The sequence below is a fragment of the Diceros bicornis genome, chromosome 34 (assembly GCF_020826845.1).
Source record: "Diceros bicornis minor isolate mBicDic1 chromosome 34, mDicBic1.mat.cur, whole genome shotgun sequence".
NCBI lineage: Eukaryota > Metazoa > Chordata > Mammalia > Perissodactyla > Rhinocerotidae > Diceros > Diceros bicornis.
This window is the reverse complement of record NC_080773.1, coordinates 16,098,096-16,159,901: the sequence shown is the minus strand read 5'-3', so window position 1 is coordinate 16,159,901 and position 61,806 is coordinate 16,098,096. Positions and strand designations below refer to the sequence as shown.

Genomic DNA, 61,806 nt, shown 5'->3' with positions numbered 1-61,806 from the left:
TATCAGTAACTGTGATGCATGTTTTATTCTTCTAGTTTGTTTTTAATGTCACTTTTTGTAGTTTACCTCTTAAGGAAATGGGGAAAGTCGACCGGCTTCATGCTTCAGCACAGGAATGTGGATTTTATGTGGACTCTCCTATGATTTTAAGCTTTCAAGTTGTATGGATGAAGGACAAAATTAAAGGTGAGTAATTTAAGTTTCAAATCCAAGATGGACAAGAGATTCTGCCCAGAGTGTGGGAGTGGATGGGTGAATAGTGAGGACACTAGAAAGACCCCTGTTCCCCTAATGAGGGAGCATCAAAGGCTCCTGTGCTTCAGAGAGGGACCTTGGGTTGGGGGGGCAGGGCGCTGTCATCCCACAGGTGCTGGAAATGAGACCCCGACACTGGCCAGGATATGACAAAGTCCATTTTTTGGGTGTAGATTCACACCTTACTCACCGGTCATCTGCCTAGATGGGAACATTGGATGCTCCTCTTCTGGGGGTCCTCAGTCCTGTTTCTTCTCGAATAAGGCCCCTCAGCCAGTCTGTGGGGCAGGACCCACTCTGCACTGAGGGCCTGGCATACTGAGATGGGCCATGTGGAAGCACAGGGATTCTGGGACACAGGGACATCCCTGGAGATAGGGGTGAAGGCCATTCCCTGGAGCCTGGAGACTGGGGGATTTCTGGCCAAAGAGGGCAAGGCCTGTAGGGGCTGGTGTAGGCATGGAGCGTTGGGGAGGTCTCAGGGCTTTGAGGCTCACCTCTAGCATGATTCAGCCTGGGCTTCTGTCCCTCATGAGCAGATGTGCCTGAGTGCATCTTTCTGGGGTGATAGTGGAACCCTCATGTGGAGAAAGACCTCGTCCTGCATGTGCCCCTCTATTGCTGGGTCTGAGCCCAGGGGTTCCCTCTCCCTACAGAAGACTCGTGTACCTGATTCACACACTGCCTTCAAGGAGATGCCACATGGGTGCACTGAGGCGGGGTGGGGTCTGTAGATGTGGGTGGACCCCCCCTTGAGACTATCTCTTAACTCAGTGGTATGCCTTGTCCCAGGGTCTCAGCTTGAAGCCTTGGCTCTCCAAACTCTTTTCTCCCACCTCTGATCAGGACGATGCAGGCAGATGGCATTGCGTCAAGTGCATTTCATCTCTGTGTTCCCACCCACATGAGTGTCTTCCTGTCTATTCCCATTGTCCACCTCAGAGTCCAGGCACCATGAACACCTCCCTCCAGAGGAGGGATAGAGCTGTGATTCCTGAGAGTTTATCATGTGCTCCCACCCCTCATCCCATGACCACTACCTGTCCTTCCACTGTGGAGACGGTGCATCCGAGAGCAACAAGAGCTGGGATTTGGAGTCTAGTGTGACTTTAAGTCAACAATAATGACAATGTCAGTTCACATTTTTGAACATTTATTGACTCAATTATTCCATGTTTTTCCACTGCTTGTTCACAACAATTCTATAAATAAAATACGTCATGACCATCATTTTACCAATAAGGAAAAAATTCTATTTAGAGTTTAACGACATATAGGAGGGGAAGAGGATCACTCATATTTCATAGTCAGCCTGATGGGGTCACTTTTACTGGAACTGACTGGGTTGGAGAGCTCACAGTGATAATCCCTGGCATCTTCCCTCCTGACGGAGTCTATTGTGAGAGTGCCATTGCCCTGGGACAGCTTCATCCTCTCTGTGAGCCGTAAACTCTGGTTATTAAAGAACCACTGGATGGAGATCTCAGTGTCATTTGTGAGGCAGATCAGGACCACAGTGTTCTGTGACTGTGGTATGGCTGGCTCAGAAGGAGGGCTGTGCCACCGGGTCTGTGGAGAAACAGAGGAGGTGACTGACTGAGACTGCGCCCCGCTCCTTCCTCAGAGATCTCAGCCACTCACAGGGCCGCAGTGAGTTCTGTAAAGGTGACCCAGAAGATGGCCCTGACCCTCAGCAGGAGGTCGAATATTTTTGTTCAGGTGACCATCCGCAAGATGAGGGCTGTGCCTCCCCCTTTGACCCCCAGATCATCCCAGGTTGACCCCTGATCAGTCCCCCTGGACATCTCTGTAGTATCAGCACCAGGAACTTCTTCTCATCCCATGTGTCCTACAAGCTCATCATCAGGTGAAATTTTTCTCTCATAAACTTTCATTGAGTTTTTCCTAGAACTTTCTTTGATTTCAAAAAAGATTTGGCCACATTCCCTATAAATACTTCCGTGTGTGTTGGGGAAGGCAGGCTTGCCAGCCCTGTCTATCTCTGGGGCCAAGGGTATGTTAGGTAAAGTGGGAAGGCATTTACTATTTGTTAAATAATTTATTAGGGAATGAAGATGGCCCCACCCAGTCTTCACAACCTTAGGACCTGGAGAGCTTCTAATCTAAAGGATTTCTCACTCTGAACAGGACTTTTACTTTCTGGCCTGTGGATTGAATATCACAGTGAAGGAAATCTCTAGAAAGGAGTGGTTACAGTTTTAACAAAACACAGGCATTGTTAGGAATAGAAGGAAACTACTCTATATGACCAGGATCATAAACAAAAAGCCCACAGCTAACATAAGACTCAATGGTGAAACAGAGAAAACTTTCCTCAAATATCATGGAGAAGACAAAATGCTGTTTTCAACACTTCTATTTAGCATAATACAGGAGTCCTAGCCAGAACAATTAGGCAAGAAAAGAAATAAAAGGCATTAAAATTGGAAAGGAAGAAGAAAAATGATATCTTTTAGCAGAAGATATAATCTTATATGTATAAAACCCTAAAGATTCCACCCATGCACAAAAAAACTGTTGCAACTAATAAACAAATTCAGCGAAGTTGTAGGAAATAAAATCAACACTCAAAATCAGTTATATTTATACACAGTATCAACGAACAATCCAAAAAAGAAATTAAGAAAACAATTCCATTTATAATACATCAAAAAGAATAAAATACTTAAGAATAAACTTAACCAAGGAGGTAAAAGATGTGTACACTGAAAACTACCAAATGTTTTGAGAACAATTAAAGAAGACACAAATAAATGGAAAGACATCCATTTTTGTGGATTGGAAGAATTAATATTGTTAAGATGTCAATATACCCCTAACTATCTACATATTGGATACAATCCTTATCAAAATCCCAATGACTTTTTTGCAGAAATAGAAAACTCCATCCGTAAATTCATATGGAATCTTAAAGGACTGCGAATAATTAAAAAAATCTGAAAAAAAAGAAGAACAAAATTGGAGGACTCACACTTCCTGATTTTAAAACTTACCACAGAGCTAAAGAATTAAAATAGTGTGGCACTGACTGAAAGACAGAAATAGATCATGGAATACAATAGAGATCCAGAAATAAAGCCTCAATTATATAATCAGATGATTTCAAGAAGGGAGCCAAGACCATTCAATGGAGAAAGGATAGTCTTTTCAACTAACAGAATTGGAAAAGCAGATATCCACATGCAGAAGAATGAAGTGGGGCCATTGCCTTACACCATATACAAAAATTAAGTGAAAATGGATCAAAGCCTAAAGTAAGACGTAAAACTATAAAACTCTTAATAGAAAATATAGGGGGAATGCTTCATGACATTGGATTTGGCAATGATTTCTTGAATATGACACTAAGAACACAGGCAAAAAAAAGAAAAAATAGATAAACTGGACTTTGTCAAAATAAAAAAACATCTCTTCATCAAAGGACACGATCAACAGAGTGAAAGTTGACCTATGGAATGGGAGAAAATAATTTGCAAATTATATATCAACAAGGGGTTGATATCCAGAATGCACAAAGAATTCCTAAACTAAACAACACCAACAAAACCAGATAACCTGCCTGAAAAATGGGCAAAGCACTTGAATAAACATTCAAATCAGCACTACAATGAGATACTCCCTCATATCTATTAGAATGGCCACTATCAAAAACACAGAAAACAACAGGTGCTGGAGAGGATGTGGAGAAATTGGAATCCTTGTGCATTGTTGGCGGGAAGGCAAAATGGTGCAGCTACTGTGGAAAATGGTACGGCAATTATTAAGAAAATTTTACATAGAAATACCATATGACCTATTACTTCCAGGCTCTGACTGTTGATTGACCACATGTAGGTGGTGTTCTGAGTCTCAGGTTCACATTAACACTACAGGGTCCTTGTGCTCCATGACGTTGGAGTTGCTGGTTGTGACGACGGGTATGGGTAACTCCTCTGTGCAGGTAACAGAGAGTATTGCCCTATGTGATACCTTGATTCCTCCCAGGAATCTTGAATCTGAGTTGGCATCTCTCACCTCTCAACCAACCCAAGTGCTTAAAAGAATAAGACAGCTTTGTGTATCTCAAGACAAATGCATGAGGATAAAAGCACTCAGAGAATGTAAGGTCGCCTGCTCTATGTCTGGGAGAAAGCACAGACTTTCTCAAGTGTCAATATGTGCTGGCTGCAGGTGTAGAGTGGGGGGTGAGAAGGCAAAGTCCTTCCTTTATACTCCAGTGGGAGTGACATCAATACACCAAAAAACAAATGATTGTCTCCATTGGGTGTGTCCTACACTAAATGTTCAAACCCCAACATGAGACATAGTGCAGAGGGGGATGTAGGCACAGTCCAGGTCTGTCAATCCTGTGTTTAAGTAGAGTTCACGCTACCCAACACCCGGAGGTCAGAGAGGAATCACTCACTGTATATGTGGAGCTGTCCGATTCCTACTTCACTTTGAAAATTTTTCTTTATAACTTGTAGGTTGTATTAACCTGTATCCTTCTGGGTGACCTTCTGGAACAGCAGGAATCCATTGAAGTATGTTCTCTCTCAACCACTGTATACAGGCCCCGGGGTAATTTCTTGTGTGTCTATTACATATAATGCAATTTGATGTTTGGACTCTACTCTGTCTTCTTTGAACCGGCCATAGCCTATGCAATTCTCTGTCAGATTGTGAACAAGTAGAAGAACATCCTTCCCTTTGGTAGCATTGGGCGGCACCGATTCAACAGTGAGTCGGGCAGTGGTGGGCGGGTTCCAGAAGGTTAAGAGTGAGACTAGGAGGGAAGAGAGAGAGATCAATCAATATTTGGACCTATGTATTGGGATGGAAAGATGAGGCCCTGGGTCCTGAGCAGGTCTCTTCACCTTAGACTTGGAGTGTGTGTGTGTGTGTGTGTGTTGTGTGCCTACAGGTCAAGGTCAGCAGCATGACCATCATTACTGCAGCCCCTCTGAGCTTGTTATTTCCTCTGTTCCCAACACTCTTCCCAGGTGTCTGCCTGGCTCACTCCCTCACTGCCCTCAGAGCCCTGCTCACTCTCAGGGGCATCCTTGGGAGATGCCTTCCCTGACCACCTGCTCTAAAGACCCTCGTCCTTCACTTGCTGACCTTTCCTGCTCTGTTCCCTTTAAGATGCTTGTCATTCCCTGACATCACATTCTAGATTTCTTTGCTTATCTGTCTTCCTCCCCATAAACGGTGAGCTCCATCAAGGCAGGGACTTGTCTGATCTTGTTGTACCCCCAGTGCCTGGAACAGGCTGCAAACACCTGTGGATGAATGAATGAGTGCTCCCAGGGCCCTCCATGTCCTGCTGTTTATTTGGCAATTTCTAAGGGTGGCGGGTAAGGGCAATGTTTAGTGTCCCTAGTTAAGTTTTTTCTGGTGTCCTCCTCAAATAAATAATTATTATTATCATCAGTTTTCAAAAATTATTGGTCAGTGATGGGTATAGCACCTGAGATAGTTCTGCCTCTCCCCACTTCAGATTATGAGAATTTCCTGTTGAGGGGTCCCCTTCCCTCATCCTACCCTTCTCCTGTGTCCTCTCCCCTCAGGGAAAAACAGAAGTCCTTTGTCCCTTCACAGAGCCATTTACTCCTGAGGAGACCCCGAGGAGTCTCTTTTCTCCCATCTCCTGCCCACCCTCAGGGAATCACCCCTTCTCACCTGCCAGCAGGAGCCCCTGCCAATGGTACGCACCATCTGTGGGCAGTGGCTGAGCGGGATTGCATGGTGGCTGCTGTCTTCTCTGTCCCTCCCTCTGTGAGAAGAGCTTGGGCTCCAGAAATGCTCACAAGCACTGCTGTCCAGATGCCTCAGCTCTGCTGTCCTTCCTCTCTCTCACTGAGCCTCCTCCTGGGGCAGGGGTTCCTCTGTGGGTCATATGGGCTGGGGGCGGGGTCTCTGCCCAGGACTCTGCCTCTACCTCACCTCATTCTGCCTCTCCCCCTTCTTCCTCCTTCCCTTCTACCTGTATTTTCTGTTCCCTGGGAGCTGCTGAGGTCTCTGCCTTCTTCAGCAGTGATTCTCTGCACGCGCACGCACACACACACACACACACACACACACACTCTTGTTTAGACAAGCACAAGCCTGGGGCATCTTGTCCTGGGCAGTCCCCACAACTCTGTTTCAGGGGACACAGTCAGCCTCCCCTTCTCTCATCCCCTTATGTCTGTTTCCTTCAGAACAGGCACCCAGGGGCTACCCCAAGAACTCTTGTCACAGGGATGTCACCCTCGCTGCATATTGGAATCACCTGTGGAACTTTATAAAGATTGTGAATGCCCAGGTGACACCTTAGAAATGCTACTTCAGCAGCTGCCCTGATAACATGGATGCCCCGCCCCCATGATGTGAGGGGTGAAGGAGCCTCTCTTTATCTCCTGTGTACAGGGAAGGTCTGCAGATCTTGTCAAAATGTAGATTCTGACCCGGCAGGTGTGGGGTGGACCCAAGAGTCTGCATCTAACAAGCACTCAGGTGATGCTGATCACACAGGCCTGTGGGGCACACTTGCAATAGCAAGGCTGATGGGGACCCCGGTCCCTGAGAGGACGACCCATCCACCCCAGCATTGGCCTCTGCTGTGTCCTGGCCTGGGGGGTCTGTCAGCACCACACAAAGACCCAAGAATTCCCACACCCGGGGGATTATTTCTGCTTGTGACAGAGAAACTTATCTGGGCACTGGGGTCTTCCCAGTGTCCTCAAAAGCTCCAGGAAGGTTGGGTTTAATCCCAGGAGAAAGGTCACAGAGATGACTCTGGGGGTTAGAAAGGGGCAAGCTGAGTGATGACTAGTGAGGGGACCAGCCTTCTGTCTCTGGGTGTCACCAACCTGGCCTCTCCTTTCAGGGACAGAGACCCAGTATGGGTGTCTCAGAAGAAGCTACAGTTCCTGGGTGTGAAGTGGGAGGTTTCCTGCATGTCCTGGGTGAGAGGATGGTGGTGGTGGGAGGTAAGGTGGCTGTGGGCTCCCTGGTCCTCAGGGGAAGGTTTCAGGGAGAACCTCCCGCATGTGCGTTGGCTGAGCTGTGGCTCAGAGCCTGTCCATGTGCTCCCTGACTGTCCTGGGGCCTCTGTCCTCTGCCTGGCTGGCTTTCCTCCGGTCCTTCCACCTTTCCCATGGGTGGTGCCAGGCAGGGAGTGGGGAGCTGCACAGGGGCCCCTAACAGAGCAGGGTGCTCTGAGGCCCCTAGAAGGAGTGAGTGGGACTTTCTAGGCAGGTAGGAAGGACCAGGAAGGGTCTGTTAAAGGGAGGGATGGAAATCAGGCTCCTTCTCTACCTGCCTGGCCAAAGCCAGGCTCATGTGTTAATTTTCTGTGTTGTCTTTGTGTTCTGATGTCGCCCCCTGGAGGGCATGAGGAGACCTGCAGCCAATGTTAGAGGCTGCCCCAGGGAGGCTGACCAGACTCCAGAGTGTGTGAGCTGACCCTGAGCCCTGGACAGAGGTGGGCTCTGATCTCCAGGCTGCAGGGCCTGGTCAGCCTAGATCCTAGTCACTGTGGGTCCCCAGGCTTCCCGACTCCATCTCAGTGCAGGGTGAGCCCAGGGAGAGGACAGACGATGTCCAGTGGACTCCTGATGCAGTTTCAGGAGAACTGTCCCCCCATGTGGATGTGCTGCCTCAGGAGGAGCTCTCTGTCTCTGAGGTTGCAAAGGAAGGGCCCGGTGATGGATCTCTTGAGGCTTTCGGGAGAGGGGACTGGCCTGGGTGGCTCTTCCCCAGAATAGCCTGTGTTTTTCCCATCAGAGAACTGGGGTGCTGCATCGAAGTCATGTGTGTCCCTGTCTGTCATCTCTAGGCCTCCTGTCAAGGCCCAGGAGCTGGAGCAGCTCCATCTGGAGACTTAGCTGGGGGATCCTTTGGGTTCCTCTGTTATGTGAAGAGAGGCCCCATGGGACCCTTAGCCCCTCTGAGATGGAAGCAAACACAGATCCTGGTTCTCCTGTCCCATTCTTCATGGGAAGTTTCCCTCATTCACTGGGATGCCTTGGGCTGGTGAGATGTATTCAGGGGACCATAGCCCACTGTCCCCACAGACTAAGGACTCTAGGGATGGGGTGTTGTCCCCTGATCCTCTCCTGGTGCTAAGTCTACTTGGGGTAGAGAATCCAGATTTTGTGTCAGGTCAGGTCTCTGTGAGAAGAGGAAGGACACAGGTTGTTGGTCCAGGACCTCTGGGGAGAGAAGTCTCTCACAAGGTAGAGATGAGGAAGAGGTGTGATTTTCTGGGAAGAATGGGGATCTGACTCCTCACTGTTAGGAGGCCCCTGTCCTCCCTCTTGACTCTACAAGGGGTATATGCTCATCCCTGGGACAACTGCAGGCACTTGCTGGCCTCCTCCCATGCTGATGCCAGTGCCCCTGTGTCTACACGGAGCATGCTCTGACCCCCAGGTGTCAAACAGTGGTGACAGGCTTCCATTGTGTGGTTTCCCTCATCCATCTGATGAGTATTTACTGAGCATCCGTGGCATGTCAGGCCCTGGTATGGGCCCTGGGAACCCCACAGACAACAGGACACACGTGGGCACTGGCCACGGAGTTTACCTTGTGACGGGGAGACAGGAACTCAGAGAAAATCATGAAACTAAGGAGTTAATTCTAATCAAGAGAGAAGCTGTGAAGGGAAAGTGTCTGGTGCATTTGTAGCATGTAATGGAACCTCAGGTGGTCTGGGGATCACCAAGAGCACCCCTGAAAAAGTGACCTTTTGGCTAAGACCTGAAGCGTGAGTGGACATTCGCCCCGTGAAGGACAAAGGGTGTGGAGGGAGGAGCTGCCTGCCGAGGGACCAGCCTTCAGGTGGGCAGATGCCTGGCTGGATGGAGGGGCTGACAGAGTCCAGTGTCAGGAGTTTGGAGAGTGAGGAGAACAGTGGGCTGAGTGAGGCTGGTGAGGGTCAGACCCTGCTGGGCTATGGGGGATGCTGGGGGGGCGTCAGCAGCCCCCTGGGGAGGCTCCAGGCTGTGTAGCTCTGCCGCTCGCTGGTGGACAAGGGAGGAAGTGTAGAAGGAAAAGTCAACGTGGCCTCTTTTTATTCAGGCATCTCAAGCATTTTTTAGGTGTTTACAAAAAAAATTTAATGCTGAATCATGTCCCACTCTTAAATTTTCAATCTCTTTCATCCCATATCTTCTCTGATGTACCCCAACAAGATTTCATCCAACTTAAGATGTGTGCTCTGATACAAGGCCAAATTCTGTCCACATTAGGGGTATCTAGTTACAACCTTCATAGCCCTGGGGATGGGCTGGAGTGTCTGCAAGTAGGAGAAGGGAAGGTCAATGTCTGCGTGTCCTTCCTGAGCCAGAGCGTTCAGGTAGACAAGGCTACATTCCCTCCTCTCCCCTGACCGCAAAGACGTCAGACCAGTGGGGCAGAGGCAGATGGAATCAGAAGTCCAGGGGTGTTTATCCACATCCCTGATGCTGGATTTGAGGCTCTTTCTCACTTTTCATATTGACTATCAACTCTGCAGTGAACATCCTCACACACACACATCTTTGCCTAATGTGGAGAATGATCCAGGAGCTAGTTCATTCAGCACATATTGATGAAGCACCCTGTGCCAGGCTGGCGGCTGGTTGGTGAATTCAGTAGAGACAGGACAGATGTATCTTTCCTTCTCAGAGCTCCAAGTTCAGGGAGGCTCTTAGAACAGGGGTACTGGTCAATGTGTGTGTACATTAAACATTATGAGGCCAATATTGTTGTATGTACTAAATTGCAATCCTATTAGCAGTATATGAGAATGTCCATTTTCGATATCCTCACCCTTCTTGGAATAATTCTGTGAGTAGAAAGCACAGGTGTCCATATGTCCATCTCTCTGTCCACACACCATCCCTCATTTATCCTCTTAACCATCCACCCATTCATCTTTTCACTAAGTGCTTTTGGCCACACCTCTGCGGTAGACCAGCTGCCAAGGAGCCCTGGGATTCCCTGAATGGCTCCCTCTGCTGGTCCCTCTAGGAATCTTGGTTCTACAGGTGGTGTGCCTGACCACAGGCAACTCTTGCAGAACCTGTGATAACCGCCCAGGGCCAACTAGCGAGTAGTAGGTGTTGTAGGAGGGGTCTTCACATCCATGTGCAGGCTCGGGGAAGACTGAGGGAAGCAGGTGGCTGATGAGTTTGGTCTTAAGGCAGGAGGGCAGGTAGGTTTGGGCTGATAGCGAAGGGGAAGGAGGGTGTCTCAGGCAAAACCCAAAGGCTGGAACCTGCCTGCATAACCAAGAACAGGAAGGAGGTCATCCTGGCTGCAGCTTTGAACTTGGGGGCTGGATTGATGAGCAGAAGTGTGTGTTTGTCCCCATTGTAAATATGAGGAGGGCTGGGGTATGGAGTGGTGCCTAGGTGGAGGGGTTTTCCATATCTGCTTCACCCGGTACCTCACCATGTAGAGGGTCAGCATAGATCTGGGAGAAGGGGCTGGTGTTCTGAGGTAGCCTGTGTTGCCCACTGACCCTGGGGAGGGAGAAGAGGGATGAGGACACCGCTGCACACCTAAACCTCAGATATGCAGAGCTGCAGGTGTCTCTCCCGGTGACTCTCCTCAGACATGTGCCTTGAGCAAGGGTGTCATGACCATGGTGGTTGTCATTGTTCTGAGGTTTGAATGAAGGGGATCCAGGCGTCCAAGGACCCAGAGCACAAGGCCCTGGTGACCCGGGGCTCAGATGGTGCTGAGCAGGTTCATATGGTTAGAGTGTGAAGGACTTATGGAGGACAGATCCTCAACCCCACCTGGCAGGAGCTGTGTCTGTCCAGGAGAGATTATGAGAGTGACCCAGGACAGAGACAGGGGGTGTACAACAGGGCACAGAGAACCCTGGTGACTACTCAGATGTGGGATATGAGGTGAGGTTTGTCTCCATGAAAGGCAGGAGAGGCCCCTTGGGTATCCAGGTGACCCTTAAACTGGGTATCTTGGGTGGTTTGAGTGAGTGACCAGCAGGGATGCTGGATGAGTTGGACCTGAGCCCCTGGGAAGGGCAGGGCTGGGTCTGTGGGATCAGAGTTGCCTCTGTGAATGGAACATTTATGGGAAAGAGGGAGATGGGAATGACTGTGAGAGTCCCAGTCTTTTCTCTTCACATGGGGGTTACAGGCAGTTGGAGGGGCCCTCAGGTGTTGGGTTCTACCCTGGGAGATTGGTTTTCATGCGTCCCTTATCCCTCGGGAGGAACGTTTGCTCTGCTGGGAAGGACACCAGGCATAGGTATCAGCCTGGAGAAGCAGGGAGAGTATCCCAGGGGTGTGGCTCATTCCTGCTGCCTGGGGGGCTCAGCTGGGGCTTGGAGAACAGGATGCTGTGCTCAGGGGGTGCTTCAGGCTGGGTGTTGTGTGTGTTTCCAAGGTCAGGCACCAAGGGTCAGAAGTTAATCACGAAAGCTTCCCTTCGTGTTGTAGGGAAGACAGTAGCCTGACTCTTAGGGACAGAGGGATTCCCTGAGAGACTGGAGCAGGCTTTCAGTGCCTCAAGACCACCCTCTGGGTGCAGCAATCTTCCATGTGGGGAATTGTAATGGATGTGCAAACAAATAACATCCAGACACGTGCAAAGGGTTCACGATTTATAAATTGGAGCAGAATCGGGTTATCCCTGTAATAACATTGTCCCTCATGCCTTTCTCACACAGAATAAAAATGGGCAGACCTCCCTGCTGCAGCCCCTGGCATGAGCATTCCTGCAACATTGTCCGTGGTGCTGAAGACCACAAACTATCCAAAGGCTTGGGAATTCTGATCTTTGAGCTTCATCTGCTTTCTTTTTATTCTTTTTTTTGTATGAGGAGGACTAGCCCTGAGCTAACATCCGACGCCAATCCTCCCGATTTTTCTTGAGGAAGATTGGCACTGGGCTAACATCCGTGCCCATCTTCCTCTACTTTATATGGGACGCCACCACAGCATGGCTTAACAAGTGGTGTGTTGGTGGGCGCCCGGGATCCGAACCTGCGAACCCCGGGCTGCCGCAGCGGAGCATATGCACTTAACCACTGTACCACCGGGCCGGCCTCTCTTTTTGTTCTTAACAACTGAGCATGACTAACAAGGAAGCGGTGGAGAGGGCTGCCTGGAGTGTGGACTGGCCTCTGTCTCCATCACTCAGGAGCAGTGAGGTTGCTGTGGACATCACTGTGGGAACTGATCCCACAGTCAATATGAGCAAGTCCAGGCTGCCCAGGGGCAGTTTGCAGCGAAAATGATGAACACGGCCTTGAGAGGTGTGGTAGGCAGAACAAGGGTCTCTCAAAGATGTCCACATCCTCATCCCCAGAATCTGTGAATATGTTGCATGATAAAGGGAATTTACAGATTCAATTAAGGATCATGTGATTGGGAGATTATGGTGGGTTAAACAGGTGGGAACAATAGACTCACAAGGGTCCACATATAGATCCACAAAAACCTATAAGTAGCTAAATGGCAGATGTTATTTCTCATCAGTTATTACTTGAAATGTAAATAGATTAAACTCTGAAATTAAAGTCAGACATTGATAGAAAGAGGAAAGACATGATCCTTCTATAGAAAGACACAAAGAGGCTGAAAATAAAAGGATAGGGGGCCGGCCTGATGTTGTAGTAGTTAAGTTCACGTGCTCTGCTTCAGTGGCCCAGGGTTCACAGGTTCAGATCCCAGGCGTGGACCTACACACTGCTCATCAAGCCATGCTGTGGCAGTGTCCCACATACAAAATAGAGGAAGATTGGCACAGATGTTACCTCAGCAACAATCTTCCTCAAACAAAAAGAGGAATATTCGCAAAGGATGTTAGCTCAGGGCCAATCTGTCTCACCTAAATAAATAAATAAATAAATAAATAAATAAAAGGATAGAAAGAATGTTCCCTGTAAACAGTAACCAAATGAGAGCTGGGATGGCTATATTAGTATCAGACAAAATAATCTTTAAATCAAAAAAAGTTACGGGAGGCAATGAAGGAACTTATATATTGTGAAAAGGTTCAATCCACCAAAAACATGTAATAATTATGAATATATATGCACCTAACAACACAGTGCCAAAATAGATGTAGCAAAAAGTGACAGAATTAAAGGGAGAAATAGTTCTACAATAATAGATGGAGACTTTATTATTTATTTATTTATTTATTTATTTTGTGAGGAAGATCAGCCCTGAGCTAACATCCATGCTAATCCTCCTCTCTTTGCTGAGGAAGACCGGCTCTGAGCTAGCATCTATTGCCAATTCTCCTCCTTCCCCCCCCCCAAAGCCCCAGTAGATAGTTGTATGTCATAGTTGCACATCCTTCTAGTTGCTGTATGTGGGACGCGGCCTCAGCATGGCTGGAGAAGTGGTGTGTCGGTGCGCGCCCGGGATCCGAACCCGGGCCGCCAGTAGCGGAGCGCGCACACTTAACCGCTAAGCCACGGGGCCGGCCCTAGATGGAGACTTGAATACCACACTTTCAATAACAGAACAGCCATATAGAAGATCAATAAGGAAATAGAGGACTTGGACACTATAAATAGAGGACAACACTATAAACCAATGAGACCTAACAAACCTATACAGAATATTCCATCCTGAGGGTTTATCTTGTGCAGGGCATGGTGCTCAGTGCTCCCATCTCTCACCACACACAACTAGTGCTCATCTTCTGAGGGACATCGTATCACCCCACTGTGGTGATGATGCACCAGAGACTGACAGATGGTGGTATCTGGAGTTGAATGTGACCTTAAGCCAACAATACTGACAATGTCAGTTCTCATTTTTGAGCACTTACTGACTCAATACACGTCTTCTATGGACTTTCCACCTTCATTTAATTAACTATTCACAAAACTCTGTAGAGTAAGTGCATCATAACCATAGCTGAATACATAAGAAAAATTTGATATCAAATTTAATAAGTCATGGGAGGCGATGTGGAGTCACTGACAGTTCACAGCAAGTTGGATGTGGTCACTTTTGCTGAAACTGCCAGGGTTGGAGACCTCACACTGATAATCCCCAGCATCCTCACTCCTAATGGAGTCTATGGTGAGGGTGCTGTTGTCCTGGGACAGCTTCATCCTCTCTGTGAGTCACAGACTCTGGTCATTGAGGAACCACTGGATGGAGATCTCAGTGTCATTTGTGAGGAAGGTCAGGACCAAGGCGTCATTATATTCTGTGACTGTGGTGTTTCTGGCTTGGATGAAGAGCTGTGCCACTGAGTCTGGAAAAACAGAGAAGGTGACCGAGAGTGGGCCTGGGGCCTGGGGCCATGTTCGTTCCTCAGTGATCTTATCCACGTCAAGGTTCACCTTCCCAGAGGATGACCTTGACCCCTGCACAAGGTCGTGTATCTTTGTTCAAGTGACTCTCTGTAAACAGCACTGCACATCCACTCTGATCTCCAGATCATCCCAGGATGACTCCTGACTTGTCTCCCTGGACATCTCTGTAGTGTCAGCACCAGGAGTCTTTTCTCAGTCCACGTGTCCAGCAACCTCATCATCAGGTGTAATTTTTCTCCCATAGATTTTTTTTTTTTTTGTAGAAGATTCCATCATGTTGGCTTACAGGTTAGAATAGATAACATCGTTCTTTTTTTTTTTTCTTTATTACGGTAACATCATTATACTTCTATTTCTGCATAGATTACATCTCCCATAGATTTTTATGTGACCCTTTCCTAGAACTTTCTGGTTTTATAAAGGATCTGGCCCTGCTCTTTATATGTGCTTCCATGTATTTTGGGGAAAATAAGCTTGCAAGCCCTGTTCACCTCTGGGGCCAGGACAGCTTTACATAAGTAGGGAAGGCATTTACTTTTTTTTAAATTTTATTTATTTATTCACTTTTTCCCCCAAAGCCCCAGTAGATAGTTGTGTGTCATAGGTGCACATCCTTCTAGTTGCTGTATGTGGGACGCGGCCTCAGCATGGCCGGAGAAGCGGTGCGTCGGTGCGCACCCGGGATCCAAACCCGGGTCGCCAGCAGTAGAGCGCACGCACTTAACCGCTAAGCCACGGGGCCGGCCCCAGCATTTACTTTTTTTTGTTGTTGTTGTTGAGGAAGATTGGCCCTGAGCTAACATCTGTTGTCAATCTTCCTCTTTTCGCTTGAGGAAGATTGTCCCTGAGCTAACATCTGTGCCAATCTTCCTCTATTTTGTATATGGGACACTTACACAGTATGGCTTGATGAGTGGTGTGTAGGTCCACGCCCGGGATCTGAACCCATGAGTCCCGGTCCGCTGAAGCACAGTGTATGAACTTAACCACTACGCCACCAGGCGAGCCCTGGAAGGCATTTACTTTTTGCTAAATAATTTATTAGGGAATGAGGATGGCCCGATTAGTCTACATGACCTTAGGACCTGGAGAGTTTCCAATTTAAATGATTTCTTAATCTGAAGAAGTCTTTTATTCTTTGCCTGTGGATTGAATATCATGGTGAAGGAAATCTCAAGAGAAAAGTGGTTATGGTTTTAACAAATGGATGTACACTTAGTCCACCTATAAATGATACACTTTTGGGCACTGTCCTTTGGCACACAGGCTGGTAAATAACTACTTCCAGGCTGTTTTGAGAAAACCAGAGAGATCTTCATCCAAGGCTCAGTCCTGATGATCTAGGGACTACTTACCAGAGGCTGTGCTTTTTTGACTGTGGTCCTACCCTGGCCAGTGACAGAATATAGGATCTGCTATTACATAGTATACTTGGGGATAAAGAGCTCCTGTGTGGATTGCTGTGGCCTCCCATTGACAAGCCAAGAATATTGTGTGGGCGGGTTAGAGGCCGCGTGGCAGGAGAGGCTGAGGTTTGTCCCTGGATGGTAATAGGAGTCTGAGGGGGAAATGGTGGGGGCATGTGGGCTATCTGGAGCAAACAGAATAAAGCCACGTGTGATGTAATCAGAGGGAAGGGGACTGGGTGTTGGAGCATAAATAACACATGGTAGACCAGGAGCAAGCCTGACAGTCAGGTGAGTACACACATTCCTCAGAGATATTGCGGGTTCCATTCCAGACCACCACAATAAAGCGAATATCACAATAAAGTGAGTCACACAAATTTTTTGGTTTCACAGCACATATAAAAGTTATGTTTACACTACACTGTAGTCTATTAAGTGTGCAATAGCATTATGTCTTAAAAACACCAATGTACATACGTTAATTAAAAATACTTTATTGCTAAAAATTGCTAACCATCATCTGAACCTTCAGCAAGTCATAATCCTTTTGCTGACAGAGGTCTTGCCTCGATGCTGATGGCTGCTGACTGATCATGGTGGTGGTTGCTGAAGGGTGGGGTGGCTGTGGCAATTTCTTAAAATAAGACAACAGTGAAGTTTGCCATATCAATTGATTCTTCCTTTCACAAACGATTTCTTTGTAGCACGTGATGCTGTTTGATAGCATTTTACCCACAGTAGAACTTCTCTCAAAATTGGAGTGTATCCTCTCAAACCATGCTGCTGCTTTATCAACTAAGTTTATGTAATATTCTAAATCTTTTGTTTTCATTTCAACAACTTTCACAGCATCTTCACCAGGAGTAGATTCCATCTCAAAAGACCACTTTCTTTGCTTATCCATAAAAAGCAACTCCTCATCTGTTAAAGTTTTTTCACGAGATTGCAGCAATTCAGTCATATCTTCAGGCTCAACTTCTAAATCTAGTTCTCTTGCTATTTCCACCACATCTGCAGTTACTTCTTCCACCAAAGTCTTGAACCCCTCAAAGTCATCCATGAGGGTTGGAATCAACTTCTTCCAAACTCCTGTTGTTATTGATATTTTGACCTCTTTCCATGAATCACGAATGTTCCTAATGGCATCTAGCATGGTGAATTCTTTCCAGAAGGTTTTCAATTTACTTTGCCCAGATCCATGGAGGAATCACTATCTAAGGCAGTTATAGCCTCACAAAATGTATTTCTTAAATAATAAGACTTGAAAGTCAAAATTACTCCTTGATCCATGGCTGCAGAATGGATGTTATGTTAGGAGATATGAAAACAACATTCATCTTGTTGTACATCTCCATCAGAGCTCTGGAGTGACCAGATACATTGTCAATGAGCAGTAATATTTTCAAAGGAATCTTTTTTTCCAAGCAGAAGGTCTCAACAATGGGCTGAAAGTATTCAGTAAACCATGTTGTAAACAGATGTGCTGTCATCCAGGCTTTGTTGTTCCATTTATAGTGCTAGGCAGAGTAGATTTAGCATAATTCTTAAGGGCCCTAGGATTTTTGGAATGGTAAATGAGTGTTGGCTTCAACTTAAAGTCACCAGATGCATTAGGCCCTAACAAGAGAGTCAGCCTGTCATTTGAAGCTTTGAATCCAGGCATTGACTTCTCCTCTCTAGCTATGAAAGTCCTAGATGGCATCTTCTTCCAATATAAGGCTGTTTCATGTACATTGAAAATATGCTGTATAGTGTGGCCACCCTCATTAGTTATCTTAGCTAGATCTTCTGGATAACTTGCTGCAGTTTCTACACCAGCACTTGCTGCTTCACCTTGCACTTTTATGTTAAGGAGATGGCTTCTTTCCTTAAACCTCATAAACCAGCCTCTGCTAGCTTCAAACTCTTCTTCTGAAGCTTCTTCAACTCTCTCAGCCTTCTTAGAATTGAAAAGAGTTCAGGCCTTGCTCTGGATTAGGGTCTGGCTTACGAGAATGTTGTGGCTGGTTTGATCTTCTATCCAGACACTAAAACTTTCTCCATATCAGCAATAAAGCTGTTTCTTTTTCTTATCACTTGTGTGTTCACTGGAGTAGCATTTTTAATTTCCTTCAAGAATTTTTCCTTTGTATATGCAACTTGGATAACTATTTGGTACAAGAGGTCTAGCTTTTGGCCTCTCTTGGCTTTTGACATGCCTTTCTCACTAAGCTTAATCATTTCTAGCTTTTCATTTAAAGTGAGAGACGTGTGACTTTTTTTCACTTTAACATTTTGAAGCCATTGTAAGGTTATTAATTGGCCTAATTTCAATATTGTTGTGTCTCAGGGGATAGGGAGGCCTAAGGAGAGGGAGAGAGACAGGGAAACAGCTGGTTGGTGGAGCAGTTAGAACAAACACAACATTTATGGATTAAGTTCACCGTCTTATATGGGCACAGTTAGCGGTGCCCCAAAACAATTAGGATAGTTAACATCAAAGATCACTGATCATAGAACACCATAAAAAATATAAAAATAATGAAAAATTTGAAATATTGCGAGAATAACCAAAATGTGACACATACACATGAAGTGAGCAAATGCTGTTGGAAAAATGGCACTGATAGACTTGTTTGACACAGGGTTGCCACAAATTTTCAATTTTTAAAAGCCGCAATATCTGCAAAGTGTAGTAAAGTGAAGCACAACAAAATGAGGTATGCCTGTACTCACACCTCGAGATGGGGCAGTTCTGCCCAGAGGACAGTCACTGACATGAGCCAGTGATTCCATAAATGTCAGAACATGCGTCCAAGGAATGATCTAGAAGAGTGAGGGGGACAGGGAGGAGCTGGCTCAGTTTGGCAGCAGAACCATGTGCTTGTCCCTTTAATGTCACTTCTCTCTCTGCTGAGGGCAGTGAGGACCATGTTGATCTTTCCTGAAATAGATGTAGATGTTTGCGAATGCATTAGTTGACTGGAGGAAAGTGCATGGCATGAACTTGCTGAATATTGGCTCTACTGGACCATTTGTGTTTGAAGATATGAGACAAATTTGTGGAGAGATTAAATTTCTTCTCTAAATGAAAATTATTATCAATGGCCTAAAGATCTAAGACTAATTGCTGGAAGAACAATTGGGTTCTTGAGAACACTGTAAAGCCAAAGGCTTGCTCTGAAGAACAAGAATCACATTATGATCAAAGGAAGATGGTAAAGTGGGTTTGAAATCAGTGACTCTCTGAGTAGAGAGAGACATGTGAGTCCTGCTAAGAGGATGGAATCGGTGACGTTAAGTTTGAGGTGTTTCTTTATATAAAGGGAGAAATTATACCAAGTTCGTTGAAATGATATGTCAGTAAACTTAGGAAAGAGGGTCCCTGTCACAATTTTTATGGTTAGTCAGGCAAATGGGGAGAAGCCCACACACAGGCAGGTGGCATGCTTTTTTCTTTTCTTTGACCTCAGGAAACTCAACTAGAGTTTGATGAATATAGTGCAAATTGGGCAGTGTCTAAGTGAAAGGACAGCGGCTGGTGGATCCCTCTATCTGAGAGCATCCCACCCTATGGTAAAGGTGTCGTCATGAGGACCCACGTGTGTGAAATAGGCAGTAAACCAGTCAGATGGTGCAGGGTCTGGCCAGCCCCACCTTGGGAAAGTCTCAGGAACCACTGGAGGAACAGAAGCCTCACCAGGATGAGGATGTGGGCCAGGAGTGAAGGGGGTGAAGTGAGCCTGTGAGCTTTTGGGGACTGCAGACCTGTCCTTCTGCCTTTGACTCCCTGGTTAAGACATGTAGAGAGCAGATCAAGGGGTCACACATTCCTGTCACATGGCGTGTTCCACTCTTTGGCATCATGGAGGGAAAGAGCCCTGAATGGGAGCAGAAGCTTGCTCTCCTGGTGACCTGGGGAACTGCTGCTCCCACTGATTTCTGTGTCCTTTACTATTTCCGAGGAGGGTGGGCCTGGCCACAGGTGTTAGGGGAGAGTCTGGGGAAGGCTTGAGAAGGGAGGAAGCTGTGCAGAGCAGGGGCAGTCCCAGCTAGAATGAAGGGGGAGGAAGATGAGGGACATGGAAGGGGCAGTGAGAGCCAGAAACATCCAAGGCCACGAGCTGTGGGGGTTACAAGTGACTTCAAAGACCCAAGAGACCAAGAGCCCATGGCTTCCCCAGGGGCAGGACTAGAACAGCCTTGAAAATCCTGCCATGGGTGAGCAGCCCCATAGTTACCATGAGACTGTCCTCTCAGAGTGGCCTTAGGGGTTGGTGGTCTGAGGGGTGAAACATGGGTCTCAGCCACTAAGAGACAGGGAACAGTGTGTCCAGAACCTTCTAGAACTCTGCACCCAGATTCCAGTCTCTGAAAAGATTATGAATTATTTATTATTCATTCACCATTCACTCCTTCTCTCCTTCATCAAAAGCAATTGGGATTTTGTTACATGCTGGCCCTGTGCTGGTTGCAGGTATAGAGCGGGGAGCGAGAAAGCAAAGTCTTTTCCTTTACACTCCAGTGAGAGGGACACTAACACATCAGGAAACCAATAAATGATATCAAGTCCAGCACAGGGAAGGGGCGACCAGTCACCTGAGGGGGTGACCTGGACATTCCCTGCACTGACTGTGATTGTTGATGCAGGTGATGTAGCTCTAGAGTAAATGGTGATGAATTCTCCATTTTCTCTCACTCCCCAGACCAGGATCTTTCTTTCTGAGCTGGAGACACGTAAGAAGAAAGGATCTGGACTGACAATTTGGTCTTGGGGTCCACAGACACCTGATAAGGCCCCTGGAGGAGGAGAGGATGGGGCTGTGGCTGCAGACAGAATTTGCAGTACTCTGCTCTGTTGCTCATGGTCTGTGTGACTCTGATTCAATGACTATATCTCCCTGTGCCTCAGTTTCCCCTCAATAAAGTAGGATAAATATTTGGCTGCCAGATTGTCAGTGAATTAACTTTAAAATATTCATAGTACCTGACCTAAATCTTGGTAGAGAGGAGCTGCCTGAATAAATGGCATCTGTTATTGTTTGATCCCAAGAGTGAATACCCCTGGGCCTGATCCCTGGTGGATGAGGAGCTGCCAGGAGCATCTTCTCTCCTCTGTTCCTCCCCTGGGGGCACTGACCTTCCTCTGGAGTCTCCTAAGTCCTCCAGGGCAGTCGGCTAATGTCCTGGGGACCTTGTCCATCTGTGCTCTCCAAGCTGAGTCTCAGGTGAAGGATCAGGCTCCTCTCCTGCCTAGATGCAGCTCTTGGGGCTGAGCCCTCGCTGGTGACAAGCTCAGGAGGCTCGGGACTTGGGCAGCCAGGAAATCCTTGCTCCCAGTCAGCCCTGCCCACAAGGCCAAACCCAACTGTGGCACTGGCTCCCCACAGTCACTGGAGCCAGGAGCCCTGGGACAGGGGTCTGGGCAGGGGCTTCCCAGGCACAGCTTCTCTGTGAGGATCCCAGGGGGCTCCACATGACAGGCGTTGACTGACCAGCAGGGTCTTTCTCAAGCCATGGTCCTGGGGAGGGGCCCAGGGGGCTGGACTGAGACTGATCTCCCTCTGCTGAGTTACTCCCATCAGTCTGGTCCTTCTCTCTGCAGAGAATGTCTGCAGGGTCTGGATTCTGGAAAAGAAATCCCAATCTTTTGATGTTTGTGTTCACTGTGTGTGTCCTGCACTAAATGCTCAAATCCCAACATGGGTCGTAATGTAGAGGGGGATGCAGGCACAATCCAGGCCTGTCAATCCTGTGTGTGAAGTAGAATTCACCCCACACAACCCAGAGGTCAGAGAGGAATCACTCATGGTATAGGCAGAGCTGTCTAGTTACTTCGTCACTCTGAAAATTTTACTGTATGACTTGTAGCGTGTAGTATCCTGTGTCCTCCTGGGTGACATTTACTTGAGAATTACTCAAGTAATTAGAGAATTAGAGAATTTACTTGAGTGTCTATTACATATGATACAATTTGATGTTTGGGTTCTTTGTCCTTTGTACTAGCCATAGCCTGCAAGATTCTCTGTCAGATTGTGAACAAGGAGAACATCCTTCCCTGCAGCAGCATTGGGCGGCACTGATACAATAGTGAGTTGGGCAGTGGTGGGTGGATTCCAGAAGGTTAACAGTGAGACTAGGAGGGAAGAGAGAGATCAATCAATATTTGGACCTATGTATTGAGATGGAAAGATGAGGCCCTGGGTTCTGAGCAGGTCTCTTCGCCTTAGACTTGGAGTGTGGGTGTGGGTGTGGGTGTGGGTGTGTGATTAAAAATGGGTTAATCATCCAACTTAAGAAGTTAGAGAAAAACAAAGGGGACAAGAAAAGAGATAATTAACTTACAAGTAGAATATAATAAAGTAGAAGATAAATATAGAATCAAGAAGATCCAAACACTCAAAAATTACTTTCTTGAAAAGGTTTGTAAATTTTTAACACCTCTGGAAAAATTTGTCAACAAAATAATGCAAGAAGCACAAATAAGCCCTGTTCACAGTAGGAAAGAGCAGACACAACTACAGCTGCAGCAGGACTGAAAACCCTTAAAAATCCTCATGGCAATAAAGTTGATAATTTAGACAAAATTGACAACATTCCTAGGAAATTAAAAATAACAAAAATTAACTCTAGAAGAAATAGGAAACCTGACCTGTACTATAACCTTTAAAGGAAAATTAGTTAATAGTTAAAATATTTTCATACAAACACAGACAGTCATACACACAGACATTCATGCACACACAAACACATACCTGCACACACGTGCACACTCACAAAAAACACACGTGGCTTTCAAATGAGTATGAATATCTCTATGGAGGAAAAAATATGATTTTTGACCCTAACTCACATCATATAATAATCTTTTAAAAATTGATAAAATTCACTAAAATTAGAATTTCTGTTCTTCAAGAGACACCCAATTCTCTCTCTCATACATAATACAAGTTCTATATATGTGTGTTTGTGTATCATATGACAAGCCATATCCAAAGTGCATAATAAAATCCTACAAGAGCAATAAGAAAAAGAATGACAATCCAATTTTTAAAAATGGCTAAAAACTTTAAGACACTAAACAGTAGAATATGTGTAAATGGCCAATAAGCACATGTAAAGCTGAATTTTCTTTATTGTTTATTGGGGAAATGCAGATAAAAACAGTTATGAAGTATCATTTCAAACACAAAAGAATGGTTAAAATTGAAAGGACCAATTGAAAGGTCAATACCAAGAGTTGGAACATCTGAACATGTAAACACTGCTGGTGGGAATACAACTTTGTTCAATTATCTGGCAGGAGAATCTAAAATTTATAAATATTTTAGAAGATGTTCCAGCAAATACAATGGTATGTACCCCAAGGAAATGAGATAGACACACCAAAATACATGTAAAGAATATTCATATCAGTGTTATTCAGAAGAGCCAAAAGGACAATCCAAATGTCCAACAGAACAATGGATAAGTATTCTGGAGTATTCAAACAAAGAAATATTACACAACATGGAAAATGAATGAATTACTGCTGCACTCAACAACAAGGATAAATCCACATGCACAGACTTGAATGAAGGTAGTCAAATGCTGAAGAGAAGATAAAGAATGATTCTACTCACATAAAGCTCCCAAAGTGGCAAAACTATTCTCTGGTGCTAGAGGTCAGAATGGAGGTGATGTTGGGGGTCCTGATGGCGGGAGGGGCATGAGAGCATTTCCTGGCGCCGGCAATGTTCTCTACCTTGGTCTGGGCACTGGTTTCATGGGCGCACACATACGCAGAAATTTATTGCAATATTCATGTTACTTTACAAAGGAGTGTAAAATGCTTTCAGGTTAAACAAAAAAGCAGTATTCACAAATCAATCAAAGATCAGCTCATTCCAACCTTACACAACTCTTCTAGAGAATAGGAAAAGTAAAGAACACTCATTAGCTCATTTTATGTGGCAGTATGACCCTCATGTCAGAACCAGACCAGGAAAGAATGAGGAAGTAAAAGTGCAGGCCCTTCTCATGAACAGAGACGGAAAATCTCTAAACAAAATGCTACCAAAATGAATCAGGATTACCAAGTTGAGTTGGTTCCCCAGGAATGCAAGGTGGGTTTAACAGTCAAAAATCAACCATTACCTTTTACCACATTAACAGAATAACTAGAAAATAACTTATAATAATGAAAAGAGAAGCAAAATGGCCTTTGATGAAATTCCCCATCCACTCAGATCTGAACAATCCAGAAACCAATGGCAAACTCTGAGCAGAGGGAAGGTCCTCAGCCTGATGACGGTATCTACGAACCTGCAGCAAGCACCATGCTTACCGGAGAGTCACTGACAGCATCAGAAGTGAGGCAAGGCTGTCTGTGTTCACCACCTGGACTCCAAGCCCCTGGACCTCAGGCCTCTTACAGATGCTCTCCCTTGGCCACACCCATGGGGACAGCTCAAGAGCAGGGGCAGAGCCACAGTCGGGGCTGGTGAGCAAGGGCCCTGCTTGGGGTCAGAGTGTCCTGAATAGACATGGGCCAGAGGGAGGGCAGCTCCCTTGAATGGGAGAACCAAGCTCATGGCTCCAACCTCAGACCTCAGTGGCAGAAGCAGGTGTCCTGGGCCTTTCCTAGGGGCGACTCTGAGTGACCTCAGGCCTGTGACACATGGCAGGTTTCCTGATAAAGGGGCCACCAGGAGATACTCTTCTTGTGGCAGATAGGGAGAAAACAAGGAAAACATGCCAAGCCTCCTATTGCATGGCCCGGAACTGACCCAGATCTCCCCCAGCAGTCCATCAGCCTGAGTGAGTCATACAGCTAAGCCAGAGATAATGGGGGTGGGGGTGGACATGCCCCTCTCTGAGTGGGGGGCAGTTCCATCCTAAGCTGAGAAAAACTTCTAAATCTTCTAAATCTTTAACGTTTATTTCCAGGGTTTTTTGCCTTCTCCTTATGAAGTAGGGGGCTGAGTAGGGTATTTCCAGGGAAAGTGAACAGGTCTGTGACCCACCGAAGATCACCTGGAAAGGATCTGAATAAAGACGACCCTTCTCATCATTTTCTCTTTTTCTGCTCATGGGAATTTTCTCTTAGCAGAAATTCACCTGAAACTCTGGATCCGTTCTTTCCGGGGGCACACAGAGAAAATATTATGTCTAAATTATCTCAATCCCCACCTCTATTACCTGGGAAAGAGGAGTTGTGGTGGCGGAATGTGATGGGCACAATATTAACATGAAACAATGAAAGTCACAAGAGCCTCTGCCCAGCCAGGAGAGCGCTGGGCTGTGCTCACACCATGGACAGCTCCCCCCCAGCCTCTTTTATTTAGCAAACGCAGGTGGGGACAGGAAAACAGAAAGCTGATGTCCACACAAATATGAGCAAGGAAGGAGCAACTATAGGTGGTGGACACATCGTGGGCATAACTTCTTCTTGGCCCTCTCCCCCGGTGTCCTGACCCCTCTTGCTCTCTTCAGCCCAGGCTTGGGGGGAAAGACACCCATAAAACCCATCAACTCTTCAAAAAGCCACCATCTGTTTCATCTCACCTTCCCCCATGAGCTCTCTCTCCCCTGCTCCTATCATCCCATTTCCACATACACTACCCCTCATAACTCTTGGTCTATTTAGACTTGCTCCTGCCTCCCTGCATCCTACATGGTCCTTGCCTGGGATGCCCTCTCCCCTTTCTCCATGAACCTGCTCCTTCCCCTTCTTTACAGCCCAGCTCACTGGCCATCTTGCCACCATGTCATCCCAACCCACTGGTGGACACAATGGGCGCCCTCTGAACTCCCTTCTCTGACTCTTCTCCTTTGTGTTGTGACAACATGTTCAGAAGCAGTTACCTATGCTCATGTCATGTGTCCTATGGATTTGAGTTCCCAAGAGACAAGCAGGATGAGCCTAGTTGTGGTTCTCAATGGCCCCGTTGCTCCTCCACAAGGGCCTGAAACAGGAAAATGGCTATAAGTGTTCAGAGAATGAATAAAGGAAAGAAAGATGGATAACTGGGTGACACCTGCTTCTGCTCCACATAGTTACTACGGGAATGCTGCAGACCTGAAGAAATGGACATTCACATACACTCCCAGTGGTGCATTGGTGCCAGTTTTATAAGTTTTATACACGGTAATGTGTAGGTTCCTCTCCTAAATTTTTTGTATGTCTTAAGAAAAAATTCACATACCTACAATTTACCATTTTAACCATTTTGAAGTGTGAGGCCATGGGAATATGGCTCTTCCAGTCCCACCAGAGTTCTACTGTGCTGCAGGATAGACCCAGGGTGCCTAGAGTCCTGCAGATCCTGTTAAGATGCAGATTCTGACCCGGTGTGGGGTGGACCCGAGAGTCTGCATCTAACAAGCTCTCAGGTGATGCTGATCACACTGGCCTGTGGGGCACACTTTCAACAGCAAGGCTGATGGGGACCCCTGTCCTCTGAGAGGATGGTCCACCCACCCCAGCATTGGCCTCTGCTGTGTCCTGGCCTTGGGGTCTGTCAGCACCACACAGAGACCAAGGAGTACCCAAACCCCGCGGATTATTTCCTCTTGTGACACAGAAACACAGCTGGGCACCAGGGTCTTCCCCGTGTCCTCAAATGCTCTGGGAAGGTGGGATTTACTGCCAGCAGGAAGGTCACAGAGATGACTCTGGGGGTGAGAAAGGGGCAAGCTGAGCGATGACTGGTGAGAGGACCCAACCTCCATCTCTGGTGTCACCAGCCTGGCCTCTGCTTTCGGGGACAGACACGCAGTATAGGGTGTCTCAGGAGCTGCAGTTCTCGGGTGTGAAGGGGGGGAGGTTTCCTGTGTGTACTGAGTGAGGGGATGGTGGTGGTGGGAGATAAGGTGGCTGTGGGCTCCCTGGTCCTCAGGGGAAGGTTTCAGGGAGACCCTCTCTCTGTGCGTGTTGACTGAGCTTTGGCTCAGAGCCTGTCTATGTCCTCCCAGACCACCCTGGGGGCTTCTGTCCTCTGATTAGCTGACTTTCCTGTGGTTCTTCCACCTTCCCCATGGGTGGTGCTAGGCAGGGAGTGCAGAGCTGCACAGGGACCCCTGACAGAGCAGGGTGCTCCAAGTCCCCTAGAAGGAATGGATAGGACATTCCAGACAGGTAAGAAGGATCCAGAAGGGTTTTTTGAGCAAGAGAGATATCAGGCTCTTTCTCCACTTCCTTAGCCAAAGTCAGGTTCATGCGTTAATTTCCTGGTTTTCTGTGTCCTAATGTCGCCCCCTGGAGGGCATGATGAGACCTGCAGCCAATGTCAGGGGCTGCACCAGGGATGCTGACAGGGTTCTAGAGGGTGTGAGTTGGCCCCGAGCCCAGGACAGAGGTGAGTTCTGATCTTCAGGCTGAGGGTCCTCTAAGCCCAGGTCCTGGTCACTGTGGGTCCCCAGGCTGCCTGACTCCATCTCAGTTGAGGGTGAGCCCAGGTAGAGGACAGGCGATGTCCAGAGGACTACTGATCCAGCGTCCTGTCCTGCCTGGTGGATGTGCTGCCTCAGGAGGAACTCTCTGTCCTGGAGGTTTCAAAGGAAGGGCCTGGTGAGGGGTCTTTAAGGGTTTCAGGACAGGGTGGGGGGCTGGTCCCCAGAATGGCCTGTGTTTCTCCCATCACAGCACTGGGGGATTGCATCTGAGTCATTTGTGTCCCTGTCTGTCATCTGCTCTAGGCCTCCCCACAGGGCCCAGGAGCTGGAGCAGGTCCATGTGGAGACTCAGACAGGGGATCCCATGGGTTCCTCTGTTAGGGGAGGGGAGGCCCCATGGGACCCTCAGCCCCTCTGAGATGGAAGCAAATGCAGATGCTTGTTCTCCTGTCCCATCCTGCACGGGAGCTTTCCCTTGTTCACTGGGAGGCTTTGGGCTGCTGAGATGTCTTCAGGGCACCATAGCCAACTGTCCCCACAGATCAAGGGAACCTTGGGGTGAGAAGTCACTTCCTGATTCCTCTGAGGTCAGGGTGGGGCTTCCTTATCTCCTGAGGGTAACTTTATCTGGGGTGGAGAACCAGGGTCTGGATGCTCTCAGGGTCTGAGCCGACAAAAACTTCTGTCCCTTGTGACTCTCCTGGCATCAGAGAGAAGGGCCAGGTGATGGGATCGGGGCTGCCTTATGGGAAAGCACCTCCAAGCCTCAATGTTTTTATAAATCCATAGAGGCAAAATGCAAGATGATATGAGAAGAACTGCATAAGTGCACTCTGACCCAGAGGGTCACTGGGACAGAACTGTTCACTAGAGTCACAGCACAAAGCCTATCAGGGGTGCCAGCATCTTCTAAGAGCACCTACTGTGTGCCAGGTATTGTGCCGGGTGCTTGACACAAAGTGGTACACGCAGTCCTTATAACATCCTTATGAGGCAGGTACTCTCATTGTACCCATTTCACAGAGGAGCATAGCAAGGCTCACAGATACCGTTACTTGCCCATGTCAGCCAGCAACAAGTGAGTACCTGGTACTATAAGGAGCCACACTGATGTGTTTGCCTCTAGAGGCTGCACTTGTCTCCTTATCCTACAAGGAAAACCTCAGTGCTTAACGGTCCACCTGCCTAAAATTCAAATCCCTTTTAATTGCTTTTGTGTGTATTTATTTGCATCCATTTAAATATCCTAAAATTAAAAACTTAATTTAAAATAAAACACATCCTGGGCCGGCCCGATGGTGTACTGGTTAAGTTCATGAGCTCCGCTTCAGCAGCCTGGGGTTTGCGAGTTTGGATCCCGGGTGTGGAGCTACACACTGCTCATCAAGCCATGCTGTGGCAGCATCCCATATACAAAATAGAGGGAGACTGGCACAGATGTTAGCTCAGGGACACTTTTCCTCAAGCAAAAGAGGAAGATTGGCAACAGACGTTAGCTCAGGACCAATCCTTCTCACCAAAAATAAATACACAAATAAATAAATAAAATAAAACACACCCAATTGGAATAACTTTCAATTGTTGGTTATGCTTTAAAATCCTTAAAATGTTAAAAAACGGTGGGGAAAAAAATAGATCCCTGAATGGAAGTGATTTTTGGTTGCCTGAGGGTCCTGCCACCCATCCAAGGCTAGGAATCTCCTCCACTTCCTGAGGTCTGTCTAGTCTGCTCATCTCCCCACCCCAGGCTCCTAGGCCAGCCCCCACATGCCTCTGCTAAAAGTCTGGAAAGAATCTAGGAGGGCTGGACTCCCACATGAGGACCCAAGGGATTCGGGTGGCATTCCCGGGATTGAGAATCAGGACATATGGCAGGCCATCTGAGTCATTTCCCAGAGTGCATTTCTGGGAAGAGGCTGTTTCGAAAGCTAAATCGTACAGTTCCTGGGAGTCTGAGATGACCTGGGGGGCCAGAAGTCCTGGAGTTTCCAGATGTGGACTCTGGTAGCAAATTAAGGCTTTGTGGTAGGGACCATGGATAGACATGGGGCAGAACCTGGAAAGTGATCTCTGTTTCCCTGGGTGCCCAGGGCACGGCTCCTCTCCTCCCCCAGGACTTCTGGTGTGTCAGGCTGTCCCTCCTGGCCACCCTGGATGGGTGTGTGAGGGGAGGGCTTCACTCACCTGCCATGGGCACTGAATTCCTGTGAGACCTGTGTCTGCTCAGCTGCAGGATGGAGCTGAGCCATGAGGAGGCGCCCAGGTGGAGGTTTCGGAAGAGCACGGCTGTGTCCTGCCACACCAGCCCCATCATGCCCAGCGCTTTCTGGTCCGAGTCAGAGTGGTCCTCTGTCTCCCCACCTGTGGAGTGTATGTGGAGGGCTGAGTTGGTCTCTTCCCTTTCTGGGCCCCTTCTCAACACCCAGAACTTCAGGCATCTGTGCCCCCAGGGACCCAAGAATATCTGATCACTTCAGTAGGAACAAGGAATCTCAGATTCCTCTCCTCAGCCCCTCCTCCCTCAGACCCAGGAGCCTGGGCTGTAGCCTCTGTCCCTGCAGGACCCAGGCATCCAAGCACCCCCAGGCACCAGCTCTGTGGGTGTGGCCCTTACCAGCATAAGCGCTGACACACTTGGAGAGCATGCTGAGGGGCAGCAGGGGGTCCATGAGGCTCAGAAGGCAGAAGCGAGAGGCGGTAGACTGCAGCACTGTGGCTGGGTAGGCTGCCATGATGCCATCTGCCACCCACACCCCATAGGCTGCTGCCTGAAGGGACACGGTGAAGCAGAGGTTCCCGCCTGCACTGTTCCCTGTGAGGCATATCCGCTTACCTGTTGATTTGGAGCAGCCCTTGGTCAATCCTGGCAGGGAGGAACTCAAGCTCTGGGCCAGGAGCCCTGGGCTCTCAGAGGTGGGGCATGGGGGCCCCAAGCCCAAGGTCTAGCCAACTACAATTTTACAGACTGGTAAACTGAGGCAGGGTTTTGGACCCATTTGAGGACAGTGGTCAGAGGATCAGGCTGACTTAGGACATGGAGAGGCCTGGACATCAGGAAGCTCTGGGGAAGCTTGGGAGGCTGGAGGTCAGAAGCAAGGAGGACAGGCGTGGGAAAGGAGAGACCAAGGGCTCATTTCAGGAGGGAGGGGCATCTGAGGCCAGGAGATGGAAGGCCAGGGTTCAGGCTGACAGCACAGAAGGGCCATGGGCCCTGTGCCCTGAGGCGTGGCCCAACCATGCTCTGTGCTCCCAAGATGTGGGAAGTGGGAGGTCAGAGGAGCTGGAAGAATGGGCTGGAGCTGGGCCAGCGCAGGACAGCAGGGGGTGGAGAAACAGAAGGAAGAAAGAAAAGGTCAGAGGAGATGGAGGGGTGGAGGGGATGGAGCATCAGTGCTAAAGTGGGGGAGCAGGAGGCAGGAGGAGGAAATGGTTGAGAAGGAAGGTCGAGCGAGCAGTGGGGCAGTGGGGAAAAGCGCTGAGGCAGCGATGGAGGAGTGGGGTCGGGGGCGAACAGGGGGCAGAGAGCTAGGTGGTAGGAGATGGAAGGACAGGCTGGAGTGAGAGACTGAGTCTTGAGCCACTAGATGGCTCACTCCCCTTGCAGTACGGGGTCGGGGCTGAAGCCGGCTGAGGCAGGATCCCGGAGCCGGCAGCAGTGAGGGGCTGGGGCTCACCGAGGAGGGCGGAGCGCTTGAGGGCACAGCAGTAGGGGTAGAAGCACACCTGCAGCGCGCAGGGTAAGGGTCCCCGGGGTCCAGAGAGCAGTCGATGGAGAGGATGGGGGCACCCAGCTCCTGGGCACAGCTCTTCAGGTAGGGCTCGCGGGATTTGGAGGTCTGGGCCACCAAGCCGCCGCCGTGGACGTGCACCACCAGGGACCGGGAGCGGGGTACCTGCTGGGGGCGTGGCCACAGCTCCAGGCTCCGCGGACCCTCGGACTTCCCCAGGCTGCTGCGCTCCTCACTGCCTTGTGGGTGAGTGGGGAAGAGGCGGGTGAGGCTGGGGCGGCCTGCATAGGCCACCCCCCCCCCCCAGCGAATGTACTCAGACGGGGGGCGGGTGTGAGCAGTGAGAGGGGGGAGGGCGGCTGAGGGTGGGTCCTGGGGAGGGGGCTGCCTGTGCTTCTCCGCTTCTTACCTGCTCCTGGCTGAGGCGGGCCCTCTTTTCCTGGTGGACTCCATCAACTTCCTGAGATCCCCCCGCGGGGGCCAATTCCAGCCGCCTGGCGCTGCCCCAGGGCCAGTCCTTGCTACACTCCACGGACTGGCCCCACTACCATGCAATCCTGGACTCGCTCCTCTCTGGGTCCCGCCCCCTGAGCAATCCGGGCCTCACTCCACCTCCGGGCCCCGCCCCCAACCGCTAGGGCCTACGGCCTGGTCCCGCCCACTCAAGGCATTAAAGGGCCCGCGACCAACAAAAATGCAGCTCCGGAGACAGCGAAAAGCGGCCTTCGGGCAGGACTAGTAGGGAGTCTCGCGGGGTCACCCCAGCAGGGAAACCTAGATGTTCACACGTGTGGGCTCTCAGCCTCGCCTTCCCACTCACCTTCCCAGGAAGGGATTCCCTAGAACGCGACTGCGCCCGCTCTCTGGAGGGGCCGTGGAGGGCGCCGCTGAGCCGCTGTTTGGGGGCAAGGGGTGGGGGAGAGGGAGGCCAAGTCCTGGCACTATTCAAAGCAGGGGCGGGGCGCCAGCACTGGAGGCGGGGCTCTGCCTGCGAGCCATTGGAGGAGGAAGCCCCGCCTTCTCCCCGCCCCTTGTCTCCTAGTTCTATTGCTCTTTCTTAGGGTTCTTTTCCCCGCCCTCTCCCTCCCTCGAGAATGGAAGGGAGGGGAGGGAGAATGGTCGGCCCCAGGGCACTAGCCCGGAGCCCTGGGCCGGACGCTGGGAGGAACTGAGGTAGAGGGAGGGCGCGGGCCTGGAAAAAGGCGGGAAACAGAGGAGGCCAGAGGCTCGCGCATGCGCACGCAGTCAACTGCCTCAGGCTCCTGAGGAGAGGCGGCCTCACGTGCCGCGGCGCTGTGGTGAGGGTGTGCCCTGAGACTGGGTTCTGGAAGCCTAGAGAAACAGCTCTACGTCGTCAGCGCTGGAAAAAGCAGACCTGGGACCCTCTCTTTCCCTCCTAACCCTCCTCCCCGCCCTCCCAAAGCGGGCGACCAGCCCAGAGAGACACCCGCTCCCGTCTTCTCCTCAGCCCCGAGAGAGACGCCCAGCCCTTCCGGGAGGCACAGGCCTCGGCCGAGACCAGCGTTGCCGGCCTGCGGATGAGCGGCCCTACAGCGCCCGCAGCTTCTGGATTGGGCTGCACTGTTTTCCCTCAGGCCCCTTCAACAGGGACCCCTCATTCCGCGGGTGAAACTCGGGCGCCTGCCCTCTGCATGGCGGGGCTTGTGAGTCTAGAGAAGCAGGGTCGGGGCCTGAGCGGAGCTGGAGCTGCACCCCGGGGCCCACGGCCTGCTTCGGAGGAGGGGGGGGGAGTGCTGGCGGCCCGCGGAGTCTTGGGCCCGTCACCCTCCCCTTCCGCTCCCGCACCTCTCCATCCAGCCCCCACCTTGCCCGGGACTTTGGCGGACCCCACAGCCCCTCTCCCAGGCTCCCCTTCCTGAGAACACCCCCAAAGCCATGAGGCCTGGCTGGTCTGGGACTCCCCTGAGAGGGCAGCCTGGCGGGGAGCAAGTGTCTTTCCTGGGAGCTCAGGATCGCAGAGTCGGGATGGAAGCCCCGATGGTAAAGGTCCACGTCAGCCTGGTGTTGCTGGTGCCTGTAGCACTGTCTGCCACAGGGCTGTGCTGGGTGGTTTGGGGACGGGTGGATGAATACTGGCAGGAGGGCAGCTTCCCCGGTTTCCTGGCCCCTAGCCCAGAGCCCTTTCCCACCTCTCTGTGATTTCCCCCAGATCCTCCGTGAGGGGCAGCCTGGTGCAGGGGAAGATGTCCCACCCTGGCTGGGATCCTGGCTCGCTGCTCCTTAACTGCCCGGCCTCAGGCACGGCCTCCTCTTCTCTAGGCCTCAGCTTCCTCATCCATCCAATGGGGCTGGGGATCTTTGTCTGGCAGGGCTGTGGAGGGATCACCTGAGCTAACTGACATACTGGAGGTCCTTAGTACCCCTGACTGAATGAATGACCATCCCTGGGAGGCTCCTGGTCCCCCAGGCTCAGACTCACCTGTGTCCCAGTAGTGTCTGTGATTCTGGCTGGCTGTTCTTCCTGTGTGCTGATGTCCCACCATGTCCTGACGTCACTCCATTACCAGACTTCCCCTTGAAGGCCAGCTTCATTCCCTGGGCCACTGTCCCACCCCTCATGGCTGGCAATCGGTCCCTAATGGAGACCCCAAATCTGATTCTGAGTCCGGATCTGTGACCCACTTACAACATGTCTTCTACTCTGGTGCCGGTTGCTGTGAGGACAGTTGGTGCAGGTCTGATAGAAATATCCAGTCCGTCAGAGATCCCTGCTGGGATTTGGCTCCCTGGCTAGAGCTATTTGCTGGGCTGTAGGGTCTGATTATCCTGGTCTCTCTTGGGAGGTAGATTCAATCTGGGCAGGTGGTCTTTTTGGGGTCTAGGTCTAGGCTTGGGTGGAGGTGTTGATCTGCCCTCTTATTGAGCTAGAGATGGCTCCCTTGGGTCAGGTTGTGGCTGGGCTACAGGTCCCTCTCTCAAATCTGGTTCCTGTTGACTTCTAGATTCTGTTCCTGGCCCAGGTCTCTGCTGTGAGGCAGCTTCCTGTTGAGTGAAGGGCCCCCTTTGGGTGGGAGGTGATTGCCGTGGTGCAGGCTCCTGTGGGGCAAGAAATTTCTGTTGCAAAGCAGATTTTTGTTGGGTTCTAGGTTCCTTTTGGGATTCAGCTTCCTGTTGGGAAAGGGGCTCCTGCTGAGTGAGAGGTCTTTGCTGTGAAGCAGTCTCCTGTTGAGTATTGAGTCTTAGATGCTGAGTCTTAGATGCTGGCTGGGCTGTGGGTGCCTTTTCTGGCCCACGCTCTGGCTGGGTGATTGGTGTCTGGTGTGGCTCAGGTTCCCAGTCAGGGCTAAATACTGACTCAGCACCTGGCTTGCCTGTTGTTATTTCCCTCAAGGGAGATGTTGATCTCCCAGGCTTCATCCTTCTGCCCCTGCCCCCATGCCTCCATTGTCACAGATCCCTCATTGGTTTATCATGATGGCACCTCCCTTTGGGTTCCACTCTTTCATCCTGACATCCCTGGTTTTCCTTTAAGGCAGTTGGCAAGTGGGCCAGCCTCAGCTGGCCCCCACTCCTGTGCCAAGTGGTGCACTTCTGTGCCTCCTGCTGTGGGAGGAGGGAGTAGGAACAGGAGAAGGCTGTGTGCCCAGCACTCTCCTACCACAGGGGAGGGGCTTGTCCTCTTGTGTCATAAACAGGGCCCCGCCCTACTCACCACTCAGTTAAAATGTTTTTTCTCCTAAGGCAAGCAGGGCAACTTAATCCTTTGTTTCATCTGGGATGACAGAAGCCAGATTCTGGATGAGTGTTCCTTTTTTTGTTCTCCCTTCTGATGTTTGAGGACAGGGTCCAAGGAGGAATCAGTCTCTATAGTGTTGTAATAATCTTTTATTCTTTATTCATTCTTTCAAATGGTGGCCAGTTTAATTTCCTTATATTATTGCTCTGATCACTTCACTATCATGTTAAAAAAATGAAGTTCTCCCATTTTTACAGCTTGAAGCCCTTTTCAATGGCATTTGAGATCTTCTACACCATCTCTCTGGCCTTGAACTGTGGTTCTGCATATCTGTCTTCTGTACTACGTTGGAAACTCACAGAGTGCAAGGACCATTAATGATGATGATGATGACAATCATAAATACTAAAGGCATTCTACATTCTAGGAAACTGTGCTAGGTTGTTTTTTAAACCTATATTATCTTTTTTTTTTTTTTGCTGAGGCACATTAGCCCTGAGCTAACATCTATTGACAATCTTCCTGGTCTTTTTTTGTGTGTGTGGTGAAGATTACCCCTGAGCTAACATCTGTTGCCAATCCTCATCTCTTTGCTGAGGAAGGTTGGCCCTGGGCTAACATCTGTGCACATCTTCCTCTACTTTGTATGTGGGACTCCTGCCACAGCATGGCTTGATAAGCAGTGTGTAGGTACACGCCTGGGATCCGAACCTGCGAACCCGGGGCCGCAGAAGCAGAGCGTGCGAACTTAACCACTACACCACCGGGCTGGCCCCTCTTCCTCTTTTTTCGCTTGAGGAAGATTGTCCCTGAGCTAACATCTGTGCCAGTCTCCCTCTATTTTATGTGTGGGTTGCTGCCACAGCATGGCATTTACAGTGGTGTAGGTCTGCGCCCAGGATCTGACCCCACGAACCCAGGCCACTGAAGCGCTGTGTGCCGAACTTAAACACTAGGCCACAGGCTGGCCCTCTATATTATCTTTTACAAGACCATGTCTGAATCATTGCTATACCTGCTGTCATTGCTCCACCCAGTTCTTACCCCAGAAAGGTTTGTTGAATGAGTAACAGAGTGAAAAATTGGGCAGTGGAGGGAGAGAGTGAGGATGGTGGTGGTGAGAAGTGTGTGTAGAATCAGGGTAAGATTTGGAGTGAACAGTGGAACACCTGGATTGAATGTGAGTTGCCAGACTCCATTTGAAAGAAATGTTTGACCTATTACATTTAAAAGTATTTATTGACTTTCCTTTGCTACTTGCCTGGTTGTTGGGACCAGCTAGGAAACCTGGGTTTCCTGGTTTCTTTCAGGTAATTAAGCTTAAGCCTGGGTAAGGGGAGGGCACAGAAAAGACTGAGGAAAGAAGAAGGCACTAAAGGGAGCAACAATCTTAGGGAAAATGCATTTTGAGGCCACTGGAGTGGAGACAGGGAAGGGGGAGCTTGAGGTGGGAGAAGAGCATCCTCTAGGTGCACTCACTGCCGTCTTGACTGAGAATGTTTCATTGGGAGAGTGGGCTCTCAGAGCTCCTATAAAGGCAGAGCAAGGCTTGCTAGCTGACATCGTTGGAGAAATTGCTGGCAGGCTCTGGAGTGCTTGTTTGGCTTCCTGTGGTGCCTTTGGTGCCCTAGGGTGAAAATAAAAGGGAGAGACTAGAGTTAAACATATTTTAAAAGTTTAACTTTTATGAGAGCTTTTAAAATTATACAAGTAATACTCATCCAGTGGAAAAAATTAAAATAAAAAAAATATACAGTAAAACGTGAAAGGAAGTTCCCCCACCCCAACCTCCACTCCCCATTCCCTAGAGCTAACTACTGTTAATAGTTTGCTGCGTAGTCTTCCATATCTTTTTGTATGTAAACGTGATAGTTTACTTAAAAAACAAAATGAGATTGTACTATACATATTATTTGCACCTTGAACAAATCTTTTATTATTGCAAAATATTGTACATCAATAGCGGTCCATAAAAACTCATATGTGCAGTTCAATAAATAGTTATAAAGCAGATATTCATGAAACAGGCCTAGAAATAGAATATTGCCAGCAACACCCCTCATTTTCTGATCACTATCCTCCCTCTCCTCCTCACAGAGGTAATCCTGATTCTTATAGTAAGCATTTACTTTCTTTTCTTTATTGTTTTACCACCTACTTATGTATTCCTAAATAATTTAGTTTAATTTTGCTTGTTTTTGAACTTTATGAAATCATACTATAGCTATTTTCTCACGACTTTTTTTTAATTCAACATTACGTTTGTAAGATTCATTTACATTGTTATGTGTTTGTTCACTCTCCCTGATATATAATATTAGAATGCACCACCATTTATTCATTCATTGCTTAGTTTTTAGTTTGGGGTAGTTATGAGCAATGCTGCTATGAAATTTTTGTACATGTCTCCTGGTGTATATAAGCCTGCATTGCTTTTGAGTGTATACCTAAGAGTGGAATTACCTGGCCACAGAGCTTAAACTTTAGTAGATAACTGTCAGCACTTTAGATATCTGCCAGCACTTTTTCAAAGTGATTTACCAATTTACACTCCCATTAGCAGGGTATGAGAGTTTCTCTGTTGTACTCTTTGCCAACACTTGGTATTATCAGACTTTAAAATTTTTGCCAACCCAATGCAGTATAGTGATATCTATTTGGATGTAATTCACATTTCCCTCTTACTAGTCAGGTTGAGTGCCATTTCGTATGTTGATTAGCTATTTGGATTTCTTTGTCTTTGAAGTCTATTCAAGTCTTTTGCCTATTTGTCTGTTGTGTTGTCTGCCTTCCTTTCATTGATCTGTAGGAATTCTTTCTATATTCTGAATATTAATCCTTTGTCAATTATATCAGTTTCAGATGTCATCTCCTACTTTTAGATTGTCATTTTATTCTTTTGATGACCAGTTTCTTAATTTCAATGAAGTCAGATTTTTTTTTAATTTTTTGTTTATTGCAGTAACATTGGTTTATAACATTGTATAAATTTCAGATGTACATCATTATACTTCTATTTCTGCATAGATTACATCATGTTCACCACCCAAGTACTAATTACAACCCATCACCACATACATGTACCTAATTATCCCTTTCATCCTCCTCCCTTCCCCCTTCCCCTCTGGTAACCACCAATCCAATCTCTGTCTCTACCGTATGATCCAGCTATTCCACTGCTGGGTATTTATCCAAAGAACTTGAAAACACCAATGCGTAAAGATACATGCACCCCTGTGTTCATTGAAGTCAGATTTATTAATCTTTTCTTTTATGGCTTTTACTTTCTGTATCTTATTTAAGAAATCCTTCCCAAGGTCATGAATATATTCTCCTATATTCCCTTATAAATTTATCTTTCACATTTAGATCTTTAGTCCACCTGAAATTTATTTTCATAAGGAGTGTGAAGTAGGGATCTCTGTATTTCTTTTTCACTTAATATTTTGTGGATATCTTTCAGATCAACATATAATGTTTTACCTCATTGTTTTTGACAACCACACAATTGCCCAATTTGCTTTTGATGAAGTTTGTTTATTTCCATTTATTTGTCAATACAAATACAGCTATAATTAATATTCTTGTAGGTATATTTTTGAGTATCCATTCAAGTATTCTATACTAGAGATTTCTTTCTTCCTTCCTTCCTTCCTTCCTTCTTGAGTATCCATGCAAGTATTCTACACTAGAGATTTCTTTCTTCCTTCCTTCCTTCCTTCTTTCCTTCCTTCCTTCCTTCCTTCCTTCCTCCCTCCCTCCCTCCCTTCTTCCTTCCTTTCTCCCTTCCTCCCTTCCTTCCTTTCTTTCTTTCCTTTCTTTTTGTGAAGAAGACTGGCCCTGAGCTAACATCTATTGCCAGTCCTCCTCTTTTGCTAAGGAGATTGGCCCTGAGCTAACATCTGTGTCTATCTTCCTCTACTTCATATGGGATGCCGCCATAGCATGGCTTGATAAGTGATGCATCTGTCTGTGCCCGGGATCCAAACCCGCAAACCCTGAGCCGCTGCAGCGGAGCACGCAAACCCAACCGCTACGCCACCAGGCCGGTCTCTAGAGATTTCTTGAAGGGAGATTACTGGGTTAAAAGTTAGACACATTTAAATTTTTGATAGGTACTCCCAAATTGTATTTTACTTCCATCAACAGTAATAAAGATCCTGATTTATCCCATTCTTGATAATATCATAAGATCAATCAGTCTAACATTTGCCAATTTACTTTTTATGTGACATTTAAAAACTGGTAGTCTAGGGAGGAATCAAATTCTGTTGGACGCTGACACTGGTGTCATCTTCAGACATCAATGACCAGGTCCCCCACAGCCCCATCTCCCTGCACTTTGATAAGCAATGGTGCTCTAAAATCTAAGAATTTGGTTAACCCTTTCTGATGTTAGGAGAATTGTGTCCTGCTTTTCTTCCTCTTCCTATTTTCCCAGGAGTGGACATTGAGTAGAAAAGGCTGAGATGTGTGCTTCTCCTGGTCTTCATTTCACTTCTCTTGTCTATTCTCAACCCCTGCTTCATCCCTGGTTGATTCCACAGAGGGACTCTCGTTTAAGGAAGGTCATTCTTTTGAAACTTACTGGTTTTCTTCACATTGCCCTTGAAATGATCACAGGGACACTGCTTCTGTGGCAGCCCAGGCACTGTCATGAGTTTTCTTTTAGGGGCTCTCAGAAACCAATCTGTAATAATGGGGTTATTGGTTAGACCAGAGGGTTAATATGTTTGAGAGTAGGGGGTAGGGCAGAGCTTTACTTGCCATCTTCTTTGCCTTCCTTTTTCTGTTTCCTACTGCAGTGGTGTTGGGAAAAGGGACAACACAAAGCAGTGTAGGTATCCAGTTATATGAGCCCCAGGACTTCTGACTTGTTTTGCCTGACCTATATTGTCAAGAATCTGGTGGCAGGTTGGGAGAGGGCATCAGGATATCATTAGGGAGACCAGAAAATGAGGAATAAGACTTAGGTGTCTGCCTATTATTGTCTGCTTTACCTCGGGTAAGCCATTTTTCCTCTCTGATTTCAGTCTAATGTGTGAGTAAAATAAGGTTGAGAATAAGATCCAGGAAAGGCAGCCTTGAGTTCTTGGAGAAAAAGTTCAGAGGTAGGGGGCAGCCAGAGATTCAGCCAGCTCTCCCCTGCACCTTGGAGGAGTCCAGCTCTTGCCTGAGACTCCGGAAGAAAACAAGCATTGGTGCTGCATGTGGTGGGCTGGTGGAGAGGGGAAGGGGTGAAGTCAGCTCAGATGACATCTGCACTGGTCTCAGAGGGACTCAAGGGAGAGTGTTGTGATCATGATGGTGCATTGCTGTTGTTGATGCTGAGTTACTGACCTTTGCACTCACATTCTTGGCCACCTGCCTGGAGCCACCTCCCAGAAGCCTGGCCTTGGCCCCTGTTGCCTCTGGCGACCCCTGTTGGAAGGAAACAAGACACTTTCAGATGCTGGAAAAGGAAGGGACCAACAGAAATGGCCCCACAACATTGTGCTACCTAGGTCACTGCAGTTCCATTTCTCTTCCTTTTTTTCTCAGGGATCTAGGGTAGTTCAAGAGAGTATTTTAAGTGGATAAGGAATTGAGGTTTAAATCAGGCCTAGAGGAAAGCTTAGCTGGAGGTAGGAGGAGACACAATGGCTTCTGGATGGAAGAGAGGACAAAAGGTGGTGGTCAATCAAGATCTTACCACCACCCCCCAACACACACATTAAAATCTTCATGACTTAAGAGACGAGAGCAAGAAGCAGATTATCTCATAAACCAGTCAAGATTTTCACCTGGCCTCCAAGTTTGCTGTGTTTGAATCCATACTCCCAGTTCAAGTAAAAGAGGATGGTATTTACCTTTGTTCCTCTGGAACAAATCCGTTCCTCTTTTGGCCTCTATTCAAGTCTGTTTTATCACCTGTGCTGTTTTATTCCCATTTTGGGATACCTGAAATATTTTTATGACAATCAAAGATGATGATTTATAGACTTGAGAACCTGGAGCTAGAACTGGGCCCAGATGATGCTTTCTCTGTAGAGTAGTTTCCAGTATTTCCTGTCAGCCTTCACATGGTTCATGTTCTTATTTGACTGCATGTCTATTATTGCACAATTATAGTTTGTTGTCTGAAATCTGTTGTGGATTGAATTGTGTCCCCCCAAATTCATGTTAAAGTCCTAACCCCTAGTACCTCAGAATGACTGTATTTGGAGATAGGGCCTTTAAAGAGGTGACTGAGTTAAAACAAGGCCGTTATGGTGGGCCCTGATCCAATCTGACTGGAGTCCTTATAAGAAGAAGAGATTTGGACACACGAAGAGAGACCAGGGACACCAGGTATGGACATGCACAGAGGAAAGACCATGTGAGTGTAGAGCAAGAAGGTGGCCATCTGCAATCCAAGGAGAGAGGCCTCAGACAAAACAAGCTTGCTGACATTTTGATTTTGGACTTCCGGCCTCTGGAACCATGAGAAAATAAATTTCTCTTGTTTAAGCCACCCAGTCTGTGGTATTTTGTTATGGCAGCACTAGCAAACTAAAATTCTTTCTTCCTCATTAGGCTCTTAATGAGTGGCTCAGTAGTCATTCAGCTATGTGGTTCCTGACCCATGGTAGGCACTTGGTAAGTGTTTGTTGAGTAAGCGTTTGGAGAAGTTGTCTCGAGAGGGCCCTCAGAGATCATCTGGTTCAATCCAGGTCTCCTATTTCCCAGACTCGTGCCCTTTCTGCCACACAGGTGGAGGGTGTTGCATCATTTTCCCGAGTGCTAGTTTCCAAATGTTCTCATGGGCTGTTTTGAGTGCTGTTAAAGTAATTTAGACAGGTATAGATAGCACCTGCCATCCCAACTGTTCTAACAGTTTACTCTCACCTGACCTCTTCTCCTAGTTTCAGAGGAAAGCTGTAGAATATGAGAGCCAGAAGGAATCTTGGAGATTATTTAGTTGAATTCCTTCATTGAGAAGGTTTTTTTCATTCCAAATGTAATATAATGATTTTAGAGTGGAAAGTACAAATGAAGAAATCTTTACTCTTATCAACTGTTAGTATTTTGGCGTGTTTCCTCCATAAGATTTTCTCTATGTAGTGATAACCATAGCATGAGAACAAATTTCTTTTTGTTCACTTTATAAGATTGTTGCTATGTTGTCTTCATAACAGACATTTTAAATGACTGCATAACACTCCCAACAAGTATATGTGCTCCACATTGTTTAACTATTCTCCCATTGCTGAATATTTAGATTCCTTTATTTTTGGATATTGATAAATTTCTTTGTGCTTGTAACTATTTTCCAAAATTGATCAAGATTCCCAAAGTAGAATTAGTGGGTCAAAAGTTAAGAACAGCTTTGTGTTTCTTGATATCATTACTAAGTTCCTTTTAAAAGGGTTGTACCACTTAACTAAATCAGTATCTCCTTTTTTTCAGATGAGGAAACTGAGGCCAAGAGAGCAAATGAAATGCCCAAGTTCACAAAGGTAATGGTGACACATCTGGAGGTAAAACCCAGGTCCAAGATTCTTAGTCTGTTTTTCTTTCTGCAGCTCTGATAACCCTAATTTCCTGGTGTAACTGACAATGAAGCTGCCGGTTACTGTAGTCTAATGTCTCCCAACACTGAAACATGTAACGACCACCTTTATGATTTTTGCTATAGCTTGTACTGCCTTTACTGTTATTTACTTTATACTTTTTCTTTAAATAAATTTAATTTACAAAACAGCTTCATCCTATGCAATATTATCTGTGAGGTTTCAGGTTTGACATATGCTTCGATTTTTTTATAACATGCATTCAAATAAACATATAACTATTAAAGTAAAAACTAATTTATGTTCTACCTAAAATCAAATTTGGAAAGTACTGAAACGGTGGAATAAGCATGGACTTTCTATCCAGACAGACTTGGGCTCAACTACTTGTTCTGTCACTTAACTCTCTAGTCTTGGACAGGTCACTTAGCTTCTTTGGTCTTTGGTTCTCTGATTTGTGAAACAAGGATAATAGTATCCACCTTGCAGAGTTACGAATAAATGAGCTACCGTGAGTGCCCGGTGCTCAGTACCCAAGTAAGTGTTCAGTACGTGCTGGTTATTCTGGTTATTTTTGCAGACTTCTATTTTTTTTCCCAAAGAGAGAGTCTATGCTGGAATGTTAGGCTTGTTGCTCTGCTGACTTGTACGTGTAAAGAAGTTACTTCTTCTTGTTAAGACTTTTGGTAGATCTATCATTATTTTGACTTCCCAGTTCCACTACATACTTGCTTTGTGATTTTGGACAAGTTGCTTAACTTTTCTGTGCCTCACTTATCTAATTTGTAAATCGGGGCTAATGTAGCGCATTAGTGTGTGTATGCATACATCTGCTTCCTAGCTCTGTCCACTAGAGGGCCTAGATGCAATAGTACCTAGTAGCAATGGGCAATTCCTAGTGTCATGGTTTGTGAATACCATTCTCCCATGAAAGGAACCATGTCTGATTCTAGGGCTGGGGCAGGAAATTTTATACAAGATGAGCCTGAAACATCTTGTGGTGTCAGAAAGTCAGGAACTGCTAAGCAAATGATATTTCAAAAAGACACAGAAGCCAACTTGGAGGAACTCTCAATGGCCAATTTTGGAATAATATGAGGAACATAATAAATAATGATGATAATGGATTATAATCTACAAATATTCATGAATATTTACTTATATAAATAAATAATTGAATACATAAATGGGAGAGAAAGAGCAGCTCTTTCTTATAGGAGAATCCCAACTAATAAATGTAGAAGGAAGGATGGAAATAGAAAATCACCATTTGGCTAATACCATGTAATACTTGTTGTAGTCAAGAATCATCAATGGATTTTAAAAATTAATGGGCAAAAGTATGATGAGAAGAAACAAGCTATTTGCCTTGTCTCAAAGTATCTCTCCTCAAGATACTTATTAGTTACAACGGGAAAAATAGTAACTTTACAGTAGAGAAACCTGGCAGACACCCCCTTAACCAAGTATTCAAAGTTAACATCACCGGTAATGAAGTTACTGATATCATGGGCCTTCTGATGTGATGCACCAAGAAGGCATGTATCGCTCCTGTGGTTTTTTTGCCAAAATTGCATAATCTGAATTATTCATGAGGAAACATCAGAGAAAGGCAAATTGAGGGACATTCTACAAAATAACTGACCAGTTCTCTTCAAAAATGTCAAGGTCAAGAAACACAAGGAAGGCTGAGAAACTACCCTAGATTGGAGGAGACCAAGGAGACATGACAACTTTATTGAGTGTAGGATGCTGGGTTGGATTCTGGACCAGAAAAAGGACATTAATGAGATGATTAGTGAAATTTGAATGCTTGTATATTAGTTAATAGTATTATATCAATGCTAATTTCCTGGTTTTGATCATTCTATTATGGTTGTGTAAGATGTTATTTGAAAAAAACTGAACAAAGGATATATTGGAACTCTGATTATTTTTACAACATTTTTAAGTTTGAAAAATGAAAAGTTAAAAAACATACATTAGATTTCTGTGAGGACAGAATGAGGTAATGTGTGTGAAGTGCTTAGAACAATGCCTGCCACATAGGATAGTGTAACATGTCAGCTATTATTATAAGTAATTTTATAATTAATAAGTAATATTATAAGCAAGGAGTAATCTATTATTATAATTTATTTCCTAACATTCTCATATATCCTCATCTATTTTTCCCTCCTCTCCTGTGAAAAGCATATTGAGCATATATGTAGTTATTTTAAGAGATAAAATTAGATCAGATTTTATTTTTAGGGGGTAGGTGGAGGGTGTCATTTCCTCTAGCCAGACTTCGTCTGTTTTGCAGGAATTGAGCCGGCACCTCGGATGGATGTGGTTTGTAATCATGCCATCTGGCAGCGCAGTGGGCTTTCCCCAGTCCATTGCCCTTGTACTCTAGGAGCTACTTAGAAATTCTACTCAGTCTGTTTATTGAAGCCCTACTAGGTGCACATTATAGACTATTTAACCTTCACAACAATTCTATGTGCTAAGTGGCATTTTATTCATTTTAAGATGATAAAACTGAGGCTCCAAAAAGTTTCCAGGGCTGCAAAGTTAAGAGGCTGAGCTAGGATTTGGATCTTGGTTCCCCTGACTTCACGGCTGAGTCTAAATGTCTAGGTAATTCTAAACATGTAACCAGGTTTGAGAACTATTGATAGAGAACAGTGGTTCTCAACAGGGGAGTAGTTTCCCCTTCCAGGAGATTTTTGGGGGGTGGGGGTGCATGGAGAGGCTGCTACTGGTATCCAGTGGGTAGAGGCCACGCATATGCTGGTAAATATCTTATATTGCACAGAACGGCACCCTACAACAAAGAATTATCCAGCCCCAAATGTCAATAGAGCTGCTATCAAACCTGGGTCTAGAGTTTTCCAAGAGCAATATTTTGAACTTAGAAACCTGAGGATATTTTCTTTCACGTAGCAAATATTTACTGAATGCTGTGCTGCATAGAGTGAGGGATATAGAAATCATACACCAGATTGTGCCACCAAGGAGACTACAGTGTAGAAGGGCAGAAGGTGGAGGTAGGAGAGGCACAGCAACACCTTCAGTATAAGGCAGAATATGATAAGTGCAGAGGGAGAGTCAAGTTAGGGCTAAGCATGTCCACAGGAGGGAGAGCTCACATCTGGTCGTGGGAGGAATCAAGGGAGGCTGTGGGGGAAGAGGTGGTTTTGAGCTGGGTGTATGAACAAAGTAGAACACAAGACCTGTTCAGGGAAGAGCCAACAGTCTGGTTTAGGTGAAGCATAGAGCATTGGTTAGTGAGTGGAGGGGGTGGACTGGAAAGGCAGAATGTGGTTAGAGCTTTGAATCCAGGCTGAGGACTCTAGCCTCGGTGTCTGTCATAGTGATGGAGAAAAGCCTTCCTTTCCAGAAGGGTGGGCTAGGCCCTAGGGCTCTGGGGCCCAGCAGCTTCCAGAGAGCTCTCTCTACAAGGGAGGGGAGGTTTGATATTGGGGTGGAGTATGGTAAACTTCTGATTTTAAGCACTGAACTAATGCTGAGGATGTAATAAAGCTATTTCACCTCAAAGTAGCCCTTGGGGTGATGGTTCTGTCTAGTAGAAACATACGTGGGGATGAGTTCTCTTCTGCTTGGTTGTTCTGCTAAGGGCTGGGCCACTTGAGCTGTAGTGAAACTGGAGCCCATTGGGAACCCCTAACCAAAGGTCCGCTTCCCAAAAGGTGAGCTGTTACAACTGAGCTTGGTATGGCTAAAGCTTCAAATATGGAAAACTAGCATTTTTATAGTTCTTACTTTATCGTTAAATAGCATTAAAAATTGTTGGTGGCATATCTGGTGCACTATAAGGAATAAAATCAAGGACTTCCTTAGCTTCTAGGAAGGTCTGATTGCCTTCAACAGCTTTACACCACCACCACCAGGGTTGGCCTGGGGGAAATTCATTACTCTTCTGGAAAAGGGATTAGAGGGAAGGAAAGGGAACAAATCTTTGTTGAGCCCATATTTTATTTTATTTTATTTTTTTGCCAGCTCAGTTTCAGACATTTTCATATACACTACCTCATTTAACTGTCACAACACTCTTTGATGTAAGTACAGTTTTCTCCTTTTTATGAGGAAACAAGCACTGAGATAGGCTAACGTGCTCCAAATCCCTGTAGCTAAAAGAGGCTACATTTCAATGCATGTTTTTTTGCCATGTTTTCTCCTCCCTTGTTCCCCTGGATAGGAAATGAATCTTACTTACCTGGATTTGGGCTGCAAGAGACCACAGACATCAGCATTAGTGGCAGCAAGAGAAGGAAGGAAGAGATTAGAACTTTCATGGTGACTGTTGGTACTGCTCTAGGTCGCTTGAAGAGTGTGTGGAAGGTTCCCAGTTCGAGGCTGCCCACTTCTTGGGATGGCTCAGGCCTGGATACTTGGCTTGGTGTTTCGTGCTTTAATTCCAGGCCAGTGTTACCAATAGAGGGGAGAACAGTGAAGTGACGCTGGCCTTGTTAGGTAACAGATTGGACCACGTGCTTTACCGGAATGTGGGAGGTGAAACTGACCAAACGGAAATGAAACATTCTTAAGAACATAAGAAGGTGACTGATAACCTGGCAGCAATACTCATTCCCTCCCCTCCTCCTTCCCACCTTCCTATCCCCCAGGGTGTTATGATTTCTTCCCCAAGTCTTTTTGCTCGTTTGAATTTCCTTATACCTTTCTTAACAGGTTCTAGCTCAATATCTGGCAGGAAAGTGAGTGTAAGTGTTGGTAGAAGAGAGGATGACATGGTCTGTTTCTCCTCTGTCCTCCCTGCTCCCATCCTTGGCACAATATTGAAAATGGTAATGTTTTTGTTTTGGGAAGTGGCCCTGTCCTCATTCTGTTGACAATTTCTTCCAATACTGTGGTCACATGAGGTGGGAAGCAGAGAGGATCAAGGAGGACAGGCTATTCTTTCTTGCCCAAAACACTGCCCCTGGAGCAGTGGGTCACATCAGGCCTCCTTGTTATTCATCAGGAAAGTGGCTGTGTCTTAGTTGCTCCAGCCTAAAAGACAGGGAACTGGGTTGGTGGAAGATCTCCAGGGCTCCAGGTCCAGGAAACAGGGTTTGAGAACAGGAACCATAGGAGGAAAGGAGCCCTTTAGGGTGTTTGCCCAGGGTGCTGGGGCTCCTAGCTCCAGACTTTGTTTGGAAACAGCCCAGGGCAAAAGAAGGGGGTAATATGGCTTGGAGTGAACATTAAGGTTGCAGAATATCAGCGCTTACTAAACCTGACTCCTAGTCCAGAGACTTTAGGAAATGTGCTCAAAGGAAGAGGAGAGGTGGGCTGGAGTGCTGGGCAATATTTGTGGGGCCTGAGAGGATGGTTAACAAGGAAGTCCTCCCCAGCAGCCTGCAGGCAGGAGTGAGAACAGGTGGTGTGACTTTGTTTCTCCTAAGAGAGGGGAAGAGGCAAGGCATGAGTCACACCCTTTTTGATTTTTATTTGATCCTCTTACCCTCTCAATGTTTCAGATTATCCCTGCCTGTTGTCATGTTGGAGAGGTGATTGTAGACTTTGTTACACAAGGTTTATAAAGCACTGCAGGGAGCCAGGCACTGTGCTCAGCAGTGCAGATTGTCCTGGAGTTGAACACTTGAGTTTGGTCTGAGCTTGGTCTGATACAAACTCCTGATGTGGCTTCTCTCTGGAAAATTCTAACAATGGTCTCTGTCCCCAGGAGGCTCAAAAGGTAATGAGGGAGATGACATACCCTTCATAAAATCTAGAGATATAAGTGGAACCAAATTTCAGAAGTGGCAGGAGTTCACTGTGGACACAGAGTAGCTGAGTGTCCGGGTTAGTGGACCTTGGGCTGGGACTTGAGGGTGGGGTAGGTTTGGGTTGGTGGAGGGCAGAGAGGAGGGCAGTGCAGAGAAGGAGCATGGAGCTAATTGGGAGGTATCTTTGAGGGCAGGGGCTGGTTTTTGTTCTTTTTGTGTTCCTGAACTTACATAGGGCCTGACACTTTGAGAGTACTTTGTAAATGTTTGTTGAATGAAATGACATTTTTGTAACGCTTTAACTAGGCCTGATGTGTTAGAAAGCATGTGAAAGTGCATTCCTTTATGAGAAAGAAGATTTTACTTATGAATGATCACATATACACATGGAACCTGATGGGAGTGCTTTACTTTTCCCATTGAGGTGCCATCAGTCCCCTTCGAGCTGCTCAGGATAAGGGAGCTCCTCCTCAGACCTTCCTCCAGGTCTCCCAGTCTGTTTACTCCTCTGATCTCCCCAGGTCCTGGGACCCTGTCAGTTAACTCTCTGGTTTTCCCCTCCATGGACTTGGGGTGGGGTGTTGGGTCCTGTGTACCATGGAAGGGGCCTTGGGTCCCTCAGGTGCATTGATATAAAACACCCCCAAGACAAACAAACTTTCCTTTTTTAGATATCAGCAACTACTAGAGCCCACCTCAAGAATATTATTTGTGCCAGCACAGTCTCTCTGACTTACAAAGGCCCTACTCTGGGAAGGAAGTAAGCGGAAAGTGGGGCGAAAATACCATTTTGCCACACCTATTTGGTTTCTGCACTCTATAGTGTACTTAGGAGACGTTCAGAAATATTTGTCGAGGGCCGGCCTGTGGCTTAGTGGTTAAGTGCGGGCGCTCTGCTGCTGGTGGCCCGGTTTGGATCCCGGGCGCGCACCGACGCACTGCTTCTCCAGCCATGCTGAGGCCGCGTCCCACATACAGCAACTAGAAAGATGTGCAGCTATGACATACAACTATCTACTGGGGCTTTGGGGGGAAAATAAATAAATAAATAAAAACTTAAAAAAAAAAGAAATATTTGTCGATTGATTCCATAGTTCATGTTGCTCTAATAATCATCATTTATTCATACACGATTTCAGTGAACATTTGAGCACCTAATGTGTGCCTGGTATTTGCCAGGTGGTGGCTCCCGAGAGGAGTAAGGGGTGATGCTGTCTCTGAGGAGCTCTCACTGTACACATAGACCCATGGAGATCTAATCCAACTGCTCCATTTTAGAGGAGTGGAAATTAAAGCCGAGGGAAGTTATATGATTTGCTCAACATCACACAGTCAGCCTCAAAGCCACAGGACTAAAACTCAAGTTTCCTGACTTGCTAGAACGTTTTTTAGTGTGCAGCTGCCTGGCTGCTGCATGTGCACGTGTGGTGAGCACTAATTGGAGAGAGAGGACATTCAGAATGAAGTGGGAGCCTCCAGCACCTTGGGTTAGCCAGAAGGAAATGTCCAATCCAACCGGGACTGCAAAAAGGACCATCTGGACATTTGCCTTTTTTATTTCACTTTGAGCTTGAAATGAGAAAAACTGAGTCCAGAAAACTAAGAGTGGAAGATTTTCATGGAGTTGAGGAGATGGGCCAAAAAAGTCTGTGTTCACCTTCATCAAGGTGTTCCTCACTGAACTGTAATGTCTATCTTTGAACTGGGTTCCCCCCATAACCTAGTGCTTGGTGAGGGCATGACCAGGTCTGATTCATCTTTCCTCTCTAGTGCATAGGACATAGCAAGCTGTAATAAATATTTCTTAAAAAATAAAACTGAATGAAAAGTATACATCTACGCAGGTATGGGATGCCTGAGCAGCAGCACAAGTAGGAAAAGCAGTATCTTCACATCAGCTGAGGTGGTGTTTATCTTTCTGGGTATAGGTGTAGGGCCCAGAATGGGGAGGTGGGTGGTCCTGTGGCTCTGCTGCTCTGGTTAGAACACTCCTAGAATTTGGAGTTTCTGCAGAGGTTGACATTCTTCACTTGCAGGGACTTCAGAATATGTCATTTGGGAAATGGCTGAGGGAAGATGACAGTGGCACACAGTGGTTGTTCACAAATGGTTGAAGGTTTTTGTGTGAAAAGTTAGTAAACTTATTTCAGTGCCTACAGAGAGGAGGACTAGGGTGGGTGAGTATGCCTCAGACACATTGTGGCTCAGGAGGTGAAAGAACTGACACAGTAAAATAAGTTTCCTTGGAAAACTGCAAGTTTACTGGCAGAGTTCAGGCAGGGGCTGAATGTCTGAAAATAACTGTCAGAGTGAGTTTTCTTTTAAGGTTGCAAAGGCAGAGCTTGGCTTGGAGCCCAGGTTTCCCACTAAGACCACATTTAAATAGGTATTATAAAAACTGCCCTTTAAAATGTGACAGTATGATGCAGGCCGAGCTCTGTGTGACAGTTACTTCTGGCCATTGTGAGGGGTGTGATTCTCTTATCTAATCTGACTTGGACTTCACACCCTCTGCCAACCCTCTTCCTCCTTCACTGGTGAGAGTGGTAAGATTAAGTGCATTTACTGATCATGGCCACAAGGAGGCAGTGCTGTCCCATTGGTGTTCCTAAGCCCTTGACCTGGATGTGGGCAAATCTGAGGGGAGGTTAGATAGGAAAAGGGAACAGATGAAGTGAAAAGGGAAACGTTTTTTTTTGTGTTTTTTTTTTCCTGTGAAGTGACAGAGTTGAGGTGAGTCTAACACTTTAGAGAAGTCTCAAACTTTACTGCGCTTACAGATCACCTGAGGATCTTGTTTAAATACAGATCTGATTCTTCTGGTTGGGTTAGAGATTCTGCATTTCTCTTAAGCTTTTGGAGGATGCCTTGCTGCTGGTTGGTGGCCCACACTTTGAGTAGCAAAGCTTTAGAGGTCATTTAGAGATTAATTTTCACTTCATCTGATTTATGGATGAAGAGAAACTGAAGTCCAGAGAGAGAACGTCACTTGTCTTCTGTAGACACGTCTTTATCATGTAACTTTTTGCATTTAGACCCAAGCTTCTGATTCTTAGTCCACTTCTCACTTCACTATATCGTGTGGCCCCCTTTACTGTTGTTACTGGCAGCTCTTTAGCTTAGGAGCCCAGAACTCCCATTTTCACCACCATCCCCTTTGGTCATTGCCCAAAGGGTGTCACTTTGGTTACTCCATTACTCAAACCCTTCAATAGCTCTTCTGTAACCACAAGACCAAGTTAAAATGTCTCTGTCTAGTTTTCCTGGCTGTACAACACATGCTCCCACTTTAGCAAGCTTACCTAACTGCCCTGTGTCTTAACCCTGTCTTTCTGCCATAGCCGTCCCTGCCGCTTCCTGTTCCCTAAACATACTGTGTTCAGGCTTCTCTCAGTGGTAGTGAATTGGCATGGGCTTTGGAGTTAGACATAGCTACTTGCTAATCCTAGATCCACCGCCGACCTGGGCAAGTTACTTCATCTTTCTGAGCATCAGCATCGTCCTCTGAAATAACCCTATATTGTGGTTGAGAGGAATAAATAAAATAACATATGCAAACCCACTCTCATTCCTGAAATCTCCTTCAAAACTAGCATCTACAGTGGTGCCTGACACCTGGTTCCCTGTGCTTGTGTTTCTTCTTGTCCCTGTTTCCCCAAGAATTAACTATTCAAGGGTCTAACCTGAATCCTGCCTCTTTCTGAAACCTTTCCCAGCCATTCCTGACCTAGTTAATCCCACCCTTCTATAAATTATTTCACCCATGTGTGAGCATTTAATTATGTGCCAGCCCTCTCAGTGAGACCCCACAGAGAGGCTTGAGGGATAATTGGCTGTGTAATAACTGAGGGATAATTGAGTTACTTCCTTGTAAGTACTCCCTAAGTGTTCGAGCTGCCTTCTCCTTAGTCACTTATTGACTAGCAGCAACTCCTCTGTACCAGCAGCACCAGATCCTGGTAGTTTGTGAATACTTGAGGGCTAGTTCTCGTCAGGGTCTTTCCTGCCTCCAGATTTTGGTTAAATTGGTGTTTCTCTTTGCATGTTGTCAGATGGCCCCTCCAAGGGAGGGGTTGATGAAATGTCTTTATGGAAACTCCAAGATAGTAACCCTAAGGAAGTTGAGCACAGTATCATTGCTTCAACAGCCTGGTGACAGGAGATGTGTCCACTTTCCTATTTCATGAAATTTACTACAGTGTCCTTACTCTATTACTTCAGAAGAGATTAAGGACAAAAAGACCAAGTGGGGAGGGCAAGGTTGTTTAATGGAGGTCACCTACCTCTGACCTAGATTCTGTGAATTATTCATTCAACCATCCCTGGAAGTGTTCATCTTTGCATGTGTGGTGTTATATTTATATCACATGATCCATAATTCCCTCCCTCCGTGGCAATTAGGAGCTCATGTCAGGCTTATGACTGCTAAAATTATATGGTGTGTGCTTTCACTGCAGCAAAGGTTTCTCTGAGATCTGGAGAGAAAATAGAGCAGGAGGGCTGGCCACTTCCCTGAGCGTCCTGCCTTCTCTTCTTATTGGACAGCAGTCTACTCACCCATCACTTTCTCCATCAGGGGATTTTTGGCCTTTCCTTTTCTCTACCATGGGGCTATTCTAAAGTCCAGATATTTTTATCTGTGCTTGCAACTGCCTGTTATTTTAAAAAGAGAAGCCCAAGGAATGTCTTCCTTTCTGATTTCCAGGATGCTAATCTTCATCGTCTAAACTGGTGGTTTCCAACTCTGGATGCTGGTTAGAATCACCTGCAGCATGTTTAAAACCTACCAATGCCTATGCCTTATCTCCAGAGAGTCTGATCTGATTGGCCTATGGTGTGGCCTAGGCATTGGTACCTTAAAAATCTTCCACATAAAATTGTCATTTTACAGTGGAGAAACCTTAGGCAAGTGTTCAAAGTTCACATCACCAGAAAGGAGAGATATCGATATCATGGGCCTGATATGATGGACTGAGAAGGCACAGCATCACTTCTGTGGTGTTCTTGCCAAAAGTGCATAACCTAAGTTTAATCATGAGGGAATGTTAGATAAGCCCAAACTCAGGGTCATTCTATGAAATAACTGGCCAATACTCTTCAAAAATGTTAAGGTCATGAAGGGAAAAGAAATTCTGAAGAACTGGCCCCAACTAAAGAGACTGAGGAGACACAACAAGTAAATGTATAGTACGATCCTAAATTGGATCCTAGTTTAGACCAAGGCCATTAGTGGGAAGGTTGATGAAATTTAAATAAGATCTGTAGGTTAGTTCATTGTATTATATCAACGATAATTTATTGATTTTGATAATTGTACTGAGGTTATCTGTACCATTGATATTTGGGGAAGTGGAGTGAAGGGCATATGGGAACTTTGAGTATTTTTGGAACATTTTTGAATGTCTGAAATTATGTTAAAATAAAAAGTTAAAAGAAGTAAAGCAAAGCAAAGAAAGAAGCTTCCAGGTAATTAGTGAGTATCCAGAGTTGAGAACCACTTCCCTAAGTCGTCTTGCCTAACCCTGTCAGAGTAATCTTTCTGAAAATGCTGTTTTCTCCTGTTCCTGACCTTCTCAAAGTGTTCTAGTGACTCCTATCTGCAGGATGAAGTTCAAATTCCTTAGGCTGCCATTGAAAGACCCTGTAGCATGGCCCCAATCTGCTCCCTTGATCTACCTAGTAAGACCTGAATGTGCATTTTACTTTCTTAATCTGAATGGATTCTAATTCTTTTCCTTCTTTCTATCATACCCCTGCCTTCTCACTCAGCCTCCTCAATCATTCTTCCTTCTAAGGCCCATTTCAGATCCTGTCTCCTCATTGAAGCCTTTTATGAGTATTTCTGCTAGAAGCAGTCATCTTTCCGTTCTTTGAATTCTGATAGGTAGGATGATGTGGAGTGAAAACAGAGCTTTAGATTCAGAAATATGTGAGTCTGAATCCTGGTTCCATCTTGTCTCAGGTCTTGGATAAGGGACAAGTTAATTGACTTGGAGTTTTGATTTCTCATTTGCAAAATAGGGATAATAGTCCTGATGTCAAAGGGTCGCTGTGAGCATTATGTGAGGTGCAAACATAAAGGTTCTCAGCATACAGTAAGTTCCTTTCCCTTCTTGTGTGTAGCTCAGTGGTCCCCAGAGGGATTGTGGGTGGTGTAAAGGCTCTTGTCAAAATTTCCTGCAGAGCCTTTAAAAGATACTTGTGTCTGGTCATCACTAAGATGACAGATACTCTTAAACTGAATTGAGTGCTTCGGGCTTTAAGGAATTCAACTGAGATTCCCCCCCACCCCCCTAGAACCCAACTCAGTCAATAAGTGACCTATGGATAGAGGAAGATAACCCGACAGAGCTAGAGGGAGGGACAATGGGTGTCTAAATGGGAGAAAGCTGTGATGCCTCCCACACCCACTCCTTTGCTCTTAGTCAGACAGCATTGAGGAGGTGTTGCTTCCAAGTAAAACTCCTTAAACCATGAGTCCTGCAGAGCAGCCCCTCACCAATCCATTCCCTGCCTGAGGGATATGTACATAGGTGAGTCAGGTCCCCTATGAGTTGAACGCTTTACTCCCTTCTCTGCTCCCTCCACCCACACAGCTCAGTGCTGGATGCTGTGGTTTGGCCTCAGTTCCAGGCCTCTAGTTGGTCTAAGAAGACAAGGCCAGGAGGGGCAGGCTGAGAAGGAAGCCAGATGCCAACAGGCATGGAAAGGGACAGGTGGGGCTGCCATTGTTCAAAGGCCACAAAGTCTGGCTGTGTCTTATGACTGTTTCTGCCTTTGGAATCTCCTCCCCTCTGTGACCATTGCAGGGACTCTCCCTCCTCCTTCTTCCTTCTCGTTACACTTTCTTTCCCTAGTGCACCCCTTTTATGGCCAGAGAATGGCTGTGCAAATAGTTGTCAATTCAGTAAAAATGACTTTTCATTGGGACCACAAACCGTACTGTGTTTCTTCCCAAGAGGCATTGAGGTTCATAAAAGCAAGCTTTTATGAAGAGATGTGCAATTGTGAATGTGGTGTCAGGGAAGAGGTGCATAAGTGAAGGGCAAGACAGAAAAGAAAATGCTGATTTGTTGATGAGTCCTGAAAATGGAGGAGGCGAACATCATTCTGGAAGGTGGATTTTATTCAGAAGAGCTTAGAAATCTTAAGGTATCCTCTGCCCACATTAAATTATTAACATTTGTATGGGTGGGAGATGAGGTTAAATTATGCAGTCGTGCAATGTTGAGTAGATTACTTAACCTCTGTGTTTCAGTTTTTTTTAATCTGTAAAAATGTGATGATATCATGCATGGGATTCTTTTGTGAAGACTGTAGCTACATATAAAGCCCCTAGGAATAGTGCCTGGCACATAGTGAGTGCTGAGTAAGTGTGAGCTATAATAATTCTGGGACCAGGCAATGGTGCCACCCTGGTCATCTAGGGTGGAGAGGCATTTTCTAGCCAGGGTCCTGGCAGACTAGCTAGAGATGAAAATGATACAGAATGCTTAACTTCCAGGAGTGGAAGTGTTGGGTAACACTAAGTTATAAATAGCATTCTGGAAAATATCTTAATTCAAGGCAGAAATACTCAGAGGATGTGTGGTTTCTGTCACAGTTGTCCCTGGGGGTATGGGAATGTGTTCTAGAGTTAAATCGTTTTGCTGAGAGCCAAGCATAGAAACAGTCTTCAGGAGATTCTTGCAAATAGCATTCATCTTGCTCAAGGAATTCCCTATTGTGGCCTGGGCATTACTTTTGTCTCTGTACTCTCCTTACTGTTAAGATGTAAAGAGAAAGGCTGAAGCAGGATGAAATAAGTAAAAGAATGTATAAATATACAGGGCAGAATTGGAACGGGCATGTCTAAGTTATGAGGAAGTATATATAAGTTTTCCGTGAACATAAAGGGACTCTTTTTAAAAAAAAAAAAAAACCGGGCTTCTCCATATAAGTATAGTGGGCTGCCTTGAGTAGATATCAGACTCTGTCCCAGGAAGCATTAAACAGAATTATAAGATATGGGTAGTATGACCTCTTTGCTAAATAGACTGAGGTCAGACTAAATCACTGAAGAGAAAGAAAATGAAGGAGAAAATGGGCAAGAGTGAGAGAAAATGGGATGGCAAAAGGCAAATATCAAAAGGAATGTTTACTGAGGGCTCATTACATTCCAGGCACTGTGTTTACTGCCTTATGTATCTTAACTTACTCTTTTACTGTCATTTCCTAATGCTGTGAGAGTTAACCAGTGTTACAGACGACAAAAAAGAGGCTAAAGGAATTGAATTGACTGGTCCAGGGACATCCAGCCAGTTAATGACAGAGCTAGTGTGTTTCACCTCAAAGCTTGTGCTGTTTCCTCTGTATCAGAAGAAAAGTGAAAGAGAAGGAAGGCAAAGCAAATTTTTGTTGTGGGTAAAGTTTAGAAAAGGTACATGTGGTAGGCAGAATAATGCCTCTCCAAAATACCCACATCCTAACCCCTGGAATTTATGATTGTTACTTTATGTGGCAAAAAGGACTTTGCAGACGTGATGATGTTAAGGATCCTGAGATGGTAACAGTACCCGGATGATCCAGGTGAGCCCGATGTAATCACAAGGGTCCTCATAAGAGAAAGAGGCAGACAGGAGGGTCAGGGTCAGAATGATGCAGCACGAGAAAGACTCCACCAGCCCTCGCTGTCTTTGAAGATGGAAGGGGGCCGTGAACCAAGGAGTGTGGGTGGCCTCTAGAAACTGGATCAGGTAAGGAAGCAATTTGCTCATTGAACCTGCAGAAGGAATACCATCCTGCTGACACCTTGATTTTAGCCCAGTGAGTCCCGTTTTGAACATCTGGCCTCCAGAACTGTAACAACTGGAAAAAAAAAGTATATAGTCTTTGCATTCCAGGAGGTTGCAGTCTGCCACCCAGAAAGGGAGACTGGAAGAAGTATTCCAAAATATTAAATAATGATTAAGTCTAGAATATGGTTGGAAAATGGAATATGGGTAATAGTTAATTTCTTTTTCAGACTTTGTCTTAATTTTTAAGAAGAAAAAAATTAAATATTATATAGAAACTTCATAATGTTATAAATAGAGGTATGTTCAATGTACTGTGGGAGCACAGAGAGGGAACCATTCATTTACCTGTGAGAATGTCAGGGATGGGGAAATTCCCCCACTGTGTGTCTTGAGTTCTTATGACTGGACTAATAATAAAACTGACGCAAGACCAGATTAACAGGAGAAAAACCAATTTAATATGTTCACTGGGAGATCATAGAAAAATGATGCTCAGAGAGTGAACAAAGCAGGCAGTGTATATATCTTTTTACACAATGAGACAACAAATTTGTGAGGATTTTATATAACAAAGAAACTTAGGTTTGGGGTACATAATTAGTGAGAATTCGAGCAGAGTTTAGGCTTGAGGTAGTAAATTAGTCAAAGTAACGAGGTTTATTTACACAGGCTTCCTGGCCCTGAATTTCCTAGCTCTTGTGAAAGGGTGTATCTATCTCCTGGTGCAAGGAGAGTACCTTTCACACGGGAGATTTATTTCCTGCTTTTAAGAGGCACAGAGAGAGGAGGGTCAAAACTTTATGTCAAACAAGTAACTTTAATTCAAAATAATCAACATCCCACTGTGGGATATTTTAGGGTGGCCTGCTCTGGGCCCCAGTAGGAGTCCCTTCAAGATCTCTGGGAGAGCATGCCATTTGAGTTTGCTAAGGGCAAGGGCAGGAGAAGGAAGAATGTTGCAGCTGGAGGAACAGCTTGTGCAAGGGCAGGAAGGGAAAAATGATAGACTTTGTCCTGAGGGTACACATGAGACTTTGTCCTTCAATCTAAATGATCCATCACTTCAGTGCATCAAACCCAAAGGAATGAATCTCTGGGCATCAAATGAATACGGTCAGAGACCTTTTATGGGGTGAACCAAGACATTCTGGCAACTCAGAAACATATCAAGTAGCTTTGGACTTGTTAGCTGAGGAGAATGTGCTCGTTGTGAAATATTTGTTGTTTGAGGCTCAGGCTTTTCTACTTTTCCCTTCCTCTCATTTCTTGCAGTAATGAGGTGGGCAGGGCCCTGGTCCCCAAATAGGTCCCTTGTATTTTGCAGGAGGGTTTGTTTCCTTTGTTGAGGGGTGGATGTGTAGCTCTGAGTTGTTTGTTTTTTCTTTCATTAGCAATTAAGGAAAGGATAGAGTGGCCCCCTTCTCTACTAATCATCTCATAATGGAGCCATCTAAATCTCCTCTTGATTCCTCCACCCTCTAGGGAGCCAGGCCTTTTCCTAGCCCTCCTAGATCCCGAGGGACTCAGAGGCCATGCAGAGCACTATGTGAGGGAAAAAAACCAATAACAACAAAAAACAAAAACCAGAGTAAGTAGGAACTGTTGTAATTGCCTCTATTTTCTTAAAGTATGTGTTCCTTTCTCCCCTCTCCCTCTCTACCCTGGTATTTAAGGCCAAGTGCTGATCTCTGGGCACAAAGCTGTTTTTCTTGCTCCTGCTCTGGTTTCGTTCCACCCACCAAGACAACAGGCCTATTTTTTTCTATAGGCAAAGGCCCTTGTGTTTGGCCCCAAATGTTTCACCCTTGTGCCAAAGCTCAAGCCTTCCAGTTCTGTCCCTTCCAGGTCTCTTGGAACCTGCAGCTTGTGGGTGGCATAGGGGGTCCTGAGGGTGATCAGGGAAAGGGAAAGGTTGTGGGAATTATGGACAGTTGTGCTTGGGAGAGTCTTCTAGGCCTGTTGGCAGAAGAAGTAAAATTGTGGGCCAGGAGAGCTGAGTCCTGGTGATGGTAACTGAGCTCTGACCTTGAATGAGTAGATTTGTTTCTTTAGGCCTTAGCTTTGCCTGCTGCACAATGAGGAGATGTGACTAGATGAACTCAAGCCCTACAGCTTGAATGCCCTGGGCATGCACTGTCTTTCCTCTTCCTCATTAGAAATCTGTATCATCCCTTCAGGGCCCAAAGATCCACCATCAGATACAATCAATTTGGCTAATGTCTGTGTGAGAGGGGACTAACTCTAAGGTATCACGTATCTGGTTGGTTGGCATTTTAGGCTAGAGTGGAGTGTGTGGATCTTTGTGGCCTGGTCTTGTTTTGGGACTCTCTTTGGTAGCAGGAGAAGTGGAGTCCTGCCAAATTGTGAAAGTCTTGACTACCAGCGTAAGGAGTCTGGACTCTCGTGAGTGGGCATCTACCAGAGTGGGAAACGACCTGGTCAGACCTGTGTTTTGAGACATGCACTCTGACAGCTGGTTTGTTGGGAGAACTGTGGTTGTGGAGGGTCCACATGAGAGTCTGAGAGCTGAACTGGGAGATCAGAGGGCATGGAGAGCAGGGAACAGGAGAGCCATTTGAAGAATTGGTAGGCCTTGGTGGTGAACAGAGAGATGGGGCGGTGAGGAGGAGGCCTGAAGATGATTCAGAACTGTGTTCAGTTTGGGCTTTTGTGTGGATCAGATATCATTAGCCCTGAGATAAGGATAAAGGATTGGTTGTCTAGGGCCTGAGATGCTAAATTCAGCTTTGGATGTGTAGATATGATGTCTGTGGACTCTCCAGGTAGAAATACTTTGTGGGCACTGGGGAGAAGCTTTAGAAGGAGGCTGGGGCTGGAGCCAGTGAGTTGGGGAGGTTGAGACAGAGAAGTGGGGGTGAGCCAGAGTCTGTGCCTGTAGGGTACTGCTCTGCCTCATCTCCTCATCACAAGTCAGAGGGCTTTTCTCTGTTATCAGAGTGACTTTTCAGGGTTTTGGCCCAGATAAATATTCTTAGCCTGGGGGTCACATATTAATTGCCTAAAGGAAAGGAAGGACTTTTGGAAAAGATAATAGAGAAAAGCATGCAAACAAAACAAATCCTATAGAACACTTTAACATTATAAAACATAAAAGCACAATGTAAATTTAAAGTTTTGTAGAGAATACAAAGTCCATAGGGCAGAAAGGGAAAGGGTGACAGTAGGAGGGCAAAGAGGAAGAAGTAACTTAGAAAGATTAAGCTAATAGCTAGGCTACTAGGCCATAACTAACCTTGGAAGGCTCCCTATAGCTTAAAAATTACTTGGCCTGTCAATTTCTTGGGAGTAATGAGTTTTATATGTATACATTGCAGCATAAAATATAAATAGCCAAAAAACATGGTGTGCTTACTAATTATCGTACAACTGACAGCTAGTGCAACTAGGTGTGTACCAGTAGACCAAGTTATAGCTAACAAATACTGTGTGCTTACTACATGCCAGGCAGTGTCCTGAACACCGTAAATAACTGGATTACCTCATTTGTTCCTCACAACAGCACATGCGGTGGGTGCTTTTATTAGCCCCATATTACAGATGAGGGGAATAAGGTGTAGTCATTTGCTCAGGGCCTTGCAGCTCATGTGTTGGAGCCAGAATTTGAAGCCAGGCCACCTGGGGGACTCCATAGCAGGTGCTGTTAACCTCTCAGCAGTCCAGTGGGGGAAGTGATATGGCAGGACATCTCATAGAGTGGTCCTCACACCATCTATATCAGAATTGTCTGGAATGTTTGTTAAAAATTGAGATCTATAGGTCTCACCTTGGACCAACAGAAAGCAGAATTTCTCAAACTCTAATAATTGAGACTTACTGACTTGGGGCTGGGTGTCTGGGTTCTGGAAGGCAATGGAGTCTTGACTTCTCTAGTTACCCACAGTTTGGGTCATGTCCCTCTGTGAAGGTGACAATGTAATCTATGGGTTCTTTCTTTCTCCGGGCTATTGGAGGGGTGCATTCCATTCTGAGAATGGGTGAAATCATGCTGACGTTAATGCTGGAGGAGGTATTTTGAGGCAGTGTCTTGTATTCACATTTTCCTTTCACCCTTCATTTGCTTCTCTCCCCCCCCATACTCTCTCCCCACCCACTCCCCCTCAGGGATGGGTTTTACTTCTCTCCCTGACCCCTGGTTGGCTTACCTCCTGGGTGGGACAGAGGCGGGGGAGGGCTGGGGAACATGGTGTGATTTGGTGCTGAGTGAAGGATGTGCCCTGGGAGAGGAGCAGTTGCCCAGTGGTTCCTCCCAGGCCCAGCCAGGCTCTTACATGGAGGGAGAACTTTCCATGAAGTTTAGCTGCTTCATGCTGAGAGCAGTGGTGGGGAGAGTGGAGTTGCAGCCTGAGATGTGAAGTGGAAATCCCATCACCCACCACAGTGGTCTGCACACATCCCCATCTTTTCTGAAATGGAGGGTTAATCTCCCTAAGGACTTGGAGCCAGGTGATGCAGATAAACAGGAGTAAATACGAATCTTTCTCTCATCCACTGGCAAGTTTGCAGGGCTGATCCACTTACACCCTCTACCTTGAATGAGGACAACGGAGAGTTTTATACAGTTCACTTTTGGGGCTGTTCACACACTGTGGCCTTGGGGAGATCCAGAGGTGGGGGCGCGGGGCCCTAGGCTGGGAGTGAGGAGAGCTGGTTCTGTGTCAGCTAAGCTACCAATTTCCTTTGTTACCATGGGAGAGTCACTCATGCACTGTGGACTTGAATTTCTTATCTGCAATTTGTTGGATTTGGGTGAGATAATCTTTCATGTTCCCTCTTGCTCTCAAGTTCTGATTCTATGATTAGCAGCAGGGAGGCAGGAGCAAGTGGGGCAGAGCCCTGAATGCTTCTTTTTTTTGGCTCATGTGCCTGCCTTCCCCCAAATAAGCAGGTTGTGAGTTCTGTTTGTGCCTCTTCCTGCACAGCTCTGTGTTTCCGTGGCCTGAAGATGCCCACTGTGGGTGTGGTGAGGAGAGTCTCTGGAGCCTGGAGCCCCCTTGGCCCTGGGGAAGGAGGGCCAAC

The 61,806-nt window shown here is 46.5% G+C and overlaps 2 pseudogenes; both read right to left on the bottom strand.

The window, feature by feature from the left end:
- Nucleotides 1-1,399: 1,399 nt before the first annotated feature.
- LOC131397992 (carcinoembryonic antigen-related cell adhesion molecule 21-like) lies at nucleotides 1,400-14,329 on the bottom strand (annotated as a pseudogene).
- LOC131396901 (hormone-sensitive lipase-like) lies at nucleotides 13,543-31,842 on the bottom strand (annotated as a pseudogene).
- Nucleotides 31,843-61,806: the final 29,964 nt, after the last annotated feature.